The 70,927-nt window shown below is 46.4% G+C and overlaps 2 protein-coding genes and 1 pseudogene across 5 annotated transcripts; all 3 read left to right on the plus strand.

Moving 5' to 3' along the window:
• Positions 1-2,641: 2,641 nt before the first annotated feature.
• Positions 2,642-12,199, plus strand: LOC309376929 (F-box only protein 44-like). Of its 2 annotated transcripts, none has more exons than XM_081923870.1 (6): positions 2,642-2,745; positions 4,573-4,834; positions 7,037-7,154; positions 9,122-9,217; positions 10,294-10,432; positions 11,854-12,199. In XM_081923870.1, exons 2-6 carry the CDS (start codon positions 4,573-4,575, stop codon positions 11,968-11,970), a joined length of 732 nt encoding a protein of 243 aa, XP_081779996.1. In that variant the 5' UTR covers positions 2,642-2,745; the 3' UTR covers positions 11,971-12,199. The 2 variants fall into 2 exon arrangements, with proteins under 2 accessions (XP_081779996.1, XP_081779997.1); XM_081923871.1 differs by having other exon boundaries at positions 11,790-11,906.
• A 333-nt stretch (positions 12,200-12,532) lies between these two features.
• LOC309376925 (F-box only protein 2-like) lies at positions 12,533-30,495 on the plus strand. 2 transcript variants are annotated; one of them, XM_081923865.1, is made up of 7 exons: positions 12,533-13,258; positions 16,464-16,769; positions 20,981-21,234; positions 23,126-23,252; positions 25,870-25,965; positions 27,411-27,546; positions 29,585-30,495. In XM_081923865.1, exons 3-7 carry the CDS (start codon positions 20,982-20,984, stop codon positions 29,717-29,719), a joined length of 747 nt encoding a protein of 248 aa, XP_081779991.1. In that variant the 5' UTR covers positions 12,533-13,258; positions 16,464-16,769; position 20,981; the 3' UTR covers positions 29,720-30,495. The 2 variants fall into 2 exon arrangements, with proteins under 2 accessions (XP_081779991.1, XP_081779992.1); XM_081923866.1 differs by lacking the exon at positions 12,533-13,258 and having other exon boundaries at positions 16,210-16,769; positions 20,964-21,234.
• A 4,105-nt stretch (positions 30,496-34,600) lies between these two features.
• LOC309376978 (activated RNA polymerase II transcriptional coactivator p15 pseudogene) lies at positions 34,601-35,179 on the plus strand (annotated as a pseudogene). Its single transcript has one exon. The product of its transcript is annotated as an activated RNA polymerase II transcriptional coactivator p15 pseudogene (transcript).
• Positions 35,180-70,927: the final 35,748 nt, after the last annotated feature.

Raw genomic sequence — 70,927 nt, forward strand, 5'->3', positions numbered from 1 at the left:
AATTTTTCCATTTTTCCCACGGCACACCAGGCAACATCTTGTGGCACACTAGTGTGCCGCGGAACAGTGGTTGAAAAACACTGCTCTAGCCAACTGAGCTATCCAGAATGCAAGCTGAATAAAGAAATGAAAGTGAGGAAGTATTCAGATTTCTAGAGGAAATAAAGTGGTACCGCACTGATGAAAACTACTCAGCCTGAGGACCTCATTCCCTTCCGGAAACCTCATGCCTGTGATGGGAGGGGCCAGAGACAAAGGGGCGGAGCCACGAATGCAAATTTTACCTTTGTCCACACACTTGCACACTGCTCTCTATTTCCCATCTAGGCAAGCAAGAGGCATCAGAGGAGGGGTTTTTTTCATATTAAATTAGTATCCCGCCTTCCCTGCAAAGAGCTGAATGGTGGTGCTCACAACTGTCCCTTTGTATTATCCTCACAAGGACCCTGTGAGGTAGGTTTGGCTGAGAGGTGGTGACTGGTCCAAGGCTAACCTTCGTGTCTGAATAGGGATTTGAACCCTTGGCTCCTAGGTCCTGGTTCAGCAGCCTAACCACAATGCCACAGTGAAGACACCTGAAGGAGCATCTCCACCTCCATCGTTCTGCCCGGACACTGAGGTCCAGCTCCAAGGGCCTTCTGGTGGCTCCCTTGCTGCGAGAAGCCAAGTTCCAGGGAACCAGGCAGAGGGCCTTCTCGGTAGTGGCACCCGCCCTGTGGAATGCCCTCCCACCAGTTGTCAAAGAGAAAAATAACTACCAAACTTTTAGAAGACATCTAAAGGCAGCCCTGTTTAGGGAAGCTTTTAATGTTAAATAGGTTATTGTATTTTAGTGTTCTGTTGGAAGCCGCCTAGAGTGGCTGGGGAAACAACTTTATTTATTTATTTATATATATTTATTTTTATTTTATTTTTATTATTATTATTGCAGTGACAGGGGAAGCTTACCTGGTTGAACATCTGCCTGTCATGCAGCAACTAAGTACACCAAGTCCGTACAAGAATTATAATCGTCGTTAACTTCTCTTAACATAATTGTCTAACAGCAATGTACTAAAAAAAATTAGTTGTGAGAAATAGATGATGCGGTAACACTCACTTTGGAACTCCCTGCCTGTTGACATCAACCAGGCATCTCCTCTGTACTTTTTTTGAGGTGTGTGTGGCTTAAACACCTTGGGGGGGGCAATGCACAAATTTATTTATTTATATTTTTCATGTTTATGCATTTCACTAATTTTACACCTTTCCCTAATTTTACAATAATTTTTGACATTTCAAAATTTGACTTCCCCCTCTTTCAGCAGTTCCTTAAATTTGTTTTTAATATTTTCTGCATATCCAAATTAACTTAATTTGCTCATTTATTCATCTTATTTAAATATATACTCTTAAGGTGTAAATGATGTGGGTGGCACTGTGGTCTAAACCACAGAGCCTAGGGCTTGCCGATCAGAAGATTGGCGGTTCGAATCCCCACGATGGGGTGAGCTCCCGTTGTTCGGTCCCTGCTCCTGCCAGCCTAGCAGTTCGAAAGCACGCCAGTGCAAGTAGATAAATAGGTACCTCTCCAGCGGGAAGGTAAACGGCATTTCCATGCGCTGCTCTGGCTCCCCAGAAGCGGCTTAGTCATGCCGGCCACATACCCGGAAGCTGCCAGCTCCCTTGGCCAGTAAAGCAAGATGAGCGTCCGCAACTGGACCTAATGGTCAGGGGTCCCTTTACCTTTAAGGCTTAAACACCTTTTTGTTCATACAAGCCTATCCAGACACATAGATGTTGACATCACTTTTGCTGTTGATTTTACATGTTTTTAACTGATTTTTTTTTCTTAAACCTGGTCACATTTCTTGTAAACTGCTAGGCTTTCTTACAATCAAGTGGTATGCACATTTTGTTAAATAAAAGAAATATCATCAAAAACTCAGGGTAAAGTTTACAGAAAATCAAATCCATGTATGCGACCACAGTGGCTAGATTGTTACTTGCTCCCAAAATGGAAAGAAACAGAAGTCCCAGCAAAGTAAGAATGGATAATAATAATAATAAAACAACTTATGGAATATGTAGAAATGGCGAAACCTTCCTGGAAGAATATGAAATCAAGATAACAAACTGTTTTTTCTAAAAGAATGGAAATGTTTTATGGAATATTTACAGATAAATCGTAAACAGATAAGCTCATTGGCAGGATTATAGTAATAACCTGCAGTTTTATAAGAGTATATATTTGAAGTAGATGAATAAATGAGCAAATTAAGTTAATTTGGATATGCAGGGGATATTCAAAATAAATTTAATGAACCGCAGAAAGAGGCGGAATAAAGTCAAGTTCTGAAATGTTTTTTTAAAAAGGTAAAATTAGTGAAATGTATAAACTTGTAAAGTATACATAAAATTTAAAAAAACTGAAAAAGGAAAAAGAAAATCCAGTATATGGAAAATGCCTCTCCCGCCACCTTGGTGGGAGACGCGATTGAACTCTCGATCATTGATTTGCCACTGGCATGGGAAACCTTCTTTTGGAAGGGGAGTGACGTTGCAGACGCGTCACTGAATGCAAATGAGCTGGGGTTCCCCTTCTCCGCCCCGCCTAGGAAGGAGGCAGCGCTTGGCTTCTGACGCCTCCCTAGGTTATCTTGCCCGCCTTCTGCTCCTGCATGCTGAGCGGGGCGGAGACGGAAACTTCCTTTGTTTTGTCTTTCCAGAGAGCTTGGGACGCTGTCATTCCTTTTCTTAACCGAGGTAAGGCTGGGAGGAGGCTGAGAGGTGTCCACTAGCTGCAAGGTTGAACCTCAAGGCAGCAACACTTTGGTGATAGGGTCTCTGAGCATGTAAAGAGTGACTCTCCACTCCCTCCTTCGCTTGAATTCAGCCTATCTTTGGGCTAGGCAAAAAGGCTGGTGGCATTTAGGGGAACCTCTTGCAGCCTAGGCTTCTGTATTTCGAATTTGCCATCAGCATGGATTAATTTTTAGGGCTTATTTTATTTACTGCATTGATATCCCACCTTTTCCGCCACATGCTGGATTGCATGTTCGTTAACTTCATTAGTTCCACTCTGAGTAGGACTAATATTGGATGCAAGGCATTGTTAGCAAAAGACTTTTGCATTAAAACTTTTGTTCCCTCTAGCAATAAAATGAAGGTTGAGTGTGAAAAACAGGTTGGGGAGTCTAAGCTGTAGTGGAATATATTTAAAGGGGTATGTGTTTTTAGTTCCTATTTCCCTCCAGAGCGCCAAGTGAGTAAACTCCAAACTTTAAAACAGCTGCAATAGTCCCTGCATGAACAGTCATTAATTTGTTCCCATACAGAGAAGGATGTTTTCATACCGTTAATATTCCCTTTGTGTGTGTTTGTTTATCTGAACCATTTTTATTCTGCTCACCAGCAAAAAAAAACGGGGGGGGGGGGCTTGTGAATGTAGTTCAGAAATGTGAAGGCACTGTCCTCATGCTTAAAAAGACTAAAAAATAAAAATACACACAGCACAAAAGGAAACAAGGTTGGGAGGGAGGAGGAAGAAAGCAAACTTTACCAAGATCCTTGTTATGACCAGCTGGAGTGGAAAGATTTCAATTAGAGGAGGAGTCAAGGTTGCTGCTTTTTTTTGAAAAAGATCTGAAAAAAAGGTTTTGCTGGCTTCCTGTCCTGTAGCCGTATTAATTATAATGTTAGACCAGCTCTGATAATACCAATCTGAGCCTGAAACCAGGCAGCAGCTTGAGGGCTGTTTTTATTACCACCAAAGCTGGAGAAGGAAGAGTTAAAACTCAGCTCCACCTTGTGGGATCCTAATTAATCAGGTGATCCCCAGCTGGGGCTCCTGCTTTGTGTTTTTAAAAAATCCTGCATCTAGTTTGGCCTTGTATCAGCCCAAGTGAGTTTAGAAAGTGAGCCTAGCCCCTTGTACCCTAATTCATTCATTTAAGATGCTGATTTAAGAGGCCACTAACATTATTGTTTTACGGGATTTCCCCCCCTGACTAGCTCAATGACAGAATCCTCTATTTATAAGATTCTAACCTTCACTAGAGGGACATGGGTGGCGCTCCGGGCACAGAGCCTAGGATTTGCTGATCAGAAGGTTGGCGGTTTGAATCCCCACGACAGAGTGAGCTCCCATTGCTCGGTCCCTGCTCCTGCCAACCTAGCAGTTTGAAAGCACGTCAAAGTGCAAGTAGATAAATAGGTACCACTCCAGCAAGAAGGTAAATGGCGTTTCCGTGCGCTGCTCTGGTTCACCAGAAGTGCTGGCCACATGACCCAGAAGCTGTACGCTAGCTCCCTTGGCTAATAAAGTGAAATGAGCACTGCAACCGCCGACGTTCTGATCGGCAAGTCCTAGGCTCTGTGGTTTAACCCACAGCACTACCCTTGGAGTTAAATATAAATCATTTTCAAGTAGTTCTCCTTCAGGGAATAACATGCTGTAAACTTCAGGTCGCTCTGAAGGAGTAAGCCCTATTGATTCCTAGCGGGTTTGGGTCTGAGTAGCCCGGGTCTCCTGCCTTTGCATTTATTTTGCATCTCTAAAACCTCTCTCGGCCAGGACTTCTCTTGTGGAAGATGGTGTCCATCAACGACCTGCCTCTGGAGATCCTGCTCGATGTATTTGACTTCTTCCCCTCGTGGCACCTGCTCCGCTGCTTCCGTTGGGTGTGTTGCTGGTGGAGAGACCTGGTAGACTCCTTGAACGCTCAGTGGAAAGACAAGTGCAGACGGGCCGGCTACCCCATTGAGATGCTGACCAGTCCTTTCCCAGACTGGAAGGTCTTCTACCTTCTCTGCAAGCTGCAGAAGAACATTGTCCGGAATCCTTTCGGCAAAGGTGTGTCTCTGTTCGGTGACAGAGGGCTACCCCTGGCTGCTAGCCTATGGTTATTAGTTTTTTCCAATGAATCCAATGAATTATTTTTTTTTTTGAGGGTGAGTAGCAACAGGGAGTCAGTAGTGGGGATGGTGAGGCAAAAGACCCTGGGCCCAAGCACACATGCATATTGTATAAAGGTGCAAAGCCATAGCTGTCAACTTACAGATTTGAAAATAAGGAACCAGCAGCCTCGAAAATAAGGGATCAGCAGCCAAAATAAGGGATTTTCCAAGCACAGGTATGTTCAGCTTCTGAGTCCCTCCAAGCCAAAGGCAGAAAGCCCAGCCAGCTGCCAAATGAAGCCTCAAGCGGTGGTTCCCACAGCGCAGCAACCCGGCAAAGGGGATGCGGCAAGGAAAACCACCGTCACCTCTCCGCTGGGAAGCACTGAGCAAAGGCCAGTCCCCAGGCAACGCGGCCGATTTGATCGGCACAAGGCATGCAAGCTCCACCCCCCAGTTGTTCTTAGACTCCTTATTGGGTGAGCAACGCAGCCAAGCAACACAGTTGGAGCCTCCCTCCTCCCTGGCCAGCAGGGGAGGGAGGGAGAGGAGCTGCTTCCTTTGAAACCTGGGAAATTTAAGGGACCTCATCAATAAGGGACAGCAGCGGGACACAGCCCTTGGATAAGGGACTTTCCCACCAAATAAGGGGTGGTTGACAGCTATGTGCAAAGCCCTTCTTTCGCACCCTGTGAAACATAAATGTGCAGAGTTTTTTTAAAAAAACTGGGCAACGCCCACCCACCCGAGCCTTCCCGGATCTGTTAAAACAAAGGAGGAAGGCAGGATCTACAATGGATTGCTGCCTGTGCGGTTTTCTTTGATGGGAGGTGGGGGTGAAGGGGGAATTTCAATGTGAAGGGGTGGCAAAAAACAAGTTCTGCCCCAGGTACCAACTGACCATTCTACACCACTATACCTACCCACCCTGTTTTCATGCTTTGCTCTGATATGACCTTGCTATGGCAATCGTCGGTTGCCATGTTGTTGGGGCCGGGTTGGAATTTTTTCCACTTGGCAAATTGGTACCGGCCCTTTGGTTTTCGCCTGTCTCGTAGCAATCGTTGCAACTTTTGTGAGGTTAGGCCTCCATTTGGTTGCAGGGGATGTTGTTTCCTTCGCCTGCCCCTCCTGTTAAAGGGATTCGTGAATACTGTCCAAAGCCTGGGCGTGGGCTAGGGCCATGTCACAGCCCCTACGGGGACCCCTTAGGGTGGTGCCACTATCTGACATAAGTTATTGGGCACCCCATATCAGTGGTTTACCCTTCTATGGACTCCCTGCAGATGGGCAGGAGTCAAGATCTAGCCTGGCTTCACCCCAATGTCTAAGCCAGACAGCTCACGTTACTAACCAATAAAGTTGTGGCCTATTTAATAATAATAATAACAATAATAATTTATTATTTCTCCCCCGCCCATCTGGCTGGGTTTCCCAGCCACTCTGGGCGGCTTCCAACTGAATATTAAAAACAACACAGTGGTACATCTGGATGCGAACTGGATCCGTTCCGGAGCCTTGTTCGCATCCTGAAGCGAACGCAACCCGTGTCCACACGTCTGCAGGTCGCGATTCGCTACTTCCGCGCATGTGTGTGACATCATTTTGAGCATCTGCGCATGCGCGAGCGGCAAAACCTAGAAGTAATGCTCTCCGTTAATTCCGGGTCACCACGGAGCGCAACCCGAAAATATTCATCCCGAAGCTACTTAAACCTGAGGTTTAAGTACAGCATCAAAAACATCCCTAAACAGGGCCGCCTTTCAAAAGACAACTGGTCTTTTGAAAGTAAAACAGTTGTGTATTGCCTTGATATCTGCTGGGAGGGTGTTCCACAGGGTAGGTGCCACTACCAAGAAGGCCCTCTGCCTGGTTCCCTGTAACCTCACTTTTCACAATGAGGGAACTGCCAGAAGGCCCTCGGTGCTGGACCTCAGTGTCAGGGCTGGATGATGGGGGTGAAGACAGTCCTTCAGGTATACAGGACCCGAGGCCGTTTAGGTAAACCATAAACCAAAATGCTCTGCCTCAGTGTGTTTTATTGTTCTCCTGGGAACTTTGTGGCTCAAGTGCCTTGGCACGCAACAGGATTCTGGACTTGATGGGCCATTGTCCTCTTTTAAAGTTCTTACGCCCTCCTTTCTTCCTTCTCCCGCAGAGGAATTTCTCTACTGGGAAATTGACAAGCATCAGGAGCACTGCTGGGGTGTAGAGGAGCTGTTAGCAGACGAATACCCCCATGACAACGTCACTACATGTTTCTTTGCCTTCAATGGGTGAGGACCTTGTTATAGGTTCAGTAAATCCTCAAATGTGGCTATGGATTTAGAAGATCGGTCACATGGTAGTGGAGGACCTGCATTGAATGCAGAAGGGCCAACCTATATCCCTGGCATCTCTAGGTAGGGCAGCGAAAAGACTCTTTTAGGAATCCCTTGAGAGCTGCGGCCAGAGTCAAAGAGTGGACAATATAAAACTAGATGGACCAATAGTCTGACTCAGTGGCGTAGCGTGGGTTGTCAGCACCTGGGGCAAGGCAAGTAATTCACGCCCCCAACCTGTGGATTTGCGCCCCCTAACCCGTGGATTTGCGCCCCCTTACCCTAACCCCCAGGTGTTGCGCCCAGTGCGGCCGGCCGCCCCTGCACTCCCCACGCTACGCCACTGGTCTGACTCAACAGGCACCCCTCCTTTCATGAGGACTGGAACCTTAGAGCAGTGTTTTTCAACCACTGTTCCTTGGCACACTAGTGTGCCGCGAGATGTTGCCTGGTGTGCCGTGGGAAAAATTGAAAAATTCGAAAGATTTTTTTTTTAAAAAAAATGTCAAATTTCCGCCCACTAGGCGGGCGCCGGACTGTGTCCACCCTATTTTCCATCTGTCCTGGGTGGGGATCAGATCGGATGGGATCGGATGAGAGCGGACAGGCGGTCCGCTCTCATCCGATTCCCCATAGAGAGCAGCGGTGCTCTGACATCTCCCTCTCCGCACACAGTGCGGAGACGGAGCTGTCATCCGCCGGCTCAGCGGGGATCAGCGGATCGATCCCTGCTGAGCAGAGAACATTTTTGTTTGCCATTAAAGAAAAAAATATTAAACATTTTCTAATGATGGTGTGCCTCGTGATTTTTTTCATGAAACAAGTGTGCCTTTGCCCAAAAAAGGTTGAAAAACACTGCCTTAGAGGAAAAGAATGCAGGTTAGATGGAGAACACCTGCTTTGCATGCAGAAAGTCCTGAATTTGATTCCCAGCATCTCCAGGTAGCTCTAGAAGAGACTTTTCTTGTGGTAGGGTAGATAGATGCTGCCAGTCAGTGGTCTGACTCCTGACTCTGGCAGGAAGATCCAGTCTCCTTTTCTCCCATCAAGGGCTATTTCAGCAGAAGCAGAGAGTAAAATGAAAGATGTCCATAGGTGGCAGTAGAAGGACCACAGGAAGGCTTAAGGTATCTGGTTTTCTTGCTGGCCTCCTCTCCTGCAGTGCAGGCTGCCTTCTGAGGGCTGAATTGGGCTCATGGGCTGCCAGTTGCCAGTCTCCAAGGGCACAAAACGTTAACAAGCTGGGCTGGTGATGGTGGTACCTTGGTTCTCAAACTTAATCTGTTCCATAAGTCTGTTCCAAAACCAAAGCATTCCAAAACCAAGGCACACTTTCCCATAGAAAGTAATGCAAAACAGACTTTTAAAAACAACCCCTAAAACAGCAATTTAACATGAATTTTACTATGTAACGAGACCATTGATCCATAAACTGAAAGCAATAATAGATGTACTGTTCTATAAAATAAGGAAAACAGTATTGTAGATGACACAAATTAAAATTATTATTTTTTCTTACCTGCACTGATGATAGTCATTGTTTGGATGGGGGGATTTTATCCATTTCCGCAGTCACACAATCAATCAATCAATCAATCAATCAATCAATCAGCAGCTGAACTGGGTTGCACAAAGGCACAAAAACAAATTAACCAAAAAGGCCTTAACCCCCCCCCCAAAAAAAATAGCAAAAACAAAAGCACCAAACTTAATCTTTTCCAGAAGTCCATTTGACTTCTGAAATGTTTGAAAGCCAAGGTGCAGCTTCTGATAGGTGCAGGTGTTCGGGAAGCAATAGCATCAGACATTCAGCTTCCGAAAAACGTTCAAAAACCAGAACACTTACTTCTGAGTTTTCGGCGTTTGAGAACCAAGGTACCACTGTACTTGAAATGGCTTTGATTTCCTTCCTCACATCTCAGGCCCGACACAAAAATTCAACGCATCACCTTGAAGGACCACGGCTACACGGATGAGTTGATGGACTACGTGACACCCCATATCGTGGTGCAGGATTGGTGAGTGCTGGAACTGGCCTCAGAAGACCTTGCAGGATCAACCCCCCATCTAGTCCTGTTATTACAGTTCCCAGCCAGATGAGTGGGTTTGGTAGGTCTTGAGTAGCAGGGGAAAAAACCCTACCAGGGTTGTTTAGGCATGTTCGAGGATTTATCCTGAACTTCCGAGGGTTATTTAGCAAAATTTACAGCCCGCTTAAAGGTAAAAGTACCCCTACCTTCAAGAACAGCTGAGGGTAACATATTTAGTCTGGTCAGTGTAAAGGCCCGTCTGAGTTTTGGAATGGTTAAGGTAGACAAATAAGGTGCCCGAAAATCAAAGTGGGAGGGGGGCAGATAAGCAGCATCTCCTGAAAATGGGTCTCCCCAAGGCAAAAACCTTTATTGACCAGCGCATGAAGGATATTGAGCAGCAGAATAATCTGGCCTGTATTAAGAAATTTAGTGCTTGGTACACTTGCTGTTGTTTAGTCATGTCCAACTCTTCATGACGCCATAGACCAGAGCACGCCAGGCACTCCTGTCTTCCACTGCCTCCCGCAGTTTGGTCAAACTCACGTTTGTAGCTTCGAAAACACTGTCCAACCATCTTGTTCTCTGTCGTCCCCTTCTCCTTGTGCCCTCCATCATTCCCAGTATCAGGGTCTTTTCCAGGGAGTCTTCTCTTCTCATGAGGTGGTCAAAGTATTGGAGCCTCAGCTTCAGGATCTGCCCTTCCAGTGAGCACTCAAGGCTGATTTCCTTAAAAATGGATAGGTTTGATCTTATTGCCGTCCATGGGACTCTCAAGAGTCTCTTCCAGCACCATAATTCAAAAGCATCAATTCTTCAGCGATCAGCCTTCTTTATGGTCCAGCTCTCACTTCCATACATCACTACTGGGAAAACAATGGCTTTAACTATATGGACCTTTGTTGGCAAGGTGATGTCTCTGCTTTTTAAGATGCTGTCTAGGTTTGTCATCTGCACACTATAAAGCAGCAATTACGATATTGTCTTCACTCTGCCAATGACTGGGCAGCTATGATACTTCTTACACTTGGTTTGATTTTGGCTGGTGCCCTTCTCCCCAACAGGTCTGATGTCCTCTACCCAAATCCTCGTTACAACTACAGACTGACGGTGAAGCTGCTGGCTGAAGATTTTAAAGCCCTCTATACCTGCTATATCTCGAATGGGGAGGTAATCAAGGACGGCACAAGGAACTGGAAAAAGGTAAACCCAGGATTGAAGGCAGGGGAAGTACTCAGCCAGGGCAGGATTTGGGTTTGATGAGGCCCTAAGCTACTGAAGGTAATGGGGCCCTTTATATGCCCAGCTGTCCTTTGTCAACAACAAATTGTCGCTGTTTTTTGTGTTGAATATTTGCTATAACGCTAGATAACAGGGATAACAGCTTGACCTACATTCAACTGTGCTGCACTGCAGCTGCATGCTGCATGTTGCCATGCAACCAGTCCATGCAGAATGTAGGCACCCTGTACAGTCACGCCTCAGATTACAGCCGCTTCAGGTTCCTTTTTGGGGGGTTACAGACCGCTGAAACCTGGAGGTACCAGAACGGGTTACTTCCGGGTTTTGGCAGTCACACATGCATAGAAGCACTAAATCGCACTTTGCACATGCACAGAAGTGCCGAATCGCAACCCGCCCATGTGCAGATGCAGGTTGCAAACATGCATCCTGCACGGATCACGTTCGCAACCCAAGCGTCCACTGTATATAGAAATGAGCAAACCAGTGATATTTTAGGGAGCAGGCTAGTAGGCGGGGCCCATTACTTACATCATAGGAGCCCACACAACACAAAACACTGTTGCTGTATGTAGGTTTTATTTGTTTTTTTATCTTATATTTTTTTAAAAAATATATTTATTTGTTTTTGCAAAGAGAGAAGAAAGCATCACAAAAATACATACCAACACACACTAACACAAGCACACATAAAACAGATTAAAAAAAAACAAAATAAAAATTCCAATTTTTAAATTCATGTTTACAAAGCTTTCTTTCTTGACTTCCTCACGCCTCCTTTTTTGTGTTCCTCTTTGTCCAATCAGATACAGCAAATCCTTACCCTCTTTAGAAACTCATTTCTAATTAGTAAAATCGATTCTATTATGTCTCCAATCTTTCCTCCTTATATTTAAACATCTTTAGCATGTTATTTACTTTCGACATAATATGACTTTAGTCTTTCACCCTTTTTCTATTACACTTTTGCATACTTTTTAACACTGTATCACTAATGCCATATTATTTTCATATCCAACATCATTTTAACATTCATAAACTTTGCAGTGTTTCTGCAGGTAGTCTTCAAACTTCTTCCAGTCCTCTTTTTTATCTTATATTTTGGAAATGTACATCCAGTTGTTGTTTTTCCTTTAATTTTTGGGGGGCAACTCAAGAGAGTGGGGCCCTAAGCTATAGCTTATCTGTAAATCCGGCACTCTCTGCTCAGCAGTGACCTAACTTGAGGGTGGGGTGGGGGCAATAGGGGTAGTTGCCCCGGGTGCAAAGTTGTGAAGGAGGTGCAAAAAGTCTGACACCCGGTGCTACTTCAATACAGCTGCACCCACCTGTTGCTGTGCTCTGGTGAAAACTCCATCTCCCTCCCCACCCCAAATTTCCAGACTGTGTACATCTTCCGCAACTACCCCAGCGGAGTCCGCCACATCCATTTTGAGCACGGCGTGGACTATGGAAAGCTTGCCAACAGCAGCGTCATCGTGGGCCCGAACTTCCCGTAGAAGAAGAGGAAAACACCCCGAAGAGAAGGAAAGGGTTGCTGAACAGCTTGAACCCACCTCACCTGGAGTTCTCTCAGTGTCCCTACGGATCTTGGATGCTGGTTGTGGTCCCTGCCTAAGAAACCTTTCCTCTGAAGCTGTATGTCTGCATTTTAAAAGTTATCATTGGATTTTTATTTTTTAAGGGGAAGTTTTAAAGAATATTAATAAAGTACTCGACTCACAAGTATGTCCTGGGTATGAAACAGGATGGGAGAGCTGTGGCTCAGTGGTTAATGGCTGCCTCATGCGCAGAAAGGTCGTGGGTTTGATCCTCAGCATCTTCAGGTGGGAGAGCTGCTGCCGGTCAGTGTAAACCACGGGTAGGCAAACTAAGGTCCGGAGGCCAGATCTGGCCCAATCGCCTTCTAAATCTGGCCCGCGGATGGTCTGGAAATTAGTGTGTTTTTACATAAGTAGAGGGACGTGGGTGGCGCTGAGGGTTAAACCACAGAGCCTAGAAAAATCAACTTCTTGTCCCTTCAGCACTTAACAGTATCTGCTAAAAACACAGGGTTGTATCCAATGCTGCCTGCAGGGACTTCAGCAGGTGCTTTCTGTATCCTCTGAGCTTGAGTCCACATCACAATGCAGCCAGTCATTCACTAGGTGGGTGTTGCCAGGGGCTGGCTGAGGTTTATATAAATCAGACCCCTTTCCCTGTTTCCCCAGTCTATTCCTGAGGCCTCAGTAAAGCCATTAAGCCTCGGGTCTTGCTTGAAGCCAAATTGACTTCACTTTCAATCTTGTGGCTGTGTCTAAATGCAGGCAAGTTGGAAGGGATATTCTCAGTCTAGCATAGGGGATTATCAAGTACAAAATCCTGTGGAAGAAATACTGTGCAGCTGGTATGGGTCAGCTTTTCACAACTGGTGGTTTATGACATGTATATCCTGCCTTTCTCTCAAGGTAAGATCCATATTTCTCCTCCCTGTCTTCTCCTCACAAGAATCTGGTGAGGCCAGTTAGGCTGAAAGTGAGTGACTAGCCCGAGGTCACCCAGGGAGTCTCCAGGCTGAGTGGGGCTTTTCATCTTGCTTTCCCAGGTCCAAGTCTACTATGACACACTGTCTCTCCTAGAATCTTGGCACGGTGGCCGTCCATTCCATGTCACCAAGGGCTGTTGCCCAGCAACAAAGTGTGTGGCCGTTTGGGGGTTCTGGCATCAGCGCATAGAGCCTTGCAGAGGTTTGCTGTAGTGACCCTTGCTTACTTGAGTTATAACATGGCATCTGAAAAACTCCTGGCAGTAAGTGAATTGCTGTAAACAAAAACTGCTCCCTTTCCCTTATGGGGTACACAAGAGCCCTTATAGAGTCCTTTGTAGGTTCTCCATTGGTAGGTGCAAAGCAGCCAGTCATGCCTTAGGTGGGTGTTGCCAGGGGCTGGCTAAAGAGTTTAGAAATCAGATCCTTTCCCCTTTCTGTTCCTGGGGCCACAATAAAACTGTTAAGCTGAATCACTGCCTTGGGTCTTGCTAGAACCTGCATATACATGTTTACAAAGCTATTGTACTACCAACCTTACTGTATGCTTGTGAAACATGGACCACTTACAAACACCATCTCCAACTTCTTGAAAGATTACATCAACGGTGTCTCTGAAAAATCTTACACATCAGTTGGGAAGACTAACAAACTAATGCTAGTATACTGGATGAAGCAAAGATTACCAGTCTTAAAGCAATTATTCTTCAACATCAACTTTGTCGGAATGGTCATGTTGTGCGGATGCCTGATTGTCATCTTCCAAAGCAACTGCTCTATTCCAAACTTTAAAATGGAAAGTGTAATACTGGTGGTCAACAAAAGAGGTTTAAAGGCAAATCTTAAAAAATGTAGTATAAACACCAACAACTGGGAAATACTGGCCTGCGAGTGCTCCAGTTGGAGAACAGCCTTTACCAAAGGTGTCATGGACTTTGAAGATGCTCAAACTCAGAACGCAAGGGAGAAACGTGCTAAGAGGATCAACTACCACCCGGGAACCAATGTCCCCACTGTGGAAGGTCATGTAGGTCCAGAATTGGCCTCCACAGTCACTTACAGACTCATTGTTAAAACCGTGTTTATGGAAGACAAATCTTACTCAGCTATGAGTGATCGCCAAAGAAGAAGAAGAATACTTCAGGTACCACCAGATTTGGCAAAGAGCTATCAAAGGTCAAAGAAAGTGTTGACCTTTGGGCAAGTTTTGAGAAGAGAAGAATGAATGCTGTTTCCATTTAATGCGAACCTACGTTATCTGCGCTTCCCAGATCAACACACAAACAGAAATTTGCTTTTAGGTGCTTCCTTGTCCCCATTTTGCAAAAAGGTTCTCCGTCCCACGCCCCTCCCAGTGTAAATATTAGCATCTTTCAAAAATCTGACATCCCTGCCTGGAGGCCTGATCCATTCCTCACGTTCTGACATTCCTGTTTCTTTTCTCTCTATTCTCATGGATGGGGAATTGATTTCAACAAACACGAAATCTCAGAAATCAGCCTGGAAGGAGGGGAGGATCTTCCTCCAAGGCAATGTTGTGCTCACCCCCCCCCCATTATCAATCACTTTCAGAAGGCCCCCCCCGGTCCATTTCTATGGTGCTGCTGCTTGGGTTCTTTGAAGGACAGAAGCAATGGAAGCTGCTGGGCACTTCCAGGGAATTGAGGGACCACAACTGGGGGTTTGAGAAGGCAGCCATTTCCTTTCTGACACAAGCAGCCCTGTTTCAGTTCTACTATTCAATGGGCCATGAATACTGTAAATAAGCAGTATGTTATGAAATTCTTAAAATAATAAAAACACTTAGGCAAGTGGGAGATGTCCAAGGGGTCGAAGCTGCTCTCAACAGCAAGGTCGTTGGTCAGAAGCAGTGGCGTAGCGTGGGTTGTCAGCACCCGGGGCAAGGCAAGTAATTTGCACCCCCTAACCCGTGGATTTGTGCCCCCTAACCCTAACCCCCAGATGTTGCGCCTGGTGCGGCCGGCCCCCCCTGCACCCCCCACGCTACGCCACTGGTCAGAAGGCACATGGCCTCCAAGAGCTGCTCCGCAGGGAGGAACACATGCCAAAGACCTGAATCAAGTCAGGAAGGTAAGAGGTGCCAACAGGGCAGGACTTGGGAGGAGAAAGCCCAGGTCCCCATCAACAGCATGATTTGTTGGCTCACACATTTAAAGGAAGAGGGAGGCTCCTGTGAGACCATTAAGTACAGAGTGCAGGCTGGTTTCATTGACATGGTTTGCATAAGGTTACCAGACGTCCCCGTTTCCTGGGGACAGTCCCCAGATTTACAAATCACCCCCCTGACAAAATCTATCTATTTAGCAGGAAGTTGAAAGGCGTCCCCGGATTCATTGAAAAAAATCTGGTAACCTTAGGTTAGCAGGGGGAGAGTACTTTCTGTTCAGAGACTGACAGATGGTTGTCCTTGAAAACGGCCTCTGCCCAGTATACTTGAATCAGTGCCTCCACCCCCATAGTTCTGCCCAGACACTGAGGTCCAGCTCCGAGGGCCTTCTGGTGGTTTCCTCCCTGCGAGAAGTGAAGCTACAGAGAACCAGGCAGAGGGCCTTCTCAGTAGTGGCGCCCGTCCTGTGGAATGACCTCCCATCAGATGTCAAGGAAATAAACAACTACCTGACTTTTAGAAGGCATCTGAAAGCAGCCCTGTTTAGGGAAGTTTTTAATGTTTGATGTTTTATCTTGTTTTTAATATTCTGTTGGGGGCCGCCCAGAGTGGCTGGGGAAACCCAGCCAGATGGGCAGGGTAATAATAATAATAAATTTTATTTATATCCCGCCCTCCCCAGCCAAAGCCGGGTTCAGGGCGGCTAACAACAAACAATAAATAATCAATATGATGATGATGATGAACATTTAATTTATACTTGAGACCTTAGAATTTTTATAACACCACCCTCTTCTGAGGGAGTCGGTTCAGCTCTGACCTTCAGAGAGTTCTCCCTAAGGTTGAGTCAAAATCTCCTTTATTGTACAGTGGTACTTCGGGTTAAGAACTTAATTCGTTCTGGAGCTCCATTCTTAACCTGAAACTGTTCTTAACCTGAAGCACCACTTTAGCTAATGGGGCCTCCCGCTGCCGCTTTGCCACCACCGCATGATTTCTGTTCTCATCCTAAAGCAAAGTTCTTAACCTAAGGTACTACTGTACTTCTGGGTTAGCGGAGTCTGTAACCTGAAGCGTCTGTAACCCGAGGTACCACTGTAGTTTGAATCCGTTGGTTTGGGCCCCACCCAAACGAGCTTGCTCTATCTTCCGCGGGACCGCTCTTGGAAGTGTCACTGCAAAGGTTTTCCTCGCAGGGCACGTTTTCCTGGTTTGGAAATGTAAACTGCAAACATTCTCCTAGAGAAGGCGAACTTCGGTCTTGCAGGGCACGTTTTCCTGGTTTGATGCTTGCGTTGGTTCGTCTGCACGAGCTCGCTCTCTCTCTCACTCAGCCAAAGGGAACAAGAGCCAAGATCTGAAGTTACTTGCCTGCGACAGACAAGATCAGACCAGTCCCGCTCCAGAGGCGGAGTCTGACGCCCCAGAAAACATCTCTCCTCCTCCTCTTCTCTAACCTTGCTGACGAGGCTGGGACATCAGAGACTTGCTGTGTCACGGAAAGGAAAGGGACCACTGCGATGCTGCGCTAGGAGGCAGAAACCACCAGCTCCTCTCTCTTTCCCACCCCCTCCTGCAAAACCCACCTTTTCGCCCGCCTGCAGAGTCCTTACCTCCCCAACCTTGAAAGTCCGGACGTCTTGAAGGTAGGTGAGACCTTGCAAAAATGCCCTTCCTCTCCCAACTTCACCCCATTAAAAAATTAGAATGTGCAATTTCGTTTCTAGAAACATAAATAAATCATTGATAGACGAGTCGATGGAGCCCGGATCAAATGATACTGGTTTATGGATGACTGTATTGAGTTGACATTGCATTTGATGGGTCATTGGATAAACGGACGTTGTTTTTGATGGATCATTTGTTTGGGATTATCTCCTCCAAAAAGGCAGACGATTCCCAAGGTTTGGGGGCAGAGATCTTGCATCTTTTCATCAAGGTAATAATAATAATAATAATAATAATAATAATAATAATAATAATAATAATAATAAACACCCCACCTTTTCGCCTAATGGCACTCAAGGCAGCTTACAGATAGAAACAAGAATGGCTAAACACACAGAAAAACCAATTAACATTAACAGCATGAGTAGACAAACTAAGGCCCGGGGTCTGGATCTGGCCCAATCGGCTTCTAAATTTGGCCCATGGACAGTCCAAGAATCAGTGTGTTTTTACATGAGTAGAATGTGTGCTTTTATTTAAAATGCATCTCTGGGTTATTTGTGGGGCCTGCCTGGTGTTTTTACATGAGCAGAATGTGTGCTTTTATTTAAAATGCATCTCTGGGTTCTTTGTGGGGCATAGAAATTCGTTCATTTCCCCCCAAAAAATATAGTCCGGGCCCCCACAAGGTCTGAGGGACAGTGGACCAGCCCCCTGCTGAAAAAGTTTGCTGGCCCCTGATTAACAGAATTAAAACTTGAATGTGGGTTGAATGTGGGGAACCAACTCAAAGGGACAGCGGTGGAGGTGGTAGCAGTAACTACCAGTCTCATCAGAGAAGCACAACTGGCCAACCTTGCAAAGCAGGTGTGCAAAGTAGGGGGTTGTAAGAGGCTGGATGGAGCCTCCCTACTCAGTGGCGTAGCGTGGGTTGTCAGCACCCAGGGCAAGGCAAATAATTTGCGCCCCCTAACCCGTGGATTTGCGCCCTCTAACCCTAACCCCCAGATGTTGCGCCTGGTGCGGCCGGCCCCCCCTGCACCCCCCACGCTACGCCACTGCCCCCACTTTGCTTTGTGACTAAGGGAGAGGGAAAGGTGTGTCTCAGAGACAATTTCTTAGGACCTTCTGAAGCTGCCTTGTGCTGAGTCAGACCATGGGTTCCTCTATCTCAATATTGTCTACACTGACTGGCAGAAGCACTCCAGGGTTTCTGGAAGATGTCTCTCCCCAGCTGCACCTGGAGATGTGTCTGGGGCCTAACATGGGACCTTCTGCATGCCCAGATTCTTGAGAGATCCTTGCAGGATCTGATCAGATCGTTGGCGGCCAAACTCTGGCTTCTTCTCGTCAATTTTAATAAAACTAGGTTGGGGGCTTGTAAGCTCAAAAGGGCTTACGTCCCTAGGAAATGCATTTTGGATCGCAACATGCAAGCTTATCTCCAACCCTATATAGCAGGGGTCAGCAAACATTTTCAGCAGGGGCCGGTCCACTGTCCCTCAGACCTTGTGGGGGGCCGGACTATTTATTTTTTGGGGAGGAAAGAATGAATTCCTATGCTCCACAAATAACCCAGAGATGCATTTAAATAAAAGGACACATTCTACTCATGTAAAAACACACTGATTCCCGGACCATCAGCAGGCCGGATTTAGAAGGTGATTGGGCCGGATCCGGCCCCGGAAGCTCCTGCAGCCAATCAGAAGCCGCGGAAGCCTTGTCGGACGTTCGGTTTCCAAAGAATGTTTGCAAACCCAAACACTCACTTCCGCGTTTGCGGCATTTAGGAGCCAAAACGTCCGAGTACCAAGGCGTTTGGGATCCAAGGTACGACTGTATTCCATTATTACATCCATCGAAACTTATTTACACTGTTGAATTTTTCTTTTTTTTAAAAAAAGTTTTAAATGCTTTATTGTTCATTTTCCATATATATACAACACATAATTTTCTTCATTTCAATCAGTCCAATAAGAACGTCTATGTTCATAAAAAATGCATACAAATTCAGTTATGCGTTTTCTACACAAACCTATGACTTCCCATCATCTCCATTTTTCTTTTATAATAAACATCTTACTTTAATTTATCTTTATTATTTTGTAAAAATTCTATTTTCTATTTCGATATTTTCTTTCATATGCATTATTTACAGAAATCATTCAAAGGCAACTGTCATGCTTAGATTACAACTACTTTTCAAATAAATCTTGAAATTAAGATAAATTCAATCTATCTTAATGCTGCCAACGTTTTCAAGTGTACACAATTCCCTCCCCCCATATATCCAATAAACCTTTCCCAATCTTCTTTAAACGTATGTTCTTCTTGTTCTCTTATTCTATATGTTAGGTTTGCAAGCTGCGCATATTCCCCTATGTGTGTGTATGTGTACTTTTAAGTACTTTTAAATATTTTTTTTAAGTTAGGCATGTTCATTAACATAATGGCTCTGTTCCAAGTAAGACTAACATTTGAAAACAGCCCATTGAAATGAATGGGTCTAAGTCAGGCATGCCTTGAAAGGACCTACTCTGAGTAGGGCGACAACCTTAGTCCATTTTAGCATAAGCTTACCAGAATTTTTTCAATGAATCCGGGGACACTTTTCAACTCCAGTAAGAATGATAGGATAAGGTTACCAGATTTTTTCCAATGAATCCGGGGACCCTTTAAATAAATAAATGAATAGATAAATAAATACTACACCTTCGGGAACTTGATGCTACAGCGATGGCAGTGCCAGAGGGGTGGCCACCGTCTTGACTTCAACCACCATGTTTCCTTTTCCTCCAAGGCTTCTATCTCCTTTCTCCATGAGCCTGGGCAGCCCCTGAGTTGTTGGTTCTTCGGTGATGGTGGTGGGGAAGCGGTGCCCCGCACCATCAGGCATGGAAGGTGGAGAAGGGGGCCCCAGAGCAGCAGCGGCGGCGAGGTGGGGATCCCTCAGCTGGGAAGCGAGGCTTCATGCTGCCTTCTGGAGCAGCCCCATCCCAACTCCTACTTGCGTGGAAGCAGGAGGGGGCTGGGATCCCTCAGCTGGGAAGGGAGGCTTCCCAGTGCCTAACTGAGAGATCCCTTGCCCCTCCTGCTTGCACGCAAGTAGGAGTTGGGAGGCTGCTCCAACAGGCAACATGGAGCCTCCCTTCACAGCTTAGTTGCTGGGGTCACGGAAGGTGGAGGCAGCCTGGAAGCTGCATCTTAGAGCCCCTGCACCACCATCATATGGGGACTTCTGAGCAGCTCCTGAAGCCAGCCAGAGCCAACTGCTCCGGGCTGCTGAGACTGCCACTGCTGCGTTTCCCAGGGACATTAATAATAATAATAATAATAATAATAATAATAATAATAATAATAATAATTTATTATTATTTATACCCCGCCCATCTGGCTGGGCCTCCCCTGCCACTCTGGGCGGCTTCCATAAAAACCAAAAATACATTAAAATATCACACGTTAAAAACTTCCCTGAACAGGGCTGCCTTAAGATGTCTTCTGAATGTCAGGTAGTTGTTTATCGCTTTGACATCTGCTGGAAGGGCGTTCCACAGGGCAGGCGCCACTACTGAGAAGGCCCTCTGCCTGGTTCCCTGTAGCTTTGCTTCTCGCAATGAGGGAACCACCAGAAGGCCCTCGGCGCTGGACCTCAGCGTCCGGGCAGAATGAAGGGGGTGGAGACGCTCCTTCAGGTATACTGGACCGAGGCCGTTTAGGGCTTTAAAGGTCAGCACCAACACTTTGAATTGTGCTCAGAAACATACTGGGAGCCAATGTCGGTCTTTCAAGACCGGTGTTATATGTTCTCGGCGGCCGCTCCCAGTCACCAGTCTAGCTGCCGCATTCTGGATTAGTTGTAGTTTCCGGGTCCCCTTCAAAGGTAGCCCCACGTAGAGTGCATTGCAGTAGTCCAAGCGGGGGATAACCAGAGCATGCACCACTCTGGCGAGACAGTCTGCCGGCAGATAGGGTCTCAGCCTACGTACCAGATGGAGCTGGTAAACAGCTGCCCTGGACACAGATTTGACCTGTGCTTCCATGGACAGCTGTGAGTCCAAAATGACTCCCAGGCTGTGCATTAGATGAAATCTGGGGACATTCCGGGGACGGAATTTGTCCAGGGACTTATTTGCAAATCCGGGAACCAGGGACGTCTGGTAACCTTATTTTAGCAAGCTCTCTCCTCCAGGATGGAGACCCTCCCAGAGCCTCTTCTGGTCCGGATCTTTGCATCCCTCCCTGCAGTGGAACTGGTCTTAGTGTGTCGCCTCGTCTGCTCCCAGTGGAAAAACCTGATTGACGGAGCTGCTGTCTGGTTGTTGAAATGCCAGCAGGAGGGTTTCGCTGGGGAAGATGCAGAAGAGGAAAGCGCCGACAGCTGGCAGACCCTCTACTTCCTGAACAAGAGGAAGCGGAATTTAATCAAGAACCCGGACGGCGAAGGCAAGTGGCTAGAGAACATTCCGGAAAAATAATAGGAGTTGGCAGTAGGGTGGCCCATCAAATCACCCCCCCTCCCACCGTGTGTGGCTTTTGGCACCCTCACACCAGGGTGTTTGCGATCTGGCAGGTGAAACTTTTTGCCCGCCGCTGTGCTTTTAGGCTGGAAAAGGCTGCGCCTGTTGAGTTTCTGTCTGACCCATTCAAGGCATGCTGGAGCTGGTAAATCTACAGGATGAGAATAAAAATAATACATTGTGAGTGTGTGTGGCTAATTTGTGGCCCTCCGGATAATACTGTATTTTTCGCTCTATAAGACGCACCTGACCATAAGGTGCATCTAGTTGTTAGAGGAGGAAAACACCTCATTAAGGAAAGCGCACCTTAGTTTAAGAATGGTTTTGGTTTAAGAATGGACTTCTGGAACGGATTAAGTTCGTAAACCGAGGTACCGCTCTATAGAGATTACTCTGGATCTTGAGACCTCTTCACCCCATTCCCTCCATGGGTCCTAACGTCGACATTTACAACTGCATATTATTCCATAATCTATATTTTTAATCCATCCATATTATCCATAGTATTTGTTACATTGCAAGTGAAATTAAAATCCTGTGAATGTTTTCATCTGCTTGCAGTGGTCTCTTAAATAAAGTATACATTTCCCCCCATTATTTTTTTTTTTAATTTGTCCTCTTGGTTCCTGAGCTTTGCAGTTAGCTTTGCCATTTCGGCACAGTCCATCAGCTTAGCTTGCCATTCTGGCCCTCCGGATATTACTGAAGTACGACTCCCATCAGGCATTGGTGACATCAAGGCTAGATTACTACAATGTGCTCTTTGTGGGGCTTGCCTTGCATTTAATCATGCAGTTAGTGCAGTGGCAGGGCTACTGGCAAGCCCTGTCAGCATAAAAACTCCTCCCATCAGAGCTGTGCCCTGGTTGCCAATTTGTTACCAGGCCAAGTTCAAGAAGTTGCTACTGATATAGAAAGCTCTCAACAGCCAGCTTGGGATCAGTTTACTTGCGAGATCACCTTACCAAATATATGCCCGTTTCCATCTGTAGAATCGGCACTCTTGCAAGTGCCACAGAATAGGCATTCTGCACTGGTAAGCAATCGATCCTATAGTGTGGCAGTGTCTATCCTTCGGAACCCCCTGCCTCTTGAAATCAGGCAGGTACATTTGCTGTACTCTCTTTAGTGCCCACTTAAAACATTTTTTTCTTTAGCCAAGCCCGTTCAGACATATAGAAGTTGCATGTTTGTTTTATCGCTTAGCTCCCACTGACTTTTACCGCCTTTGGATTATTATTTTTAAAGCAGCTTTAAAACTTTAAAACCGATAATTTTAATGCTTTATTTTGTATTCTTGTAAACCGCCAGAAATCAAGCACTATATCAATTTTGTTAAAACAGATAAATAAAATCAGCCCCGGGCAGCATGTTCAATGGTCAGGGATGATGGGAGTTGTAGTCCAACAATATCTGATTAGGCACAATTGCATACAAAAATGGGTGTGTTAGGCAAAAACTCACACTAACATGCCATTGAGCTTTCATAAGGACTAGTTTTCTTTTCCTTTTTTGCAAAGTGATGTGTAGCTTTGGAGAAATGAACAATAAGACTGTGAAAATGAGAAACTGAGGAAACACGAAATTGATAGATTTCCCTCCAGGAAGAACAGTATTCTGCGTACATGCATGCATATGTGTGTATGCATGCATTTGTATTTAAGGAACCACAGAAAGAGGGAGAAGGAAGTCAAGTTTTGAAATGTCAAAATGATTGTAAAATGAGTGAAATGTATAAAATTTATGAAATGTATAAACTTGAAAAGTATAAACATAAATATTTTTAATGTTGCTGTTGTCATTCTGCCATCCCACAGAGGGTCTTGAACATTGGCAGGATGTGGAAAATGGAGGTGACGGCTGGGCAATCGAGGACCTGCCTGGAAATTTTGGGCAAGAATTCCCCAGCGAGGATGTCCATAAATACTTTGTCTCATCTTTTGAGTAAGTCAAAAGCCCTGTAAGGTGGCCTGCTTTGAGCCAAGATGCCTCTGTGGAACATCTGAAATTTGGAGTTCTTTTTATACCTCTGAATGGGAGCAACAATGGAGAGGGTTAATGTCAGTCACACCCTGCTTTTGGGCTGCTTGGTGGCCTCTGGGGTCAAGATGTACGACCCTAGGGACCTCTGCGGCTCTTCTTGGGTTTTCTTATCCATCTGCAGTATGCCACTTTTAACAGGGACACGGGTGGCGCTGTGGTCTAAACCACCGAGCCTCTTGGGCTTGCCGATTGGAAGGTTGGCGGTTTGAATCCCCGTGACTGAGTGAGCTCCCATTGTTCTGTCCCAGCTCCTGCCAACCTAGCAGTTCGAAAGCACACCAGTGCAAGTAGATAAATAGATACTGCTGTGGCGGGAAGGTCAATGGTGTTTCCATGCACTCTGGTTTCCATCACGGTGTCCTGTTGCACCAGAAGCAGTTTAGTCATGCCGGCCACAGGACCCGGAAAGCTGTCTGTGGACAAACGCCGGCTCCCTCGGCCTGAAACCAGATGAGCATGGCAACCCCATAGTCGCCTTTGACTGGACTTCTTCTTCTTCTTCTTCTTCTTCTTCTTCTTCTTCTTCTTCTTCTTCTTCTTTTTCTTCTTCTTCTTAATTTATTTATACCCTGCCCATCTAGCTGGGTTTCCCTAGCCACTCTAGGCAGCTCCCAACAGAATTAAAAGCACAATAGAACATCAAACATTAAAAGCTTCCCTAAACAGGGCTGCCTTCAGATGTCTTCTAAAAGTCAGATAGTTATTTATTTCCTTGACATCTGATGGGAGGGTGTTCCACAGGGCGGGGGCCACTACTGAGAAGGTCCTCTGCCTAGTTCCCTGTAACCTCACTTTTTGCAGTGAGGTAAATGCCAGAAGGCCCTCGGAGCTGGATCTCAGTATCCGGGCTGAACGATGGGAGTGGAGATGCTCCTTCAGGTATATAGGGCTGACTTAACCATCCAGGGGTCCTTTACCTTTTACCTGGATGGGGTTGGGGGGAGTTTTGCATGCAACCTAAGTGTTGTAGCCCGAAGTGCTGCAACTCAAGGTTCCAGTCACTCCATTCAATCCCTCTGAACCTCCCCCTTCTGGCTTCTGAGCATGCTCAGTTCTCATTGGGCTGTTTTCGGCATGTCCCTTTGGATACTCCTCCAACGAAATACCTTTTTGTGGTTCTGTAACATCATTCTTGTGGATGGGCGGTGCTGTTTGGGCCTCATGTGAACCGGCACTCATGACCTGTGGGTGACACAGCAGCACAGATCCTCCAGTGGGGGCTGTGTGATGACAACCTTATGTTTTTATGTATATATAGAGAGAGTTAAAAGATTGTCAAACTGCTTAATCAAAGAGACTCCTCTAAATGACCTACATAAAATAAAATCTGTGGGTGGTACCATTTTTGGCTAAAATAGAAATGGTGCCAGTAACCTGAGCATCAGAAATAAAGGGAAGGATGAACTCCTCCCCATATTATGGGCTGTATTCAAGCCCATATTCACCATTTGATTGAGTGCAGATAGCAAATAGTTTGAGGCAGTTTCATACCCTCCAAGTATCCCTATTTTCCAGGATCAATCCCAGATTTACAGAAGCCATCCCAGTTTCTGATTTGATCCCAGAATGTCACGCTTTTCCTTAGGATGTCCCTATTTTCATCGGAGAAATGTTGGAGGGTAGGGAGTTATCTGTCCAGTCATGACCGACTCTGGGGTTGCGGTGCTCATCTTGCTTTATTGGCCGAGGGAGCCGGCGTACAGCTTCCAGGTCATGTGGCTAGCATGACTAAGCCGCTTCTGGTGAACCAGAGCAGTGCACGGAAATGCCATTTACTTTCCCGCCGGAGCGGTACCTATTTATCTACTTGCACTTTGATGTGCTTTCGAACTGTTAGGTTGACAGGAGCAGGGACCGAGCAATGGGAGCTCATGCCGTTGCGGGGATTCGAACCACCAACCTTCTGATCGGCAAGTCCTAGGCTCTGTGGTTTAACCCACAGCGCCACCTGCATCCCTATTATAGAATAGGATGTCCCTATTTCCATTGGAGAAAATTGGGAGTTTATGCAGTTGCTGTCAAATGAGGAAGAGGTATTGCACCAAGAATGCTACTAGCAACGAGTGGCCTGAGAGGGAGGATGTTTTATTATGTTTTTATATATGTTGGAAGCTGCCCAGAGTGGCAACCAAGCCAGGTGGGTGGGGTGTAAATACAGTAGTAAAATTCTTATTACAGTGGTACCTCGGGTTACAGACTCTTCAGGTTACAGACTCTTCAGGTTACAGACTCCACTAACCAGAAATCGTACCTCGGGTTAAGAACTTTACTTCAGGATGAGAACAGAAATCGTGCTCCAGCGCGCAGCGGCAGCAGGAGGCCCCATTAGCTAAAGTGTTACCTCAGGTTAAGAACAGTTTCAGGTTAAGAATGGACCTCCAGAATGAATTAAGTTCTTAACCAGAGGTACCACTGTATTATTATTGAATAGGACGTCCCCATTTTAATCAGAGACATGTTGGCGAGTATGCAGTATTATACATTCTTCTCGTGTGTTAACCTTTTTTAAATGTTACAGGTGGTGCTGTAAGTCACAAGTCATTGATCTCCGCGCCGAAGGATACTGGGAGGAGCTTATGGACACCACCCAGCCTAAAATTGTGGTGAAAGACTGGTAAGAGTGGGGTGGGGTGGAGAGACTGTGGAACCTGTAGAATTGTAAAATTGAATTCAATGTAGAATTGAACCCTGCCTCCCCCACTGCCTGTCGGCTGATGCTATGCCTGTGGGAATGTTGTAGATACTGAAAGAGGATCTCGAGACCCCCCCACCCCCTCCATGGGTCCTAATGTCAAAATTTACAACTGCATATTATTCCATAATCTATATTTTTTCCAATCCATATTATCCATAGTATTTGCCACATTACAAGTGAAATTAAAATCCTGCTAATGTTTTCATCTGCTTGCAGTGGTCCCTTAAATAAATTATAATTTCCCCACATTCCTATATAAAGTTTTTTCTTGGTTTTCCAGTCAGCTTTGCCAACTTAGGTTATTCCATCAGCTTAGTTTGCCGTTTTTCTCTGGTAGGGACTTTGTCTTCTTTCCAACTCTGGGCTAATAACATCTGGGCAACTGTTGTTCCATACATAAAGAGTATTTTCTGCTCCTTGGGTATGTCAGTACCTGTAATTCCTAATAAAAACACTTCTGATTTCTTAACAAAAGTTATTTTAAGCCTTTTCCCCCCATTTCATTATATATCATCTCCCAGAAAGCTTTTATTACCTTACAAGTCCACCACATATGATAAAAGGTACCTTCTTTTTCTTTACATTTCCAGCAGATCTATAATAATAATAATAATAATAATAATAATAATAATAATAATAATATCTTTATTGTCATTGCCCCCTCTCGGGGACAACGAAATTACTTGGCTGCTCCATTCACCCAGGTAGGGCACTCCACACAAAATCAAAACAACTATAGAAACACTAATTAAAACAATACAGTATAATACAGCAAGGAAGATTAGATGACTTTCAAAGTCCAGGCTTCCCATTCAGGGCCGAGATCGCTCTGGAGAAGAAGCTGTTCTTAAGACGGCTCGTTCTTGTCTTCATCGTCCTGTATCTTCATCCCGACGGCAGGAGCTCGAAGAGACAGTGACCAGGATGCGATGGATCTTTTACTGTGTCCAGTGCCTTCCTATGGCACCTTGTGGCATAAATCTGCTCTAAGGTGGAGAGTGGGCAGCCAACAATGCTCTCTGCTGCCTTAACAACTCTGCACAACCCCATCCTGTCCTGGGTAGTACAGCTTCTGTACCACACACATAAGCCATAAGTGAGCACGCTCTCAATGGCACAGTGATAGAAGGCAAGCAGCAGTTTCTGCGGAAGATGGTTTTTCCTTATACTTGTCTTATACATTTTGCTAACTTAGAAGGAGTCAAATGCCACCGCTGAGATTAAAATCTATATTACGTCCTATATCTATTGCCCAGTGCGTCATAGACAGCCTCAAGCTGTGTTTGGCTCTTCCGCTGCCAGCTTCACATGACTGGCTCATGCTCAAGTTATATAGTCACAGGTGTTGTGGTCTCATCCTGCAGGTATGCGGCTCGGTGTGACGCTGGCTGCCTCTACAACTTGAAAGTGCAGCTCCTGTCTTCGACAGAGGAGGTGCTGGCTGAGTTTGTGAGCGACACCATTGCCGTCCCGCAAGGCAACGAGGGTGAATGGACGGAGGTGGGTGCTGATGGAGGGACCTGTCCATGTGTGTCTGCTGTCACAAGCATTCCCAGTTCGCTTTGCCTTTTTCCAGCATCGGCTTGGCTTCTGGACATTAGTAACTGATCCCGTATATAATAATAAATAATAATAATAAATGTAATTGATACCCTGCCCTCCCTGGCCAAAGCCAGGCTCAGGGCAGCTAACACCAATAAAATTACAATAGAAACATAATAGGGAAAAAAAGCAATTTAAAATACAGGTTAAAATGCAATTTAAAATGCAGCCTCATTTTAAAAGTAGCCCATATATTTTGTACGTCTGTAAATCACAGCTGTCAACCGTCCCTTATTTGGCGGGAAACTCCCTTATCCAAGCGCCGTTTCCCGCTGCTGTCCCGGATTGATGATGTCCCTTAAATTTCCCGGGTTTCAAAGGAAGCAGCTCCTCTCCCTCCCTCCCTGCCGGCCAGGGAGGAGGGAGGCTCCAACTGTGTTGCTTGGCTGCGTTGCTTACCCAATAAGGAGTCTAGGAATGACTGGGGGGTGGAGCTTGCATGTCTTGTGCCGATCAAATCGGCCGCGTTGCCTGGGGACTCGCCTTTGCTCAGCGCTTCCCAGCAGAGAGGTGACGGTGGTTTTCCTTGCTGCATCCCCTTTGCCAGGTTGCTGCGCTGTGGGAACCACTGCTTGAGGATTTGTTTGGCTGCTGGTTGTCTAAAATCCCTTATTTTAGCTGCTGGTCCCTTATTTTCAAATCTAGGTTGACAGCTATGCTGTAAATCTCAGGCCTGGAGCCTGAAAGTGGCCCTTCAGGCATCTCTGCCAGGCCACCAGGGTAGGGTATGACCCCTCTCCAAGCCGCATCTCTCACCTGGAGCACACCTGGAGTGCTTTTGCCTGGCTATGATGACGCCTCTTGCTTCCTTGAACTACATCTCCCATCAGCCTCAGCAAGTGTGGTCAGTGGCCAAGGGTGATGGGAGTTGTAGTCCGGCAACATCAGGAGGCCCAAAGGTTCCCCGCACCTGATGCAGATCTTGCCTTGAGCAGGGAGGCAAATCATGCAAACTCCTTGGTACCCCATCTCCAAATACTCTGATTCTGGGCTTCAACTGTTAGCCAATATTGCTGAGTGGATTTTTAGCTGTCTTGTCAGGGATCCTGTCTGTGCATGTAGATCAGGGATTCCCAAACTTGGGTTTCTAGCTCTTTTTGGACTACACTCCCATCACCCCTAGCTAGTGGTCAGGGATGAGGGGAATTGTGGTTCCAAACCAAGTTTGGGAAACCCTGATGTAGATTGGGAGTGAGGAACCTTGGGCCCTCCAAACATAGCAGGACTCCAACTCCCATCAGCCCCTGCAAATGTGGCCAGTGGCCAGGCATGATGGGAGTTGTAGTCCAGCAACATTTCGGAGAGCCAAAGGTTCTCCACACCTGCGTGGGCCAGATGTCCTCTTACGTGCCGTCCAATTCTTTTTTAAAGAAATATTTTATTGATTTTCCATTTTCAAAACAAATATCCAAACTCAATACTAAATATTAATTTTTCACTCCCACCCCCGTTGACTTCCCTCAGCTTCCATTTCTGGTTTATCACATCAAATGATACGTTCTGCTGTTTATATACAATACTATATTATCACAGTGTTATATTCCTTGTTTTATGTAAAAAAAATGGTAAATGCTTATTTAAATCCTGACAACGAGTCCATGGTTTTTTGGGTGTTTCTGCAAATATATTGTAAAAGGCTCCCATTCTTTTTCCAAGCCCCTGTTGTCCTTTTCTCGCAGTTTGTCCGCTAAGTTTGCTAACTCTGCGTAGCTCATCAGTTTTTCTTGCCATTGTTCTTTAGATGGTGCTTCTCCAGTTTTGCAGTTTTGTGCCATTAGAATTCTTGCTGCTGTTGCAGCATACATACCGTAAATAATGTCCGTTTTCTTTCGGCAGCAGGTGCCTTCCAATTTTATGCTTCACTTTTTTTGGGGGGGGGGGCGTCAAATATTTCCCTCTAACCCTCTTGCCTTTTTCTCTTCCTCCTGCACCCAAGATCACCCACACTTTTGCCGACTACGGTCCCGGGGTCTGCTTCGTTCGCTTCGAACACGGCGGCCAGGACACGGTCTACTGGAAGGGCTGGTACGGAGCACGGGTGACGCACAGCAGCGTGACTGTGGAGCCGTAGTGGCGGAATCGGAGAGCCCTGGAGCTGCTTAGGAGCCTGCGCATCATGCCATCCCTCAGCGAGGCCAGAGTGAACTTTGCATGGTCGTCCTCAGGGCTGGATGAAACCTGGCGCTAAATGCCCAACAGGACTTTTGCACTTCCTGCGATCTATTTCTCTGGAATTTCCCTAAGCGAGAGAGAAAATAGAGTGCTTTCTTACGTTAAAAGTATTTCCCTGGGTCTTCCAGCAATGTAGAATAATATGATGCTGGCTTTGTGTAAAAAAAAATATATACGATAGCAGTAACCTCTTCACCAAGGGTGTAAAATGTTTTAAAATACTGAGAGTTAATTAGACATCACCCCAGAACTGGCCCTACTAAACATATTCCAAGACAACAATGCCCATTTACACCACAAAGCACTCATAGCCCACCTACTTTCAGTAGCCAGAAACACCATAACCAGACGCTGGAGAGACCTGTCAGGAGTAAGCATGGTCCAATGGTACCAAATAGTATGGGAAACAGCCCTACTAGAAAAATTTACCAATAAACTGAAACTGACACGGGGACAAACAGAAGAAGACGCCTTTACCCCGGTATGGCTCCCCTTTATCACATACACAGCCCAACAAGACAATGACAATAATCCACCAACAGCATACAAATCAATATGGCTAACCTGGTCCAAAACACCCACCCACCCCACTCACACACGAAAACAAAGACCACCACAGCCAATCACAAACAAACAACCACACCCTAGGCCAACCCCAACCTCTCTCAACACCAAAGAAACAGCACGAGCAACGCTGACACCAAACCCTACATACATTAAGCGAAATAGAAACATCGCCCCCCCATCTTCCCCCCCCCCCAATGTCTCAACAAATGAAACTGATTTGTAAAAATGTTACACGGAAAAAATGCGAGAGACATTACACATGCTTCTGTAAAACAAGAAAATCTTTAATTAAAAAAATAATACAAATAATAATAATAATACTGAGAGTTAGGAACAGATCTGCCTTATACAGACGGTATTAGGGAAGGATGAAGCCATTGAAGTCTGGTCCATTCTCAAAAGAGATAGGATCGGGTCCGCCTGTCATATTTCCAGGCAGATTTTTTAAAAGGAGAAAACATTAAAAAACAAAACCCCAGCCTTATAAAATTGCCTTTATTTGAGGACAAGGCTATTAGTGGCTGCTGTCAGAGGTAGTGTGACAGTTTCTGTTCTGCTCAGGTCCTTTTTGTGGGCCCATGGTTGGCCATGGTGAGTACAAGATGCTGGGCTAGATACCTTCAGGGTAGCTAACATGATGCTCTCTGGACGTTTTTGCACTGCATCCCCCACCAGCTAGAACCACCAAGGTTCAGGGATGATAGGTGGTGGAGTATTTCAACAGCTGGAGAGCTGCAGGTTCCCCCAGTGCCTGCATTAAAAGAAGGCAGAGCTGTGATGGAGGGATCTGTGGGCAGTAAAGGCAAGTGATGGTCTAGTTCAGGGTTTCCCAAACTTGGATCTCCAGCTGTTTTTGGACTACAGCTCCCATCATTGCTGGCTAGCAGGATCTGGACAAATGCGATTCCTCTGAAAACCACTTGTTTTGTTTTGTTTTGTTTTGAGCAGTGGTTCCCACTGAGAGCCAGTATGGTGTAGTGGTTAAGAGCGGTAGACTCGTAATCTGGTGAACTGGATTCGATTCCCCGCTCCTCCACATGCAGCTGCTGGGTGACCTTGGGCTAGTCACACTTCTCTGAAGTCTCTCAGCCCCACTCACCTCACAGAGTGTTTGTCTATTTGCATTGACACATGAGACTGCAAGTGAAGATCTCTTTCTGTGTCATTGTTTTTCCTGTGTGTGACATTTATTCTGTCCATGTTGTTTCTTCCCACTCTTATCTGTCAATCCTCTCCCTGCTTTTGCTGCAATCCCTCATGCCTTAAGCGGATCTGATATCCCAATGTTGTTCCGAAAGTTTCTCCCTGCCTCAGTCCTGCGCTCTTTCTTTTTGCAACTTTAACAATAGCTGCAAAAGTCCCTCTACCCCAGTCAGTAGCCTGTTTTTCGCCGCCACCCCCACACCTCAGGAGAAGAGTGATATTTTATCCTGCCAGTACAGGATGGGGGGAATCTGACGCTGTTTGAATGTTGCTGGACTCCCCCAGCAATCGAGGCCAGTTTGGTGTTGGTGGCGATGGGACTTGTAGTCCTGTGGAACTGGGAGAGTCCCAGGTTTGCCTTCCCTCTTTCAATGCCTTGTGATGCCAAAGTTCAGAGTCTCACGAGCTGCCTTCTCTTCCTGTTAACAAAGCGCCTTGCCTCTGCTTCCGGAAACATGCCTGAAAGGGGTGTGAGCTTATATGCACTTGGCCTGCAGCCACCCTGCTGAAGGTTGGCAAAAATAAATAAATAGGCACTGTGTTTTATATTCCTCACTCAGCTGGTAGGATGGGGCCACCCCACTCCAGAGGTTTTTCTCCTGCCTTAGGTTTTGGCTCCCCGGGGCTCGTCACAAAATTGTGTATATCAATAAACGTTGAATTGAAAGCAACAGCGTCTCCATGTGGTGCATTTCTCTTTTTTATAATAATTTTTATTTGATTTTACAATACAGTCATACCTCGGGATGAATACGCTTCAGCTTAAATATTTTCAGGTTGCGCTCCGCGGCGACCCGGAAGTAATGGAGTGTGTTACTTCCAGGTTTTGTCGCTTGCGCAGACGCTCAAAATGACGTCATGAGCATGCGCAGAAGCGGCGAAGCGCGACCCACGCAGACGCGTCTTATGTTCGCTTCAGGATGCGAATGGGGCTCTGGAACGGATCCTGTTCACATCCAGAGGTACCACCGTACAGCGGACGCTCGGGTTGTGAACGTGATCCGTGCAGGAGGCACGTTCGCAACCTGCAGCGTCCGCAACCTGCAGGTTGTGATTTAGCATTTCTGCCCATGCGCAAAATGCGATTTAGTGTTTCTGCGCATTTGCGAGCACCAAAACCCAGAAGTAACCCGTTCCGGTACTTCAGGGTTTCAGCGCGTCCATAACCTGAAAACACGTAGCCTGAAACATCTGTAACTTTAAACGTTTTTCCCCAGTTCATTATATATCATTTCCCAGAATTCTTTTACAACCTTACACTTCCACCACATATGGTAAAAGTTGCCTTCTTTTTCTTTACATTTCCAGCAAATATTTGAACTTGTCAACTGTGTGATGAGCCTCTCTGTGCATTCAAGGCTATTCCATGTTCTGTTCTGATCTATTCTGTTCTGTTCTGTTTTGAGCAATGGCCTCAGCAGTTTGAATGCTTCAACAACAAAATTAAACCCCACAACCTTGAACGAATGAGATTAGGCAAAATCAACTGTCCACTTTCAATGAGCTCATTGACCTACATGATTGCCCACTCGACTGTTTTGAGTGCCACATAATGCCTGTTTCACATTTGTAAGGACTTTATCTTCTTGTGTGGCAGCATCAACACTTTGGAACTTCCTGCCTGTTGATACCAGGCAGGAGCCTTCGCTGTTCTCTTTTCAGCACCTGCAAAAAGCATCCTCATTTAGACAGGCCTACCCAGGTACACGGGGACGCGGGTGGCGCTGTGGGTAAAACCTCAGTGCCTAGGACTTGCCGATCGTATGGTCGGCGGTTCGAATCCCCGTGACAGGGTGAGCTCCCGTCTTTCGGTCCCAGCTCCTGCCCACCTAGCAGTTCGAAAGCACCCCTAAGTGCTAGGTACCGCGTTATAGTGGGAAGGTAAATGGCGTTTCCGTGTGCTGCGCTGGCGCGCCAGAACAGCTTCGTCACGCTGGCCACGTGACCCGGGAGTGCCTCCAGACAGCGCTGGCTCCCGGCCTCTTAAGTGAGATGAGCGCACAACCCTAGAGTCGGACACGACTGGCCAGCACGGGCAGGAGTACCTTTACCTTTACCTTTACCCAGGTACACAGGTGGCGCTGTGGTCTAAACCACAGAGCCTCTTGGGCTAGCCGATCGATCAGAAGGTCAGCAGTTCGAATCTCCGCGACGGGGTGAGCTCCTGTTGCTCTGTCCCAGCTCCTGCCAACATAGCAGTTTGAAAGCATGCCAGTGCAAGTAGATAAATAGGTACAATATCCTCCAATATATTCAGTAAACATTTTCCAATTTCCTCTAAACGTATGTTCTACTTGTTCTCTTATTCTCTATGTTAAGTCCGCAAGTTGCTCATATTCCATCAGTTTAAGTTGCCATTCTTCTTTAGTTTAGGGAAATTTTTAATGTCTGATGCTGTATTGTTATTAATATTTGGTTGGAAGCTGCCCAGAGTGGCTGGGGAAACCCAGCCAATGGGCAGGGTATAAATAATAAGTTGTTGTTGTTGTTATTGGGACCTTGCTCGTTTTCCATTTTGGGGCTAACAAAACACGGGCTTCAGTAGTGGCATACATAAATAAGCTTTTTTGACACCTGGGAATTTTCAACTGAATTATCCCCAACAAAAAGGACTCTGATTATTATTATTTTTTTTGAAAAGTACTTTTAAACCTCCCCCCTCCCAATTATTATAAATTATTTCCCAATACTCTTTTACCCTTTTATCCACCACATATGATAGAATGTTCCCTCAGTCTCACTGCATCTCCAGCACTTATCTGATTCAGTCTTATACAGAGGAGCCTCTGAATTTAAAGTATTCCAGGCTGTTAGCAGCCATTGACTCTGATGGTGCGGGGGACACGAGGAACACTGCGGTTGCATTACCGTATATCTGGAGTTTACACAATCAATGGCTACTACCCACGAAGATTCTTCCTCCACTATCCTCATGCTCCAGAATGACAGTTCTTGGGAATCACAGGTGGCCAGGGTGCTGCTACTGAACTTAAAAATGGAAAGCGTAGGGGGATAAAAAAGGCAAGCCGAGAGGAAGGCAGTGAGAGCAGCGGGCTCTGAGTGGAACAATGCCGAAATCAAAAGAACTTGTGTCTTCAAGCTCATCTGCCAGTGATTCGGACAGTGAAGTTGACAAAAAGGTGAAAAGGAAAAAAACAAGCAGTGCCTGAAAAGCCTGTGAAGAAACAGAAGACTGGTGAATACTCCAAAGGTGCCACCTCCTCCAAGCAAAGTAGCAACAGAGATGAGAATATGTGTTCGTGATTTTAAAGGTAAAGTCCTAACTGATATTAGAGAATACTGGATGGATCAAGAAGGTGAAAATGAAACCTGGCAGAAAAGGTATCTCTCTAAATCCAGAACAGTGGAGCCAGTTGAAGGAAGAGATTACTGATATTGATGAAGCAGTAAGAAAACTGTAAAGATGAGCCATGCAGAAACTACTGTTATAGGTTTAAGTAGCCTTTTTACATTGGCGTTTATTTTCTAAACTATTTGTTTTCCAAGCTATTGTATATTTGGATTGCAAAATAATTTGTAAGATGAGCGCTTTTTAAAATGTGCATTAAAAGTGTATTCTGGGTAAAGTTAAAAAAAAAAGGAAAGCGTAATGCTGGTGGTCAACAAAAATGGTTTAGAGACTAAGGCAAATTTTAAAAAATGTAGTATTGAGGCAAGGAAGAAGGGCTACCCCTATGCTATCCATGTAATCAGTTATCACTAATCAATATATTCATATATGCTCACACATAATCAGGGCTTACAGTATTTTATAATCCATTTTGAATCAAAGGGAAGCTGTGCCCTAGCTAACTGCATACTGCTTGAAACAGCAAAATTAGGAGCTGTCCTTTCCCCTACAAACATCCGTGTACCCTGGACAAGGGGAAGACGTGAATAAGAGATTCTGGTACAAAATCCCCTCAGATACAGGCTAAATTAATCCACAGAACAGGAAGAGCAAAACCACAAAATCTCCAAACTCCCTGTCCTGTCATAACTAGGGGAGAGGTTAGACAGAGCGTCACTGCAAGCATCGGAAAGCAGAACTAAAACTCTGTGCTTGACCAGTGCTTGACCAGGAGCTGGTAGCATGGCAAGAAGCTTGCTAATTGGCTAATTTTCACTGACAATATCGTGACTGCCTCATGGTTGTCTCATGATCTATGATTTGCTGTGATCTGCTCAGGTATAAAGACCTCTGGATTTCTGTCAATCGGGGTCCCAGTTCCTTTCGGAAAAGATTCCAAACTGGGTCCTTATTGCCTGGCAATAAACTTCACCTTCTTATTCTCCATTGCTGAGTCTGCCTGATCCTTATTTAACACCAAGCGAGTACCTGCTTACGTTCACATGCTTCAGTATAAACACCAACAATTGGGACACACTTGCCTGCGAGTGCTCCAGTTGGAGAAGAGTCTTTATCAAAGGTGTCATGGGCTTTGAAGACACTCGAACTCAGAAAGGAAGGGAGAAGAGCAACAGGAGCTCACTTGATTGTGATGATTCGAACTGCCGACCTTCTCCTCAGCAAGCCCAAGAGGCTTGATGGTTTTAGACCACAGCGCCAACAGCTCCCTTCACTTTGAAGTAAGCCCCATGGACAGAATACACATCCCAGGTTGGGTTTGCTAATCCCAGTCACAGCCACCAGGTGTCATGCTTGATCCACTGGTTAAAAACAACATCTCAGTTCTGGAAATTAAAATGATGCTGTCCAGTCTGGTTGCATTCAAACTCCTGTACCAGAGGCCTGTACCAGAGTTAGTGGAGGTTTTTTTGGTCTTGATAAAAGGAAATAATGCAATGCATATAATTTATGGAATTCATTGCCAAACAGTGATGACTCAGTTTAGATGGCTGTAAGAAATGCTCCCATTCAATAGGCTGGTCATCAGCCATTATATATGAGAGCAAAATTAAAGCATAGAGTGAGTGTTCTCGGCATAGATGTTTATATATGTATGCTCGGTCCTTGCTCCTGCCAACCTAGCAGTTCAAAAGCACACAGTGCAAGTAGATAAATAGGTACCACTCCGGCAGGAACAGGAAGGTAAACGGTGTTTCCGTGCGCTGCTCTGGTTCGCCAGAAGCGGCTTAGTCGTGCTGGCCACATGACCCGGAAGCTGTACACCGGCTCCCTTTGCCAGTAAAGCGAGATGAGTGCCGCAACCCCAGAGTCGTTCGCGACTGGACCTGACGGTCAGGGGTCCCTTTACCTTTTACCCTCCCTCTAAAAGCAAGTTCAGGCAAGTGAGTGCCAATCATTTTGGAAGGCAAATATAGCCTGCGTTTGCAACAAGTGTGGCACAATGTGGACTAGCTGCTCCTATGCCATACACTTCAATATACAGTGGTACCTCGGGTTACAGACGCTTCAGGTTACAGACGCTTCAGGTTACAGACTCCGCTAACCCAGAAATATTACCTCAGGTTAAGAACTTTGCTTCAGGATGAGAACAGAAATCGTTCTCCGGCAGCATGGCAGCAGCGGGAGGCCCCATCACCTAAAGTGGTATCTCAGGTTAAGAACAGTTTCAGATTAAGAATGGACCTCCAGAATGAATTAAGTTCTTAACCCGAAGTACCATTGTACCTACCCACTTAAATAAGTTCAGAAGGTTGGCGGTTCGAATCCCCACAACGGGGTGAGCTCCCATTGCTCTGTCCCAGCTCCTGCCAACCTAGCAATTCAAAGCACACCAGTGCAAGTAGATAATTAGGTACTGTTGCAGCGGGAAGTTAAATGGAGTTTTCATGCACTCTGGTTTCCGTCACGGTGTTCCGTTGCACCAGAAGCGGTTTAGTCACGCTGGCCACATGACCTGGAAAGCTGTCTGTGGACAAATGCCAGCTCCCTTAGACTGAAAGCGAGATGAGCGCCGCAACCCCATAGTTGCCTTTGACTGGACTTAACCATCCAGGGGTCCTTTACCTTACTTAAATAAGATAGCAGTTTCTCTAAAGCTGTAGGTTATGCAGAAGTATATATAAATTTGTAATTATTCTTTTTTTAAGAACCTTCAGAATGACATGACCAGCTATTGTGCCAAAGGCCCAGTGCTTTTTTTTTTCTCTTAAAAAATGTTTAGGGGTACTCTCATTTGGACTCAAGAAAATCACCATTTTATAGTTTGAATCAGGGAAAATAAATACAGTAAATCCACAAAAGTAAAAAGATTCACAAAAAGTTTAGGGGTATGCATACCCCTGCGTCCCCCCAGAAAAAAGCACTGCAAAGGCCCATACTCTTCCTGTGACATCACACCCAGTTGACCTGGCAACCTTCAAAATCTCTTGGTCTCTGTTCACACATTAGAGCAAGGGATTAGGACAGTTCTCTTGAATTGTCAATGGCCCTCAATGGCTCTGTATTGCTTCTTAATGCCTCTGGTTTGGCTAGGTCGTTTTGCATAGCCTAGCCCAGGAATTCCTTGGCAGCTTGTATGCCCCCTTCATATCCTAATTAATCAAAATCCCACCATCTATTAATTTCTTGGGACTTTCCCCGTCCCGCCATTCATAACACAACTGCATCTATCCTGAAATGAGCAAGGGTTTTCTATGCCTGCATTTACAACAGTGAGGGCAGTAGGTGGCGCTGTGGCATCGCGAGAACCCACCCCAGCTTTCATCTTGTTTCTGATACTCACCAAATCATTTATAGTGGTGCCCTGTGTTCCCCAACCTACGGTTGCCATGCATCTAGAATTTTCCGGACACATACGGAACATTGTAGTCGGAAGCAGTGTCCTGGCGGAAATTGGCAAATTGTCCGGGGAGACGTATGGCAAGCCATGTCGGCAGTGTTGTTTTTGCTGATTCTTCTAAAAAATTTAGCTCAAAATAGGCTATTTTTTTGCAGTTTTGCAGCTCAACAACTTTGCTCAGAAAAGCTCATACAGTGGTACCTTGGTTCCCGAACTCAATCTGTTCTGGAAGGCCGTTCGACTTCCAAAACCGTTCACAAATGAAGGCACGGTTTCTGATTGGCTGTTTGGTCCCAGAAACGATGACATACGAAACGGACATTTGGCTTCCAAAAAACATTCGCAGACCGGAACACAAAAAACATTCGCAAATTGGGAGCCCATTTGTTCAGTAGCCAAGCCGTTTGGGAACCAAGGTACCACTGTATTCACTTTTTGAAATATGGCAGCACTGCGAAACCCAGTTCCTTAATGTCTAAAATGAGAGGTTTGCCTGCCTTAAAGCCACACAGTTAGAGCATTGGACTAGAACCTGGGAGATCAGGGTTCAAATCCTGGCTGAACAATGAAGCTCACTGGGTGACCTTGGGCTGGTCGCTAGGCAAATTAACTACAAACCCCCAAATTTGGAATCCCCTCCAAACCTGTGCAAAACTGCTGCAGTTGTTTTTCAGTGAAAACCCCACATTTTGCAGTGGCCCACAAACTGAGCAATTGATACGTCAAACTCGGGGATCGTACTTAACATTAACCATGGGTAGGCAAACTAAGGCCTGGGGGCTGGATCCGGCCCAATCGCCTTCTAAATCCAGCCCACAGACGGTCTGGGAATCAGCATGTTTTTACATGAGTAGAATGTGTCCTTTTATTTAAAATGCATCTCTGGGTTATTTGTGGGGCCTGCCTGGTGTTTTTACATGAGTAGAATGAGTGCTTTTATTTAAAATGCATCTCTGGGTTATTTGTAAAGATAAAGGGACCCCTGACCATTAGGTCCAGTAGTGGTCAACTCTGGGGTTGTGGTGCTCATCTCACTTTATTAGCCGAGGGAGCTGGCGTACAGCTTCTGGGTCATGTGGCCAGCATGACTAAGCCGCTTCTGGCGAACCAAAGCAGCGCACGGAAATGCCATTTACCTTCCCGCCGGAGCGGTACCTATTTACCTACTTGCACTTTGACATGCTTTCAAGCTGCTAGGTTGGCAGGAGCAGGGACTGAGCAACGGGAGCTCACCCTGTCATGGGGATTCAAACTGCCGACCTTCTGATCAGCAAGTCCTAGGCTCTGTGGTTTAACCCACAGTGCCACCTGCATCTTGATCTATAGGGTGGGAATTTCAAAAGTCTTTATAAGGCCTTGCGCGCCATTGTTCTGGGTTCCTCCTCCTTTCCTGCGGGTGAGGGGAGCACCCTGTTGCAACAGTTCAATAAAGATCAAGCTTACTAGCTGCTTTGCTTCTCAATATTCTCTGGTTGGCCTCTGTTATTCTCTCCTACCAATAGGGAACCTATGTAAGGACTCTATATGGGCTCTTGGATACCCCATAAGGGAAAAGGGCAATTTTTGTTTACAACAGTGGGTTATCGCAGCAATAAATAATAACAGCAGGCACTACGCCCAAGCACTGACATCCCCCCTGATCTCTTTTGCAAGGTAATTCCACAGGAAAAATGGATCATAGTTCCTTGAATTTTCGTTCCGCCCAAAGCTTTGCTATAGAATCATGCAGAGGACGATCCGTCCTGGCTTCTCCCCCCCCCCATCCCAAGAGGAGTGCCTCAAACCTACCACCGTACAAAGATGGATGTTTGGCAATGGTGCCTAGCAGGTACTGCACACAGTAAAAAAAATTAAACTAAAAGAAATTAACCGCCCCAGGCCTCGGTTTGTGTGAGGTCTCAATCCCAGGCGATACAAAGTTAAGGAAAGAGGAAAGACATGCCCCTGAGCAAGTGCAGAGTTCATTTCTTTTCCGGCAGAACTACAGAGGGTTCCATCCTCTCTACCTTGGCACAGCTGGGATTCGCAGATGAAGGGCTGGAGATCAGACGGTGCTGTTTCTAGACACTCTCTCCCCAGAAATTACAGACACTGTGTCTCCCCTTTGCTGGGTGAAAAGGTGGTTCTGTTCAATGAAATGTTGAGAAAGTGAACATCACACAGTGAGGGGTGTTTTTTTTTTTTTAAAAAAAAGAGAATAAAAATCTGACTCAGAATAATGGCAAGAGATTTGGAGATTCCCCCCCCCCCCCCGCTTCTGCCCTTTCGTTTTTTTTGCTAAATTAAACCTAATCTTGTGTTGACTCTGTGCTACAAAAAGAAATAATGAAGATTAAGATGAGATCTTGTTTGCTCTTGCTCAACAAAAGCCAATTAATTGCCTGGAGTGGATTAGGGGATGCATGTCTCACCTTAGACAGAAAATGGGATCAGATAAGGGTGATGGCTGGGGAATGGTCCCAGCACAGTTTGAGTGATAACTTGGGAAGATTGACAGACTTGCAGGAAGGGAGAAGAGAAACTGGCTTGGAGTATCTTGTGGGGAAACTGCGGACAACTCACTGATTCGGAAGCCATCCCAATTGGCTTGTGGTGGTTAGATTGGTGGAACACTCTGTCACAAGAGACTAGGGCCCTACGGGACTTGACATCTTTCTGCAGGGCCTGCAAGACAGAGCTGTTCCGCCTGGCCTTTGGTTTGGATTCAGTCTGACCCTTATGTTTTCCCTCCCCTTATGGTTTTGATCCATGATCCCTGTAAGGGACAGAACCTGCAACCTTGGTGTTATCAGCGCCATGCTCTAACCAACTGAGCTATTTTGTCCAATGACTAGAACATTTGCTCTCCATCCTCCATCTCTCAATTTTATGGTTGGGGTGGTGAGCCAACCTCTTGAGACCAGGTATCCGTAACCCTCAGAAATTGATGACATTTAGGGAATACTAGGACAGTTTAGCCTCTGTGCTCTGCTTTGTACCTTTCTCATCGGTGCAACATTTAGAAGAAGAAGAATTATATACTGTATGTATTTGTCAACAAAGGCCACTGATCTCCATTTCGCAACCCCACCAGCAACAGACGGAAATGACTTAAAAGAAGAAAGAGGGAAGAGGGTTGGGGGAGCAGCCACGGAAAAGTGATTTTCTGTGCCTGCCTCGCCAAGGGAATTAAATCTTGTTTTCCCCCGTCACCAGCGAGTGGAATAATCCAATATATTACAGTTAATGTGCATCTGGTATTTATTGCTGTGTGGTTGACCTAACAGAGTTTTATTCTTACATTACGGATAAAAACCATTCCGAGAGGCGAGGCTGCAGGCTCCGAGATCAATTATGAGCCTTTGCAACACTGGAAAAATGAATTATTCCTCGTACAAGATGAATATATATATAAATATATAAAACACAGGGCGGAAAACACACACGCCATTTCATGCCACCCCCCCCAGCTCTTTCTCGCTCCCACTTCTGCACTGCGGATTTGACTGAACCAAGTTTGGGCTCTGAGCAAGATTTTTATTTGGGCAAACTTTTAAGAGTTGACCTGAACCAGCAATTCCCGAACGAGTGGCTAGGAGGACTCAGTGGGGATTTGCGAGTGAGGATTGCTCACCTGGGTTTTGAGGAAGCAGGGACTTAGAGTAGACCTGACCCCAAATGCACCCTTCCTTGATTTTTTGCACCCTACCCCCATTAGGGAAGAAGAAGAAGAGTTTGGATTTGATATCCCGCTTTATCACTACCCGAAGGAGTCTCAAAGCGGCTAACATTCTCCTTTCCCTTCCTCCCCTACAACAAACACTCTGTGAGGTGAGTGGGGCTGGGAGACTTCAAAGAAGTGTGACTAGTCCAAGGTCACCCAGCAGCTGCATGTGGAGGAGCAGAGATGTGAACCCGGTTCCCCAGATTACGAATCTACCACTCTTAACCACCACACCACACTGGCTGTACACCACTGAAGGGCTGTAGTTCAGTGGTTGGACACCTGCTTTGCATGCAGAAGGCTGGGAATGTCCTCTGCCTGAAACCCTTGAGAGCCGCTGCCTGTCAGTGTGGACAGTACTGAGCTAGATGGACCAGTTGACTCTGTATAAGCCAGCACCATTGGCCCTGTATCTTAAGGGAAGGGCTATAGCACAGTGGTAGAGCTCCTGCTTTGCATGCAGAAGGTCCCAGGTTCAATCCCATGGTCAGGGCTAGCCCAATACATTTCAGCTCCTGAGGTGAGCCACAAATCTGCACAGACGCACACACCCGCAAACAGCAAAGTTTAAAGTAGTCACAGAGTTAAGCAGTAGTATAGCATGGGAATATTGGTTCTTGGACCTCTGTTCACATGTGTGGCGCTGTTGTCTAAACCACTGAGCCTCTTGGGCTTGCTGATCAGAATGTCAGAGGTTTGAATCCCTGTGACAGGGTGAGCTCCCGTTGCTCTGTCCCAGCTCCTGCCAGCCTAGCAGTTCGAAAGCACACCAGTGCAGGTAGATAAATAGGTACCACTGTAGTGGGAAGGTGAAAGGTGTTTCCGTGCACTCTGGTTTCCGTCACGGTGTCCTGCTGCACCAGAAGCGGTTTAGTCCTGCTGGCCACATGACCCGGAAAGATGTCTGTGGACAAACACCGGCTCCCGCGGCCTGAAAGCGAGATGAGTGCTGCAACCCCATAGTCACCTTTGACTGGACTTAACTGTCCAGGGGTCCTTTACCTTTTTTTTACCTTACCCGCTTAATCCAGCTACAATGCTTGCCGCTCTCTACCCCTCTGGCAACGAACAGACCACACTCTTAAGTAAGTTTAAAAGTAAGCTTTACTTACAAAATCCAAAGGTCTGATTCATGCATTATTTCATGCAGCAGCAAGGAGAACACTGGTAAAATACTCCTCGGTATGAAATATGGAAAGTTAGCTTCAAGCATGCTGATTGGGGTACAGTAAAGGACAGTTGTGAGGAAGCCTGAGCAGGTGATTTAATTTTAGATTATTTAGATTTAATTATTTTAGATATTTCTTGATCTACTTGATATAGATACAGTGCTACCTCGGGTTACAGACGCTTCAGGTTACAGACGCTTCAGGTTACAGACTCCGCTAACCCAGAAATAGTACCTCGGGTTAAGAACTTTGCTTCAGGATGAGAACAGAAATTGTGCTCCGGCGGTGTGGCAGCAGCAGGAGGTGCTTCAGGTTAAGAACAGTTTCAGGTTAAGAATGGACCTCTGGAACGAATTAAGTACTTAACCTGAGGTACCACTGTATATGCTTGATATTGATGAAGATGATTATATTCTGCTCATTGCAACGAAACAAAACAAATCGCATGGCTGCCATTCCTCCCCCTGTCCTCTGCCCAAATCCTGCCCCCATTTGCTGGAATAAAACAGCCTTCCAAGCTGCTCAGTTGCGAGGAGACCATCTCTCTCTCTGCCCCTCCAACTTTCCAGTAGAAGCAATGACCTTCCGGAAAACTCCCAAGGCAGCCCAGAGAACCAGATGGCACTGCAGGCCTCAGAATTTCGCCAATCATCAATGCACAGACCTCATCCTTTTCTGGCATTTGTTGGGGAGGGCAAGGGCCTGACTCGGGTCCCCATCAAAAAACCAACGAATCATAAACCTTCTGCAAGGGAATGGAGTCAGGCAGGGAGGGGGGGGGAGCGGACAGCTGGTGGCTAAAGGCAGCTCACCCATACATGTCCGGAGAATGTCGGCGATGCCCCCCCATCCTTTGAGCACCTGTTCTGATTTTTCTTTTTGCAGAGATTTGCTCAAAGATGCTTAAATGCACACCTTTCCCAGAAGGATTCACAGCATTTAACGCCTGCTGCTCGGATCAGAGGGCAACGAGGCACAGAATAAGGAAGGTTGCAGCCGCCCACCCCACCCCCAGTTCTTTTTCACGGTCTCCCCTGCCCCAACTCCAACTCTTTCTGAGCAGCAGGGTGATTTGCCACCTAGCAAGGCCAGTTTCCTTTTGAAGCTGAAGTCGCTGTGTTTGCAAGGACTGGTTGCTTCTCACACACAGGTTGAGAAGGTGTCGTAAACAAAATATGTCCTTTTCCCCTTATGGGGTATCCAAGAGCCTGTATAGAGTCCTTACGTGGGTTGCCTATTGGTAGGAGAAAATAACAGAGAATATTGAGAAGCAAAGCAGCTAGTAAGACTGATCTTTATTAAAGCTGTTGCAACAGGGTGCTCCCCTCACACACAGGAGGACGGAGGAGGACCCAGAACCAAGGTGTGCCCACCCTTATATAGACATTTTAAATTGCCTTTCCTGGAGCTCAAGACCACCCCTCTATACATCATACATACATCACAGAAGGGGAGTAACCCAAGACCACCCCCCACAAACATCAAAACTACATCACAGAAAAGGCAGTCTACAACAGAAATTTGAATGTTGTTGTTTTTCCTGACTGCCAGGTTATCTGATCATGCCTTATCTGATTGCCTTTCCTGGTAGTCTGGCCATTCCTTTGAAATGGTGATTACTAAATTCATGTAACAAGGAAGGTTTTTTCCCACCTCCTCCCTCCTTGCAGAGAAACATTAGAGTACTGTGTCCAGACCTCACCTGGAGTACTGTGTCCAGTTCTGGGCACCACAGTTCAAGAAGGACACTGACAAACTGAAACGTGTCCAGAGGAGGGCAACCAAAATGGTCAAAGGCCTGGAAACGATGCCTTATGAGGAACGGCTAAGGGAGCTGGGCATGTTTAGCCTGGAGAAGAGGAGGTTAAGGGGTGATATGATAGCCATGTTCAAATATATAAAAGGATGTCACATAGAGGAGGGAGAAAGGTTGTTTTCTGCTGCTCCAGAGACACAGAGCAATGGATCCAAACTACAAGAAAGAAGATTCCACCTAAACATTAGGAAGAACTTCCTGACAGTAAGAGGTGTTCGACAGTGGAATTTGCTGCCAAGGAGTGTGGTGGAGTCTCCTTCTTTGGAGGTCTTTAAGCAGAGGCTTGACAACCATATGTCAGGAGTGCTCTGATGGTGTTTCCTGCTTGGCAGGGGGTTGGACTCGATGGCCCTTGTGGTCTCTTCCAACTCTATGATTCTATGATTCTATGATTTGGTCAGCTTGGGAGTCAAAATGGTTTCAGGGTGGTCTTCCTGTGCTGATGTATGTATGTGCTTGGTTGGTACATTTATGAACATTTATTATATATATAAGACCTTAAATTTTATTATTACAAAGGTGTTTGCAATGAGCCTCATTCACCCGCCTTACTCTGAGCAAAGCAATATCCCATGAACTTCTGCCCTGTCTGGGCCATAAAAATATAAAGCTTTCTTCTAGGCTGCCTCTGGGGTTCCAGTCCTGTCTGGGGATGCTAGGAGGAATGAAAATGGGATCATGTTACAGCGCTGTACCGTGATGCTTTGGCCCGTCCCCTAAAATGAATATGAGATCCCTGCTTCAATAGGGGAACAGGGCAAAGTCCTCTAAGAGGAATGGGATGCCATCATGTCAGAGGCACGCAGGCTCCACAGGCTGGTCTTGTGGGTGGCGGAGGGCTCTCCTCCATTGATGGGTTTTAAGCAGAGATTGGATGACCATCTGCCAGGGACAGGACCGGATTTAGCTTTGGTGAGGCCCTAAGCTACTGAAGCTAAGGGGGCCCTTTACATGTCCAGCTGTCCTTTGTCAACAACAAATTGTCGCTGTTTTTTGTGTTGAATATATGCTATATGGTAATTGATGGACCTAACAGGTATCTAAAGCCATTTGCACATAAGAAATAGGAGCCTACACAACATGAAACACTGTTGCTGTACATTCAACTGTACATTCAACTGCCATGCAACCAGTCCATGCAGAATGTAGGTACCCTGTATATAGAAATGAGCAAACCAGTGATATTTTGGGGAGCAGGCTAGCAGGCGGGGCCCATTACTTACATCATAGGAGCCCACACAACACAAAACACTGTTGCTGTACATTCAACTGTGCTGCACTGCAGCTGCATGCTGCATATTGCCATGCAACCAGTCCATGCAGAATGCAGATTCAGGCACTGCAGGGGGTTGGATTAGATGACCCTTGGGGCCCCCTTCCAACTCTATGTTTCTATGATTCTGTCTACAGCAGGAGGCGGTCTACAGCAGAAATCCTGTCTGCCAGGATACCTGATAGTGGTCACTGATTGCATTACCTGGGCAGCCTACCCATTCTTTTGTGATGGTTAATACTTTAGTTCCTGAACCAAGGGCACCATACAAATGCACCCTTAAGACAGGATTTGCAGGCAAAAAGGCAATGGGAAGTCTTTCCCCATTTGCCTCCCTTACTGCAGAAGAATATTTGAGGTCATTGGGTCGGTCAAAATGGCTCCAGGTTTGCTCTCCCTTACTATTTCAGACACATGGTTCATATAGTTAGATATGTGCGCATTTATGAATATTTATTCTATATTTGACACCTTGAAATTCTTATAACACTGTGAATTGCCTCTGGGCTCTGCCCTGCTTGCAATCCCCTTTCTGCCTCTGGCAATGTCGGGGATGGAACCAGGGACCTCACTTCGTGAAGAGTGGGGAATCTGTTCCGGGGATCCTGTCCACATCCCAGCCCTGGAAGATTATAGGAGCAGCCTCGTCCCCGTCTTGAGTCCCCCTTTCTCTTAAATTCATGCTCTGCAGTCAAATAAACTCCCCCCTAAACCTCGTGCATGCGACTGTGCCCTCCCCTCCCGCGCTGAAAAAGAAAATCAGCATTAAATGGCAGGGGTCTGCCAGAAGGCTCCTCCAGAGCGCATCCGCTTTCTGGCGCCTGCCTCAGCCATCGATTCCCTCTTAACCTGCCTTCCTTGGCACTGGGATCAAGTGGCACCGTGTCTCCGGTTCCTGCCTGCGCTTTGGAAGGAAGGGGTAAGGGGGGCGCCCGCATCTAATGGTGCTTAGAGCAATCGATTGTGTTCTACCTGTTTAATTATGGAGATTGGGGCTTAAAAGCTTACTCAGGCCACGGAAGGGAGCTTTGGATAACAAGTGAATTGCTTGGCAGGAAACGAAGGTCTTTGTGTGTGTGTGAAAGTGTGTGTGTGAACCCGGTCTGCAATCAGTTCGAATCTAAAAAAGAAAGAGATTCCAAAACCCCAATCGCCCAGAAACACAAAAGACCTTCTGAAAGAAGTCTGTAACTTTATCCATGGCACAGAGAAAGCGGAGGAAGAAAAGTCCCCCGCCCCACCTCTCAAAACACTAGTAGCTCATGGACATCCAATGAATGAATAATTTTTTAAAAATTAAGATTTAAAAAAATTGTTTTTTTTTAATAGATTTTTAACATTATTTCGACTGCATCAGACCAACACAGCTACCTACCTGAATCTAGATCCAATGAATGAGTGTAGGAAGATTCAGGAAAGAGAAAATGAAATCCTTCTTTGCGCAATGCGTTGTTAAACTACGGAACTCACTGCCACAGGAGGCAGTGACAGCCACCAACTTGAACTAGGTGGGTTTAAAAGAGGATTTGGCAAATCCACGGAAGACAAGGGATTCATTGGTTATTAGGCACAATGGTCATACCAATTATAGGAATCTGTATGGAAACTAAGAGAGGATATGTTTCTTAAATGTTATCCTTCCTTCCTTACGTTTGTGAGTTCAGCAGAGTATATCCCTTTGTCAGCAAAAAAGAAAGAAGATAGCTTTAGCCTTTTAATTTAAGTAATCCAGGATGGAGACTGGATTTCCTGTTATTTCCCCCTCTTCCCTCCTTTAAAACAATACACACGCAAAATGATCTTCTTATAAAATAGATTTACCGTACTCTCTATTTCACACCAGCAGTCTAGAGGCAGACTTATATTGTAGTTACAGACATATATTATATTTTAGAATGGGAATCTGAGCTGTGACTCAGACTCAGCATATGTCCTATGTCCCTAGTCATTGGTGGAGCTTTTTAAAGACAAAGCCCAAAGTTGTTGAACCCTCCCTCCCTCCCTCCCTCCCTCCCTCCTCCTCCTCCTCCTCCTCCTCCTCCTCTTCTTCTTCTTCTTCTTCTTCTTCTTCTTCTTCTTCTTCTTCTTCTTCTTCTTCTTCTTCTTCTTCTTCTTCTTCTTCTTCTAAAAATGCCCCAAAAAATTGATTTTTCAATTGACTTCTCTAAGATCCAGGACAAAGTGCCACCTTTCAGTAATTCTCCCTGGATGTCAATTCTGCCTTTGAAAGGTGGGAAAATGCGAAAACATGGCCCTAGAGAAGAGCTCTAGCAGGAGGCTGGACACAGGGGGAGTAGCTCTCACAAAAAGGATTTCCTGTAGATTCTGTGAGATCCAACTTTGTGTGTGCTTTCCTAGCAATCAGAAGTACTGTAGTTGGGTTTGATTGCTTTACTTTAGATATCCCACAACAATTTCTGGAAACCCCAGGCAGGGAGAGAGCTCTTGTGCTCAGATCCTGCTGTGGCCACAGGATGATGGGCTAAATGGGCCATTGGCCTGATCCAGCAGAGGTCTTCTAATGCTCCCAGGAGCCATATTCTCTGACCTACATGTGAGTCTACAAATGCTGCCTCGAGTCCCGGAAGCAGCGAGAAGCATGCTGTGTGTCTATGCGCAACAACGTATTGAAATACTGCAGCCGAGGCCAGGTCACCAGCATTCATGCACAGTGCTGCCAGAAGGTGTTGATGCTACATTTGGGGTGGCCAATGCAGTATTCTGAGCACACATGCATATGGAAACATGGCCAGGAAGTCTGGGGCAACCACAGAGCTTCTATGTGCGCATGTGCAGTATCATAAGAAGATGTAATTGCTAGGATCAGAGCATTCCGAGCATGAGGGTGCATGTGAGGGTTTGTGTAGGAATATGACGTCTGGGTCTGAGGCATCAACTGAGCACCTGTGCATGCATGCACAGCACCACAATAAACTATATTGGTTAGAACAGAAACGCTTTGTCAGGAGTCCAGTTCCCAGCTTGATAACTCAGTGAGTGTAGTTAATTAAAAAGGATGCTTTATTGTCAAAACAAACAGATAGCTCCGGGTGGCTTTAACGCAACCTCCACCTCCATCAATCAAGATGACCCTTCTGAAGACTGCTTCCTGACCAGAAGCAACTGAACTTTCGCTTCATACATCTTTTGTTTTGCTTCCTGTCTTGCAGCCCTCCCATTCGTGGAGACCTCAGAGAGGTCAGCTCCCCCCTCTTCACCATTCTCTGAGAGGCTGTCTCTTAATTCTTTCATGTCTGTTTGTGCTTCCAGCAAGCTTTGCCTGCATTCTAGCTTGCTCTCAACCATTCCCTGATCAGGTGCTCCACTCTCAGCCCCGTCAGAGGAAGCTGAGGTTGCCTCTGGGTCCAGTAACCCTCCAGCCTCTCCTGGGCTGCAGAGACTCAGGACAGAGAGGCGGAGGGAACTAAGTTCCCGCAAGAGGAGTGCTCACCTCCAGGCCAGGAGAGGCGAGTCACCAGAGGATCAGGGCCACCCTATGCCTCGGGGCAGATAAAAAACGGCCAGCCCCATTCCCAACTTGCGGGAGCAACATTGTTGGTTGCTAGTTCCTGCCTGAACCCTGTCCTGCTTTCCTGCCTGAGCTCCAGACCTGCCCTGGCTCCCTGCTTGCATGTCTGTTCCTGACTTCACCTGACTCCCTGACCTGCACCCAGCTTCAGCTACTACGGACTGCCTCAATGTTGCACCTTTGACCATGGTCCAGACTTGGTCCTTGCCTCTCAGGTAACCCACGGGACCAGCACACAAGGGGTGGGGGAGTTGGCACTAGCTGGTGCTCATCCTGAAGGGCCCTTAACCCTCTCTGTTCCTGGCTGCTTTCTTCATTTGGCAGCACTTCTTCCTTGGGAGCTGGCTCATTCATGACACCGTTGCAGCCAATGGCATATTCTGAGAGTGGCATGCACGTACAGCAGTCAAAGGAATGGCCCTCCTCCATGTCATCAGATACCCCAAGTGGTGGGTCGCCACCAGTGGAGGTGACACACATGCCTGCCCTAATTGTGTTTCATAAGAATTCGCTGTGCTGAGCTTTCTTGCCTGGCACAGACACGGAATGAGAAGCAGCTCCAGCGATTGCTTCGCAGTCCAGGAATGACAGCAGGAGATGACAGCAATCTCTCCAGAGCTGCATGTGAGACGACGACGCCCACACCTGCCTGTTACATGCGTGGGTGCCGGAGCCGAGTTGCTGAATGAGAAAGGAGGACGTTGGAGGAGGAGGGAGGCATCGAGTGCTGTTACTGCCACCCCTGTGCCACCAGGCGAGCTAGTTTATCCCTGAAGCATGAGATTCAATTACCTTTATTGTTATCTTAGCTTACGTAGCGGGGGAAAGTTATTAGCCACCACAAAATTATCTGGTTCTGTGCTTGTTGTTTTCTTTCTTTCTTTCTTTCTTTCTTTCTTTCTTTCTTTCTTTCTTTCTTTCTTTCTTTCTTTCTTTCTTTCTTTCTTTCTTTCTTTCTGGAAAGATAGTGCACTGGGGCAGCCAGGCATGGATGCAAACGGAAGCTCGGGATGGCTGGACGGATGTACATGGATGCTCACGGCAGCTGTTGAGAGCAGAGTGTCATAGAGTTGGAAGGGACCATGAGTGTCATCGAGTCCAACCCCTGCAATGCAGGACTCTTCTGCCCATGTTGGACTCGAACCCACAGCTCCAAGATTAAGAGTCTCATGCTTTTCTGACTGGGCTATCCCAGAGACAGACAGAGGAGTGTGCAAATGCCCTCATTTCCTTATCACACACCTCTCCTGATGGGGCAGAACTTCCTCACCTGCCAGTATTCCTTACATTCCTTATCTGATATCTGGGCTATGTGAGATCAGCTTTGCTTATGAGTCCATTTTTTAAAATGTAGCATAAGCACCAACAATTGGGAAGCACTTGCTTGTGAGTGCTCCAATTGGAGAACAGCCTTTACCAAAGGTGTATTGGTCTTTGAAGACACTCGAACTCAGGACGCAAGGGAGAAACATGTTAAGAGGAAGGCACATTTGGCAGACCCTCACCATGATCATGGCCACTGGTCCCATCACCTCCTGGCAAATAGAAGGGGAAGAAATGGAGGCAGTGAGAGATTTCACTTTCTTGGGCTCCATGATCACTGCAGATGGTGACAGCAGCCACGAAATTAAGAGAGGTCTGCTTCTTGGGAGGAAAGCAATGACAAACCTAGACAGCATCTTAAAAAGTAGAGACATCACCTTGCCAACAAAGGTCCATATAGTAAAAGCTATGGTTTTCCCAGTAGTGATGTATGGAAGTGAGAGCTGGACCATAAAGAAGGCTGATCGCCGAAGAATTGATGCTTTTGAATTCTGGTGCTGGAGGAGACTCTTGAGAGTCCCATGGACTGCAAGAAGATCAAACTTCTCCATTCTTAAGGGAAATCAGCCCTGAGTGCTCACTGGAAGGACAGATCCTGAAGCTGAGGCTCCAATACTTTGGCCACCTCATGAGAAGAGAAGACTCCCTGGAAAAGACCCTGATGTTGGGAAAGATGGAGGGCACAAGGAGAAGGGGACGACAGAGGACGAGATGGTTGGATAGTGTCTTCGAAGCTACAAACATGAGTCTGACCAAACTGCGGGAGGCAGTGGAAGACAGAAGTGCCTGGCGTGCTCTAGTCCATGGGGTCACGAAGAGTCGGACACGACTAAACGACTAAACAACAACAAACACCATGATCAACTCCCACCCGGAAACCCACTGTGGAAAGATGTGTGGATCCAGAATGGGCCTCCACAGTCACTTATGGACTTATTATTAAAACTGTGTTTATGGAAGACAATCTTACTCGGCTATGAGTGAAGAAGAAGGATGTCAGATCCTCTTTTAAAGCCATCTGAGTCGGTGACTATCGCTGCCTCTTGTGGAAATGAGTTCCACAGTTTAGCTATTGTGTTGCGTGAAGCCCCAGGATCAGGGCCTGGGGAGCCGGGGTATGGCAAGAGCAAGGGAGAGAGTGAGTGAGCAAAAGGCAGTCAGTGGGAATTATTAATTGCCAGAGAGCAGAGCGCTACATGCTCCATCTCAAGCGTTCTCTTGTCTGTTTTGAAACTGTGAAATGAGGCGAAGCAATCAAGAAGGGGCTTTTAATAACCATCCCCGGCTCTGACATTTAAATTACAGATGGCATTTTCAATTAAACGGGCACTCTCGGCAGGTTTAATTTAGCTATCAGTTCTGCTCTAGGTCTCGAAATTCATGTAAAAATAATAATGCAGGGAGGGGGGGAAGAATGAGCTCACAGATGAGCAACGGCGACAGAACAGGTGCCTTCTCAAAGGAGAGAGCGGGGGGCTCCCGACTGTAAGCAAATGTCTGGACAGGGGACTCATTCTGAGATCGGACCAGAAACTGGGACAGCTTCTGTAAATCTGGGACTGTCCCTGGAAAATAGGGACACTTGGAGGGTCTGAAAGTAATAGTGCCACTGTATTCTGCTCTGGTCAGACCTGACCTGGAGTACTGTGTCCAGTTCTGGGCACCACAGTTCAAGAAGGACACTGACAAACCGGAACGTGTCCAGAGGAGGGCAACCAAAATGGTCTAAGGCCTGGAAATGATGCCCTATGAGGAACGGCTAAGGGAGCTGGGCATGCTTAGCCTGGAGAAGAGGAGGTTAAGGGGAGATATGATAGCCATGTTCAAATATATAAAAGGATGTCACATAGAGGAGGGAGAAAGATTGTTTTCTGCTGCTCCAGAGAAGCGGACACGGAGCAATGGATCCAAACTACAAGAAAGAAGATTGCATCTAAAGATTAGGAAGAACTTCCTGACAGTAAGAGCTGTTTGACAGTGGAATTTGCTGCCAAGGAGTGTGGTGGAGTCTCCTTCTTTGGAGGTCTTTAAGCAGAGGCTTGACAACCATATGTCAGGAGTGCTCTGATGGTGTTTCCTGCTTGGCAGGGGTTTGGACTCAATGGCCCTTGTGGTCTCTTCCAACTCTATGATTCTATGATTCTATGAAATGCCCTGGACCAACTGCAGTTGGCTTGACAGCTACAGCCATTCCTGAACCAGGGAAGCCATGGCAGTTCATGCATTGCTTACTTCAAGACTAGATGGCTGCAATGCGCTCTATGCATGGCTCCCCTCGTACTTGCTCCAGAAGCTGCTGTTCGTGCAGAGTGCTGCAGCACCATCGCTGGCAGGAGCGGGGCCTTATCAGCATACGATGTTTGTGCTCAGAGAGCTGCACTGCTTGCCAATTTGTTACCAGGTCAAGTTCAAGGTCTTACTCTCAGATCATAAAGCCCTTAACAGCTGGCCTATGAGATCGCCTTACCCTGCAAAAGCAACTCCACCTACACTTTGGAACTCCCTGCCTGTTGATATCAGGCATGCCCCTTCTCTGTATAGTGGGCCCTCGGGTTGTGAAATTGATCCGTGCGGGATGCATGTTCGCAACCCGCAGCATTCGCAACCCATGTCTGCGCATGTGTGGGTTGCGATTCGGTGCTTCTGTGCATGCGCAAAGCGTGATTTAGTGCTTCTGCACATGCATGACCACTGAAACCTGGAAGTAACCCGTTCCGGTACTTCTAGGTTTTGCCGGTCTGTAACCCCCAAAAAGGCAACCTGAAGCGGCTCTAACCCGACTGTACTCTTTTTGGTGCCTGCTACAAACATTCTTATTTAGACTAGTCTATCCATGTGGGTGATGCTGCGGTCTAAACTACTGAGCCCAGGGCTTGCCGATCAGAAGGTCGATGGTTCGAATCCTCGTGATGGGGTGAGCTCCTGTTGTTTGGTCCCAGCTCCTGCCAACCTAGCAGTTCAAAAGCACATCACATATCTGTATGCTGCTCTGGTTCACCAGAAAATTCCTTCCAGTAGCACCTTAAAGACCAACTAAGTTAGTTCTTGGTATGAGCTTTCGTGTGCATGCACACTTCTTCAGATACACTGCAGTGTGCATGCACACGAAAGCTCATACCAAGAACTAACTTAGTTGGTCTTTAAGGTGCTACTGGAAGGTATTTTTTTATTTTGTTTTGACTATGGCAGACCAACACGACTACCTATCTGTAACTGGTTCACCAGAAGCAGCTTAGTCATGCTGCCACATGACCCGGAAGCTGTCTGTGGACAAACGCCAGCTCTCTTGGCCTATAGAGCGAGATGAGCGCCGCAACCCCAGAGTCGTCCGCAACTGGACCTAATGGTCAGGGGTACCTTTACCTTTATCCAGGTGTTTAGAAAGTTGATACGTAGCTCAGTCTGTTCTCAGCTACCTTCCAGGGGTGTCAATCCAAATAAAATATTGGAGAGGCCCAAATATTGGAGAGGTCCTGCCCCACAGAATCGAACATATGATGCATTGCACACACCCCATTTGTATAGTAATTCCCATCAATATTTTTTTTGGGGGGGGCCTCAAATATTTTATTGTGGGGGCCAAAGATGCCTCGGCCCCTAGGAGTTGGCTCCTATGTTACCTACCTAGAGTGCCATTAATAATAATAAAAATATTAAGCTAGCAGAGAATGCAACTTGCAAGCTTCAGTCCAGCAGAAGCTGATTGCAAATGATAGAATGGATCTGTCTATGCTCCTCTCCCCCCTTTTAAATCCATTTTTATTAATTTTTAACATATTAATTAACATTCATACAACAGAACTTCTCATCTTATACAATATTTTTTGGACTTCCGTCAACACCTCTGATGATTTTCCGTACTTATCACTTATTATGCATTTCTTAATTTCATATTACCTTTCAATATCTTTAACTAATAATTATCTATGCTCCTCTCCCAATTTACCTTCATCTCCAGGATCCACCCCCTGTGATATCACTAGTCGCCACCCCCTAGGCCTCAGGTTTGGCCCCCGAAATCTCAATGTCTGGGGTTGGACTTGGAAACCCTATAAAGCAGCAGTTGGGAACCCCAGGCTCACAGACTGAATGCAGTCTGTTTTTTGGTTCTGGCGCCACCTACTGTTGACCTCCTTGCCTTTTGCCCTACCAGTCTCCATGGTCGACAAGCCACCGCTGTAAGCCACCGCTGCTAAACCAGCTCTTCCTCTGCTGAGCTGATTTGGCAGGTTTCTCCCTGAGAAGGTGGTGGGAGGGAAAAGCAAATTTCGTTGGCGTCCACAGGGTCGGCAAACAGCAGCTCCCCGTTAGATGACATCATTGTCGCTGCTGCAAAATAAGTGGCAGCCCTTGCTCACAGCCTCGATTTACGCCCAGGCTCCTTTCCACTCTGCCGACACCAGCTGCCGAGAACATCACGTCCGCTGAGCTGAGAACAGTGTGTGTGAGAGAGTGGGAGATGAGGAAATATTGGCTGTAATTAGATCGGCATCGTTTTGAGGAGGTCATCCCAGACAGAAAGCGCTTGGCTCATTAGAGGCAACAGTGTTATTGACATTCTGATCAATTTGCATAGCTTAGGCGCAATTAGGTGAAAACAGCACCGGTTTCTGCTTGCCAGCGATCCAGGCTGTCAGCGTCTCCTTATCTGACACGGATCCTCTGCCTGACACGATGCTACTTGCAGTGTAGCGACACAGGGCTTGGCGACTTTTGGTCCCTCTACTTCAGTATCGTCCACGCTGACTGGCAGCAGCTCTCTGGGGTTTCAATTTTCCCAGCCTACATGGAGATGCTGAGCACTGACCTTAGAATCATAAGTTTGGAAGGGCTTCCGAGGGTCCAGGCTCCTTCTGTGTGCAATGTCACTGAGTTATGACTCTTCCCTTAAGACACAGAAACACAGAAGGCTGCCTTCTGCTCAATCAGGCCACCGACTCATCTAGGTCAGTATTGCTGACACTGACTGACAGTGGCTCTCCAGGCTTTCAGGCAGGGAACAAATAAATAAACAGAGCAGACCAGCCTAATCCCCTCTGTGAACAACGTCTCTATTTATTTATTTTAAGGGGGTGGGAAGCTGTAGCGTGTTAGAGAGAGAAAGAGCTCAACATTCTGCTTCGGTTGTGGTTAGGAAAGGCACAAGTCAGCCGACCTTCTTGGCTGATTTCAATTTTATCCCCCTTAAAATCCATAATGTAAGGAGATAAAAAGGGAAATAATTAGAAAATTAGCAAATGCATCTGGAGAGAAGAAAGAAAGGGCCCCGGGGCAATTAATCCCATCCCTCAGCTAGCTCCATTAAAGTTCACTGTAATTAGATAGTAAACTACCGCGGTTTACATTAATGTAAAAGAAAAAAGACCAAATTGAATTATAGGACTAGAAGCCGGCTCGTGTTGGGGGAGGAAGGAAAGGGGAAAAGGAAAGACTGTAATTAAAACCAGTGATAAGTTGAACGGAACCCTCGTCTAATCATAGCCACAAGCACCTCGTTCCTGCCACAGCTCCTGGAAGTGGTGCTGTTCATTTTGCATGAGAACATGAGCGCCCTGCTAGGTTAAACCAAAGTTCTGTCTAGTGGCATCAACGCATGCCATTGTTTCAGAGCTAAATTGTAGGGTGGGAGGGCAGAGTCAAGGGGAGGAAGCTGCAGGCTGGGTGAGCCTGTAGCCACTTCACCTCCCGCCCCCATATGTAGCCCCAAACACCCCCTTTCCTTCAGTGCCTCAGAGACATCACCTTGCCAGCAAAGGTCCGCATAGTTAAAGCTATGGTTTTCCCAGTATAGAAGTGAGAGCTGGACCATAAAGAAGGCTGATCGCCGAAGAATGGATGCTTTTGAATTCTGGTGCTGGAGGAGACTCTTGAGAGTCCCATGGACTGCAAGAAGATCAAGCCTATCCATTTTTAAGGAAATCAGCCCTGAGTGCTCACTGGAAGGGCAGATCCTGAAGCTGAGGCTCCAGTACTTTGGCCACCTCATGAGAAGAGAAGACTCCCCGGAAAAGACCCTGATGTTCGGGAAAATGGAGGGCACAAGGAGAAGGGGACGACAGAGGACGAGATGGTTGGACAGTGTTCTCGAAGCTACCAGCATGAGTTTGACCAAACTGCGGGAGGCAGTGGAAGACAGGAGTGCATGGCAATCTCTGGTCCATGGGGTCAGGAAGAGTCGGACACGACTAAAAAACAACATGTGGAAGCTCTGAGCCTCCAGGTTCTTTTGGACCATCAGCAATCAAAACATCATCTTCACCATTAATGCAGACTTTCCAAGTGTCCCTATTTTCCAGATTTACAGAAGCTGTCCTGGTTTCAGATTGATCCTAGAATGTCCCACTTTTCTTTAGGACGTCCCTATTTGCATCAGAGAGATGTTGGATGGTATGGGCTTATGCAACCCCCGAGCCAGGAGATAAGTAACTATACAACCTTTAGAATGCATGTTACGGGCAGCCCTGTGAGGTTTTTGTAAATGTTTTATTAGGTTCTTATATACAGTGGTAAAAGGGACGCGAGTGGCGCTGTGGGTTAAACCACTGAGCCTAGGACTTGCCGATCAGAAGGTCGGCGGTTCGAATCCCTGCGACGGGGTGAGCTCCCATTGCTCGGTCCCTCCTCCTGCCAACCTAGCAGTTTGAAAGCGCGTCAAAGTGCAAGTAGATAAATATACCTACTTGCTCCGGCGGGAAGGTAAGCAGCGTTTCCGTGCACTGCTCTGGTTCGCCAGAAGCGGCTTAGTCATGCTGGCCACATGACTCGGAAGCTGTACACCGGCTCCCTCGGCCAATACAGCGAGATGAGCGCCACAACCCCAGAGTCACAACCCCTGGACCTAATGGTCAGGGGCCCCTTTACCTTTATATAGTGGTACCTTGGGTTAAGTACTTAATTCATTCTGGAGGTCTGTTCTTAATCTGAACCTGTTCTTAACCTGAAGCACCACTTTAGCTAATGGGGCCTCCCGCTGCCGCTGTGATGCCAGAGCACGATTTCTGTTCTCATCCTGAAGCAAAGTTCTTAACCCAAGGTACTATTTCTGGGTTAGAGGAGTCTGTAACCTGAAGCATCTGTAACTTGAAGCGTATGTAACCCAAGGTACCACTGTACGTTGGAAGCCACCCAGAGTGTCTGGGGGGCCACCCAGTCAGATGGATGGAGTATAAATTATAAAACCATTCTGATATGGAATAAGATGTCCCTATTTTCATCAGAGAAATGTTGGAGGTTATGTGAAGGTGGACATGATCCTTTTGTCCCTCTCTTCTAACTCCAGGACACCCAATGAAGGTGACTGTTTTGTTCGATGATTCAGGGCAGATGAAAGGAGATGGTGATGGCCACCAACTTGGATGGCTTTAAAGGGACTGGGCAAATTCATGGAGGAGAATCAAGCTACTGATGGCTGATTCTGTGGCTGGAAGCAGTAGTCCTTCTGAATACCCGTTGTTGGAAACCTCAGGTGGGGAGAAGGCTCTTGTGCTCTGGTCCTGCTTGTGAGCTTCCCATTGAGGCATCTGATTGGCCACTGTGAGATGAGAATGATGGACTGGATGGGCTATTGGATTACTGCAATGCACTCTATGTGGGGCTACCTTTGAAGATGACCCAGAAACTGCAATTAATCCAGAATGCGGCAGCTAGACTGGTGACTGGGAGTGGCCGCCGGGACCACATAACACCGGTCCTGAAAGATCTTCATTGGCTCACAGTACGTTTCCGAGCACAATTCAAAGTGTTGGTGCTGACCTTTAAAGCCCTAAAAACCTCAATCCTGTATACCTGAAGGAGCGTCTCCACCCCCATCATCCAGCTCGGACACTGAGATCCAGCACCGATGGCCTTCTGGCAGTTCCCTTGCTGCGAGAAGTGAGGTTACAAGGAACCAGGCAGAGGGCCTTCTCGGTAGTGGCACCTGCCCTGTGGAACGCTATCCCAGCAGATGTCGAGGCAATAAACAACTATTTTACTTTTAAAAGACACCTGAAGGCGGCCCTATTTAAGGAAGTTTTTAATGTCTGATGCTGTATTGTTTCTGATATTTGGTTGGAAGCCACCCACAGTGGCTGGGGAGACCCAGTCAGATGGGCGGGGTACAAATAATAATAATAATAATAATAATAATAATAATAATAATAATAATAATCCTGCAGAACCTTTCTTACATTCATACCAGTTCAATCAGAAAGCTGCCAGATTCTCATGATAAGCGAGAAGGAGAAAAAATCTGCAGCCGTTCTCTCCGCAGTATTCATAATTTTATTAACCTTTCCTCGTGCCTTCACTGCCTTGCTTCTAACAAGCTAAAGAACTGTCATCAAGCTCTCTCTCTGCTTGTATCTAAACATGTATAAATTGATGGATTCATTATGCTTCATTTGGTATCTAGGTTTTTTTCTTCTTCTTTTAGGCATAACTAAAAATATAAAATAAACCCAGCAACCCTGAATGTGTTATAAATATGCATCTCCTCTAATAGTGGGGGAGAAAACAGTTTTGAAAAGCTCCATAATGATGAATTTAATGAGCTGTTCCTTAATTGCCCCAAAGAAAAAGGAGAAGGAGGGGTGCATGAATGAATCGCTGGGATGATGAGATAATTACACCCAAACCATGAACTTCTTTTGGGTTGCTGGGAAATAAGGAACAGGAGCTGTGGAGGGAAGGGTGGAATTAATCTAGGTTGCGTGTTTTTTTCAAAAATTTTTTTTTTTGAAGTATCACAAAGTGAACAGTAAGCTAATGAGGACAAGGAAAGTAGTTTAGCTGCTACCAGACTCTGATGCTCATAGAAGAGGCCTGTCAGCTTTCACTAAGGTATTATTTCCACCAAAATAACTTCTTCCCCAAACCAGAGAGCCAGCCAATTAGTCCCCTTAATTAATCAGCTGCCTCAAAACAGCTGCATGCTTCCATAGCTGGTCTCCATTGAAAACGGCTTCTCCAGGCAAACCAGGAAGTGACCTCTCTGGACAACTGAAGGACTCTTCTTTTCTTATATCTGTGGCTGTGGTCTCCTGGGTGACACAGTGTGATGGTCTGGGATCCAGACTCAGAAGCTGAACCTGAGGAATCCCAGCCTGCACAGGAGTCCCCACTTCCAGAACCAGCTGAGCTGGGGCTGGGGCATGAGCCTGAAGGGTCCTCACCTGTGCTGGATCCTCAGGTGCAGACACCAGCTGAGTCTGCTCTGGCCCCTGAGGTGCTCCACTCTTAGCCCCATCAGGGGAAGCTGAGGTTGCCTCTGGGTCCGGTAACCCTCCAGCCTCTCCTGAGCTGCAGAGGCTCAGGGCAGAGAGGCAGAGGGAACTGAGTTCTCACAGGAGGAGTGCTTGCCTCCAGGCCAGGAGAGGCAAGTCACCTGTGGACCGGGGCCGCCCTATGCCTCGGGGCAGATAAAAGCCAGTCAGCCCCAGTCCCAAGTTGCGGGAGCAACATTGTTGGTAGCCTGTTTCTGCCTGCACCCTGTCCAGCACTTCTGCCAGAGTTCCTGACCTCACCCGTCTCCCTGCCTTGGACCCCGCTTCACCTTTGACGGACAGCCTCCATACCGGACCCTCGACCTCGGACTGGACTCAGACCTCACCACACGGTTGACCCTCGGGACCAGCACACACAGACACCATTAGGCAGCTGAATGTGCATGTGTACTCCATCCATTTCCCTCCCTCCCACCCCTACTCCACATGGCCCCAGGTCTGGCAACCCACTCTACGTCACTGCCCATCTCACTTGTATGGTTTCTCCCCTTCACTCCTCTTCCAGCTTGAGGCTGAAGGGATCAAGTTGTACGTAGGAATGGCCACCTTGACTATGGAGGTAGCAGGTTTTTATGGTTGTGGGTGGGGAGAGGAATTTTTGGCAGTTTCACAGCCATAACACAACTCATAACTCAATAGGGAAACTTGACAGAGTAACAGCATAGTCCTATCTAGCAAGTTGAACATGTTCTCTGTGTCCTGGAAGCCAACTTGGCCAGACTCCTTGATGGGGTCACAAAATAGCTCTCGCTAGAAAGTCAAGCGTATTCTCAATCTCCTGTATGGGGTGGCCCAAGACATGTTGGCACCTGAAGAAAACTAATAATAATAATAATAATAATAATAATAATAATATATTATTTATACCCCGCTCATCTGGCTGTGTTTCCCCAGCCACTCTGAGTGGCTTCCAACAGAATATTAAAATACAATAATCTATTAAACATTAAAAGCTTCCCTAAACAGATGTCTTCTTAAAGTCTGGTAGTTGTTTTTCTCTTTGACATCTGGTGGGAGGGCGTTCCACAGGGCGGGTGCCACTACCGAGAAGGCCCTCTGCTTAGTTCCCTGTAACTTGGCTTCTCGCAGCAAGGGAACTGCCAGAAGGCCCTTGGCACTGGACCTCAGTGTCCAGGCAGAATGATGGGGGTGGAGACGCTCCTTTAGGTATACTGGACCGAGGCCTGTCCACACCCCCCTCCCCACCTGGGAAGGAGGGGTGAGTGAAGATCTACATAATGAATCATACCACCTGAGGCAGTTACCTCACCTTGCCTCATGCAGTTACCTCTTGGAGGCCAACTCATCCAATCTTCTTGATGGAGTAAGATGATCCTCTCTGGGAAGTCATAGAATTGTAGAGTTGGAAGGTGCCTTTCAGATCATCTAGTCCAATTCCCTGCAATGCAAGAATATGCAGTTGTCCCATACAGAGATTGAACCTGCAACCTTAGTGATATCAGCACCAACTGAGCTATCCAGTCAAACATCTCTGTTTCCGGGAGGCCAATTCAGCAAGTCTGCTTCTTGAGCAGGTTGCTGGACTAGATGGGCCATTGGCCTGATCCAGCAGCCTCTTCTTATGTTCTTAAACTTCAGGCATGCCATGTGAGGATGTGTGGTTGTGTTTGGCAACAAAGCACAGAGTATGTAAGGCCTGGCTCACATTGTGACCAAGAAGGAGGGGTGGTGGAATAAGGTTTGGGTAACAGGGCTTTTTGAGGTACAGTGGTACCTCGGGTTAAGAACTTAATTCATTCTGGAGGTCTGTTCTTAACCTGAAACTGTTCTTAACCTGAAGCACCACTTTAGCTAATGGGGCCTCCTGCTGCTGCTGCGCCACCGCTGCACGATTTCTGTTCTCGTCCTGAAGCAAAGTTCTTAACCTGAGATAATATTTCTGGGTTAGCAGAGTCTGTAACCTGAAGCGTTTGTAACCTGAAGCGTTTGTAACCTGAAGCGTATGTAACCCAAGGTACCACTGTATGTGTGTGTGCTAAGTTGCAAAAAAACCCTGCACCCTTTAAAAAAAGCCCATTGTATATGACCTCTCTCTCCCTACATCAGCGAGGGCATTGCAATTCATAAACTGTATAAATGATGTCTCTCTCTGTGTATGTGTGCTTGGCATGCGCTCTTTACAGGAGCCAGCTGCCTCTATCCGTGACACAAGCGTAATTCATTAGGCTGGGATTGTGTAGCTGGTGCGTCAATGCTGGATGTGGGTCAGTCAATTAACTGCATAAAAGGAAGGCAGAGTTAATACCACTGCCCTTCCCGGGGCCCCTGGAGCAATCTGCGTATTACAGGCTGCTGAGAAAGAACTTTTTTCCACCCCGCCACAGAATGACAAACCATTTCTTTTCACATTATCCTTCAGTTTGGTTTCAACCCTTTGCTGTCCAGGCTGGAGGTCTGGGGTGAGTTGAAGAAAGTCTAGGGTTGCCAACTTATAGATAATATTACACACACACACACACACACACACACACACACACACACACCGTATTTTTCGCTCTATAAGACGCACCAAACCACAAGACGGACCTAGAAGCCAGAACAGCAAGAGGAGATCGCTGCACAGAGAAAGCAGCAATCCCTCTTGCTGTTCTGGTTTCTGGGATAGCTGCACAACCTGCATTCGCTCCATAAGACGCACACACATTTCCCCTTACTTTTTAGGAGGGAAAAAGTGAGTCTTATAGAGCAAAAAATACGGTGTATATATATATATATGTGTGTGTTTGTGTGTGTGTGTGTGTGTGTGTGTGTGTATACATATATATATATCATCTTCTGCTCCTGTGCCTTTTTATGGTGTAGCCATAATTACTGGAGAGCCAGTGTGGTGTAATGGTTAAGAGCGGTAGTCTCGTAATCTGGGGAACCAGGTTCGCGTCTCTGCTCCTCCACATGCAGCTGCTGGGTGATCTTGGGCTAGTCACACTTCTCTGAAGTCTCTCAGCCCCACTCACCTCACAGAGTGTTTGTTGTGGGGGAGGAAGGGAAAGGAGAATGTTAGCCGCTTTGAGACTCCTTAGGGTAGTGATAAAGCGGGATATCAAATCCAAACTCTTCTTCTTCTATGGCACAGGATGAAGTTGCAGGGTTTAGCTCAAATCCACACTACAGAAAGAATATTCAGTTTGCTGATTTGTGTGGGTCAAGACAGAGAGCACAGGAGCAGGCCAGGATAAGCTGGCAATCCAAAGCAAAATAGATGGGGTAGCAGGGGGGTGGGTGGGAAACCAGAATGCTGGAGGGGCAAGGAAGAGAGATTTGATAGTAACAAACAATTTAGCCATGATTTCCATGCTGCAGTTGGTTGGATTAGATGACCAGCATGGTGTAGTGGTTAAGAGTGGTGGACTCGTAATCTGGTGAACCGGGTTTGCGTCCCTGTTCCTCCACATGCAGCTGCTGGGTGACTTTGGGCTAGTCACACTTCTCTGAAGTGTCTCAGCCCCATTCACCTCACAGAGTGTTTGTTGTGGGGGAGGAAGGGTAAGGAGAATCATAGAATCATAGAGTTGGAAGAGACCACAAGGGCCATCGAGTCCAACCCCCTGCCAAGCAGGAAACACCATCAGAGCACTCCTGACATATGGTTGTCAAGCCTCTGCTTAAAGACCTCCAAAGAAGGAGACTCCACCACACTCCTTGGCAGCAAATTCCACTGTCAAACAGCTCTTACTGTCAGGAAGTTCTTCCTAATGTTTAGGTGGAATCTTCTTTCTTTTAGTTTGGATCCATTGCTCCATGTCCGCTTCTCTGGAGCAGCAGAAAACAACCTTTCTCCCTCCTCTATGTGACATCCTTTTATATATTTGAACATGGCTATCATATCACCCCTTAACCTCCTCTTCTCCAGACTAAACATGCCCAGCTCCCTTAGCCGTTCCTCATCAGGCATCGTTTCCAGGCCTTTGACCATTTTGGTTGCCCTCCTCTGGACATGTTCCAGTTTGTCAGTGTCCTTCTTGAACTGTGGTGCCCAGAACTGGACACAGTACTTCAGGTGAGGTCTGACCAGAGCAGAACACAGTGGCACTATTACTTCCCTTGATCTAGATGCTATACTCCTATTGATGCAGCCCAGAATTGCATTGTTAGCCACTTTGAAACTCCTTAGGGTAGTGATGAAACGGGGTATCAAATCCAAATTCCTCCTCCTCCTCCTCTTCCTCCTCTTCTTCTTCCTTGGGGTACCTTCCAACTCATTCATTCATTTGTTCATTCATGCCTCTTTTTCACATACAAAAATCATGCTCAAAGTGGCTTACAATAAAGAAGCAGATGGCACTGTGGTCTAAACCACTGAGCCACTTGGGCTTGCCAGTCAGAAAGTCGGCACTTTGAATCCCTGCAATGGGGTGAGCTCTGGTTGCTCTGTCCCAGCTCCTGCCAACCTAGCAGTTCAAAAGCACACCAGCACAAGTAGATAAATAGGTACCACTGTGGCGGGAAGGTAAACAGCATTTCTGTGCACTCTGGTTTCCCTCATGGTGCTCCATTGCACCAGAAACAGTTTAGTCCTGCCGGCCACATGACCCGGAAAGCTGTCCGTGGACAAACGCCGGCTCCCTAGGCCTGAAAGTGAGATGAGCGCTGCACTCCATAGTTGCCTTTGACTGGACTTAACCATCCAGGGGTCATTTACCTTTTACATCAAAGAAACAGGGGTGCATTTCAAACAAACATTACAAAAGCAGTTTCTTAATAACATTGCACAATAAAAATATAGTAGCACACAAAAACCCACATTTTATACTATAAATATAACTTAAACAACATACAGTGCCCAATAGGAAAACTAAGAAGAGAGCTTCACAGTTTCACCTTAGTGCTAGAAACACACCTCCCATGATGGTGCTCAGTATCTCTTTCCTGCAGCAACTTCTTATAAGGCTTCCAAGGGGAAAGGGTGGGGGGTAGCTGGAAACTCCTCTCCCATTATCTTTCTCTACTGTAGTACTCTACAATTCTGTAAGTCCACAACTCAGTATTTTCCTTTGGCTTCCTTTTTTTAAATTAATCCCTTGGGTCAATTTGTAGTTTGTAAGGTGGGGCGGGGACTGGTCAGGCTTGATCTTTGTAAAGGACCACATTCGCAGATTGTGCTATCATCTTGCTGACTATCTCAGGTATGGGGGACCTGTGTCCCCCACATAGTTAATGATAGGGATGAGATGCCATCACCAAGCACCAGGTAGAGGCCCACAGGTTCCTCTTCTGTGGATTAAAGGTAGGAGCCCAGTGTGGTTCTCAAGGGGCTCTTGGAACTGTCCAGGGTGCTGAATACTTATATTGGACACAACACCTGCTTGCTTGCTTGCACACCCCACCTTTTTCTGCAAGGAGCTCAAGGTGGCATATATGATTCTCTCTCTCCTCCTTTAATTACCACAACAACCCTGTGAGGTAGGATAGGCTGAGAGGCACTGGCTGGCCCAAGTTCACCCAGCGAGCTTCATGGATTTGAATCCTGGCCAAACTTGTGACTCTTACACCAAAGATGGAGAGCTTGTGGCCCTCCTGATGTTCTTGGGCTTCCAACCCTCATCAGTCCCTTCCAGCATAGCCAGTGATTGGGGGTGTTGGCAGCTGTGGTCCAGCAAAATCTGTAGCATGCTAACATCTGTCTCAATCTTCGCTCGGGCGATCTGTCTCTCAAATAATGCCTGCATCCTCAACCTCCTCCGCCCTTTCCAGCATCCTTTTTGAAACTCCAGCATGCAATTCCTGTGACATCTCACTCTAGCAGATCAGATTGATTCATTTTGGGAGTTCTTAAATTGCAAGCTCATCTTTCAAAAGCAGCTCTGGTGACTTCCCGGGGCAATCAGGAGTGCTAATATAAATGGAGGAGCTATTTACATCAGGCTGGCAGCGGAGACAGTGGGGTGAATATGGATGAGCAGGAGTTTCAGGGAAAGGAGGCTGAGCCACAGAAAGTTGTGTGGATGGCATGGGGTGAAAACAGAATGGTTTTATGTGGAAATGGTTGGCTAGCAATAAGAGGGAAAAAAGAGATTTTTTTTAAAAAACAACAACAACAAAATTCTTTCCTTCTTGGAAATACATGAAATGTATTGATTGATTGATTGATTGATTGATTGTAAGGTCTAGTTTAAGAGAAAATAAACCTCGCCCAAGGAGGGTTATAGGTCAAAATGCACAAACATAACATAGGGATGGGGAAGGAATTTGGTTTGGTTTGCTGTTGCCTAAAGGTAGGGTCAGCTCTGCCTAATTTGCACTTCCTGAAGTGATACACAAAGCAAAATGCAGCCATCTTTTAAAATTTGCACTTCTCTGAATTTTATGATGCAACTCTCTGCCCCCCCCATACAGTTCAATATCAGCAGAAACATTTAAATGCAAAACAGCTTCCAAAAACAAGGGCATTCAGAGAAATGAGCACTCAAATGCCGGTCAGTTTTCGTAAGGACCCTTTTCTTAATACATAAATGACGAACTGTGGCAGAATAGGGTGAATTGAACTTAGGACTGAAAAAGAGAAAGAAACATGAAACTGACAATTTTGCCCATTCCTACATTTAGAATTGAAACCTGAATTAAATTAATACAAAACCAGCAATACACACAGATACTTGGGCAACTGCATTCAACACTCAGAACCGGGCAGCCCTAGATGGACTGCATTGTAGTAGTCCAGCCTGGACAGCACCAATGTATAGATAACTAAGCCTCCCCGGCAACCGAGTTCCAGGAACAGGAAATTTTGGCACAGAAAGTTAGGCATGGGGAGGGAGACAAGCCCACACCTCCCTTCTGCAATGAGTTATCCTAGTCCTCATTTTCCAGCAGCCCAAGTCTCCTTTCTTTCACCCATGAAGTGCAAAGTAATAAAAAAATAAAATAAAAGAGTGCTGTTATTTTGCCAGTCAGTTGAATTTCATTTGTACTGTACGAAATGTATTTTCTAGTTAATGAACCTGCCATGTTTTTATGACCACCCATTTCCAGTGGTAGGAAGAGAGTGGGAGAAATGAGGTAGGGGGATGGGGAGAGGGGCGGAGAAGGAACGCAAGGCGGCAGTCTTTTAACTCGACTCGCAGCTGAGATGTGTTTTATAATGGTAGGAAAAAGGCTGCGCTTTGAGAGGTCTCCTCCTCGGGTCGCTACGGGGTCAGGCCATCGCCTGCTATCAATGCAAGGCCACGTCTGATTTATATGGACATTAAATCCCCTGAAGAAAAGTTGCTGCAGTTGCTAAGAATGAGAGGAGGAGTTGTGAACTTTGCAGCAGGAGTTAAGCATCTTTGGAAAAGCTCTAAGGCAGGGCTAGGATCTCCCACCCACCATCAGCTCCAGCCCCCAGTGTGGCCATGCGATGACTCCTGGAGCTGTCCAAGGTGCTGAATACTTATACTGGCCCCTTCTTTCTTGCAACACTTACTTAAGGATGCGGGTGGCGCTGTGGTCTAAACCACCGAGCCTCTTGTGCTTGCCGATCAGAAGGTTGGCACTTCGAATCCCTGCGACGGGGTGAGCTCCCGTTGCTCTGTCCCAGCTCTTGCCAACCTAGCAGTTTGAAAGCAAACCAGTGCAAGTAGATGAATAGGTACTGCTGTGGAGGAAAGGTAAACAGCGTTTCTGTGCGCTCTGGTTTCCGTCACGGTGTCCTGTTGCACCAGAAACGGTTTAGTCATGCTGGCCACATGACCCAGAAAGCTGTCTGTGGACAAACGCCTGAAAGTGTGATGAGTCAACATAGTCAACTTAGACTGGACTTAACCATCCAGGGGTCCTTTACCTTATCTTTTACTGCTAGCTTCTACACACATTCTCACATGATCTCTGTATCCTTCATCCAGGCAAGCAAAGGTCATAGTTGGAGTGTAAAGACATAAACCAGCCTGACAAAAGCACTCATGGTGGGTGAGAAGCAGGACCAGTGAGCGGCAGGACCTGGGGAAAAGGGGGTGTGGCCTGTAGAGAGTATTGCAGGCCAGGTAAAGAGGGTTGATGGGCCACAGTTGGTGACCAGACTGAGCTTCTCCATCAGGACATCCTAAGGAAAAACGGGACATTCCAGGATCAAATCAGAAACCAGGACGGCTTCTGTAACTCTGGGACTGGAAAATAGGGACTTTGGAGGGTGTCTGTGGACAAACACCGGCTCCCTTGGCCTGAAAGCGAGATGAGTGCCGTAACCCATTTGACTGGACTTAACCGTCCAGGGGTCCTTTACCTGCCTTTACCTTTACCAGACTCTAGTGTGGCCAATGCAACGACTCATGATGCTGTCCAAGGTGCTGAACATTTATACTGGTACCTTCTTTCTTCCAACCCTTCCTTCCTTCCTTCCCTCCTTCTTTATTTCATTCATTTATATCCCACCTTTTCATCCAAGCTGCTCAAGATCACACACGTGGTTCTCCCTCTCTTCATTGAATTCCCGTGAGGTAGGTAGGTTAGGCTGAGAGGCAGCGACTGGCCCAAACCCAAGGTCACCTAGTGAGCTTCATGACTGAGTAGGGATTTGAACCCTGGTCTCCCAGGTCCTAGTTTGACACTTTATCCACTCCACCACACTGGATCTCTTTCAGCAGGGTTGGGGGATATTTGTGACTCTAGAGATGTACCAGAAGTTGTCCTGGGTGCTGAATACTTATACCGGCACCTATTTCCTTGCAACTCTTACACCTGGGGTGAAGGATGTCTGTGACGCCCCACCTGCAGGATGTGAAAACTCAGGCCACATAGCACCTCCTTCTTTTCAGGATTCAGCTTCAGTTCATTGTCCCACATCCAGCCTATCACCACCTCCAAGCACTGGCTGAACACCTCAACCAAATCTCCAGATTTAGATGGAACAGAGAAATAGAGGGTGGTGGTGTCACTTACATATTGATGGTGCTTCCTTCCAAATCTACTGATGACAATTAAATAGACATTAAATACCATGGAGGACAAGATGGAACCCTGCAGGACACCACAGGACACCTCTCATGGCACCAAACAGTTGTGTCCCATAACTGGGTCCTGGAGGTATGAGAGGAACCAGTGAAGTGCAGTGTCAGCCTTCGGGGACTCAGCTCCCTCCCACGGGGCAGCCCAGAATAAGAGAAACGATAAGAGTTCTTACCAAGCAATTTATTCAATAATTCACAGAGAACGACGAAGGAATACAGCCTTCTGAAAAATGGAGTTGCTCCAGTGAAAAGCTTCTGGGAAATGATATATAATGAGATGAAAAAAATGTTGAAATATACATTTATTAAGAAACCAGAAGCATTTTTACTGGGCATTGTAGGAGATGATATAAATAGAAAGGATTGTAAGCTGTTTTTAAATGCAATGACGGCAGCAAGAATATTATTGGCACAAAAATGGAAGCAAGAAGAATTACCGCCGAAAGAAGATTGGAGGATGAAATTGATGGACTATGCAGAACTAGACAAACTAACAGGAAGAATTCAAAACTGGCGGGACCAGAGATTCACAGAAGTTGGTGTAAATTTACAGACTATTTGAAAAGTAATTGTGATGACCAGATTATATTTGTAGGTTTGCAAGAAGTTTTGTGAGGTGAATAATTTGAATTATTGCATAATTGGATAAAAAGGGAGACATGAGTTAAGATAATTAAAGGCAGTATGAATTTAAGAAATGCAGAAGAAATGATAAAAATGGGGGATCATCCGAGGTGTTGATGGAAGTCCAAAAAGATTGTATAAGATGTGAAATTTTGTGGTATGTATGACAATTAATATGTTTAAAAATGAATAAAAATTATTTTAAAAAAGAAAAATGAAAAATGGAGTTGCTCCAACTGAGCTCCTCCCCCCTCCCTTCCTAGCAACAGCAGTTCCCCTTACAGTGGCCTCCAGGGGCTAATTGTCTCTGAGTCCCTCACTCTTCCACTTTCAATGTATGCTGAGTTCTGGGAGAAGGGGGGCTCAGAAATGCTCTCCAGTGATAATGTGTCAGCTGGCTGATCTGTCTCTGTCTCCCCCTTCTCTTCTCCCAACACCTCCAAGCTCTTCTGTTCACCTGTCTCTGTGCTGTGATCTTCCTCAAACCACTGCTGTAATTCAATACTCCCTTCCTCTTCTCTGGGAAGTTTGGGGGTGCAATGGTCTCCACCATTCCTCCTCACTCTTGTCCCCCTCAGTCCAGTCCCTGACATACAGAAGCACAGTGACCCAATTCCTACCTCTGCTTAATTATGGGGCCAATCTCCTTTTGGTTCCCCACTGTTGCATCCCCTTCCTGACAGATGACAGCTTGTTATTGATCCTTTGAAGCAATCACTTCCAGATGTTGACATACTATCCCATGGTTGTTTGAGGCTGGAGCTAATGGGAACGGAGCTGTACTGGTGGGACTGGTGGTCCAAACCATCCATGCTGACTGGGAATTGTAGTCTGAAACAGTTGGAGGGCAGCAACTCAGGAAGGGCTGAATTAATTCAAAGCGAGTCGATGATGCAAAACCAGCGAAGGAACTCAAAAGTGTGTGGTGCTAGAATTGAAGTGTTTCTCCAAGGAAGTGGGCTTTCACATCTATATAAAACAGAGC

This window comes from Podarcis melisellensis (genome assembly GCF_964234715.1).
Source record: "Podarcis melisellensis genome assembly, chromosome: 8".
Classification (NCBI taxonomy): Eukaryota; Metazoa; Chordata; class Lepidosauria; order Squamata; family Lacertidae; genus Podarcis; species Podarcis melisellensis.

Excerpts from the sequence above, each read along its gene's own strand:
- LOC309376925 (XM_081923865.1), top strand. The coding sequence starts at position 20,982 with ATGGAGACCCTCCCAGAGCCTCTTCTGGTCCGGATCTTTGCATCCCTC. Across the intron at positions 23,253-25,869 it reads TACTTTGTCTCATCTTTTGA|GTGGTGCTGTAAGTCACAAG; the intron begins GTAAGTCAAAAG and ends TAAATGTTACAG. Across the intron at positions 25,966-27,410 it reads AAAATTGTGGTGAAAGACTG|GTATGCGGCTCGGTGTGACG; the intron begins GTAAGAGTGGGG and ends CTCATCCTGCAG.
- LOC309376929 (XM_081923870.1), top strand. The coding sequence starts at position 4,573 with ATGGTGTCCATCAACGACCTGCCTCTGGAGATCCTGCTCGATGTATTT. Across the intron at positions 4,835-7,036 it reads CCGGAATCCTTTCGGCAAAG|AGGAATTTCTCTACTGGGAA; the intron begins GTGTGTCTCTGT and ends CTTCTCCCGCAG. Across the intron at positions 10,433-11,853 it reads GCACAAGGAACTGGAAAAAG|ACTGTGTACATCTTCCGCAA; the intron begins GTAAACCCAGGA and ends CCAAATTTCCAG.